At 56.4% G+C, this 60,948-nt stretch overlaps 3 protein-coding genes across 5 annotated transcripts; all 3 read right to left on the reverse strand.

The window, feature by feature from the left end:
* Positions 1-16,644: 16,644 nt before the first annotated feature.
* On the reverse strand, positions 16,645-24,510 carry SSH3 (slingshot protein phosphatase 3; the record flags this gene model as incomplete). Of its 2 annotated transcripts, none has more annotated exons than XM_079709498.1 (14): positions 16,645-17,661; positions 18,823-19,096; positions 19,195-19,395; positions 19,623-19,769; positions 20,428-20,474; positions 20,557-20,685; positions 20,949-21,042; positions 21,126-21,314; positions 21,401-21,466; positions 21,823-21,894; positions 21,974-22,092; positions 23,056-23,287; positions 23,867-23,904; positions 24,445-24,510. In XM_079709498.1, the coding sequence occupies 14 exons, from the start codon at positions 24,508-24,510 to the stop codon at positions 17,389-17,391; spliced, it is 1,947 nt and encodes a 648-aa protein (XP_079565624.1). In that variant the 3' UTR covers positions 16,645-17,388. The 2 variants fall into 2 exon arrangements, with proteins under 2 accessions (XP_079565624.1, XP_079565623.1); XM_079709497.1 differs by having other exon boundaries at positions 23,867-23,907.
* Positions 24,511-25,648: 1,138 nt separating this feature from the next.
* On the reverse strand, positions 25,649-37,260 carry ANKRD13D (ankyrin repeat domain 13D). Its single transcript, XM_079708097.1, has 15 exons — positions 37,140-37,260; positions 36,425-36,560; positions 36,175-36,299; positions 35,265-35,310; positions 35,039-35,182; positions 34,599-34,788; positions 29,083-29,149; positions 28,600-28,681; positions 28,317-28,378; positions 28,079-28,209; positions 26,974-27,131; positions 26,768-26,884; positions 26,519-26,682; positions 26,351-26,439; positions 25,649-26,002 (listed from the first exon to the last, which is right to left on the reverse strand). The coding sequence occupies exons 1-15, from the start codon at positions 37,227-37,229 to the stop codon at positions 25,804-25,806; spliced, it is 1,800 nt and encodes a 599-aa protein (XP_079564223.1). The 5' UTR covers positions 37,230-37,260; the 3' UTR covers positions 25,649-25,803.
* Positions 37,261-40,444: 3,184 nt separating this feature from the next.
* On the reverse strand, positions 40,445-59,670 carry GRK2 (G protein-coupled receptor kinase 2; the record flags this gene model as incomplete). Of its 2 annotated transcripts, XM_079707579.1 has the most annotated exons (21): positions 40,445-41,757; positions 41,842-41,955; positions 42,044-42,180; positions 42,344-42,506; positions 42,745-42,840; positions 42,923-42,989; positions 43,587-43,687; positions 44,002-44,068; positions 44,275-44,382; positions 44,455-44,549; positions 44,759-44,889; positions 44,978-45,056; positions 45,142-45,241; positions 45,520-45,611; positions 45,856-45,907; positions 46,683-46,744; positions 46,870-46,944; positions 47,032-47,133; positions 47,265-47,338; positions 49,227-49,303; positions 59,558-59,670. In XM_079707579.1, 21 exons carry the CDS (start codon positions 59,668-59,670, stop codon positions 41,593-41,595), a joined length of 2,070 nt encoding a protein of 689 aa, XP_079563705.1. In that variant the 3' UTR covers positions 40,445-41,592. The 2 variants fall into 2 exon arrangements, with proteins under 2 accessions (XP_079563705.1, XP_079563706.1); XM_079707580.1 differs by lacking the exon at positions 42,745-42,840.
* Positions 59,671-60,948: the final 1,278 nt, after the last annotated feature.

A 60,948-nucleotide genomic window follows, 5' to 3' on the forward strand; every position in this document is an offset into this window, starting at 1 on the left:
GATTTCTTTCATCAGTGTCTTATAGTTTTCTGAGTACAGGTCTTTTGCCTCCTTAGGTAAGTTTATTCCTAGGTATTTTATTCTGTTTGTTGCAAGGGTGAATGGGATTGTTTCCTTAATTTCTCTTTCCGATCTTTTGTTGTTAGTGTATAGGAATGCAAGAGATTTCTATGCATTAATTTTGTATCCTGCAACTTTACCAAATTCATTGATTAGCTCTAGTAGTTTTCTGGTGGCATCTTTAGTATTCTCTAGGTATAGTATCATGTCATCTGCAAACGGTGACAGTTTTACTTCTTCCTTTCCAATTTGTATTCCTTTTATTTCTTTTTCTTTTCTGATTGCCGTGGCTAGGACTTCCAAAACCAAGTTGAATAATAGTGGTGAGTGTGGACATCCTTGCCTTGTTCCTGATCTTAGAGGAAATGCTTTCAGTTTTTTAACATTGAGAATGATGTTTGCTGTGGGTTTGTCACATATGGCCTTTATTATGTTGAGGTAGGTTCCCTCTATGCCCACTTTCTGGAGAGATTTTTATCATAAATCAGTGTTGAATTTTGTCAAAAGCTTTCTCTGCATCTATGGAGATGATCATATGGTTTTTATTCTTCAATTTGTTAATATGGTGTATCACATTGATTAATTTGCATATATTGAAGAATCCTTGCATCCCTGGGATAAATCCCACTTGATCATGGTGTATGATCCTTTTAATGTGTTGTTGGATTCTGTTTGATAGTATTTTGTTGAGGATTTGTTCATCTATATTCATCAGTGATATTGGTCTGTAATTTTCTTTTTTTGTAGTATCTTTGCTGGTTTTGGTATCAGGGTGATGGTGGCTTCATAGAATGAGTTTGGAGTGTTCCTTCCTCTGCAATTTTTTGGGAGAGTTTGAGAAGGTTGGGTGTTAGCTCTTCTCTAAATGTTTGATAGAATTCACCTGTGAAGCCATCTGGTCCTGGACTTTTGTTTATTGGAAGATTTTTAATCACAGTTTCAATTTCATTACTTGTGATTGGTCTGTTCATATTTTCTATTTCTTCCTGGTTCAGTCTTGGAAGGTTATACCTTTCTAAGAATTTGTCCATTTCTTCCAGGTTGTCCATTTTATTGGCATAGAGTTGCTTGTAGTAGTCTCTTAGGATGTTGTGTATTTCTGCAGTGTCCGTTGTAACTTCTCCTTTTCCATTTCTAGTTTTATTGATTTGGGTCCTCTCCCTCTTCTTCTTGATGAGTCTGGCTAAAGATTTATCAATTTTGTTTATCTTCTCAAAGAACCAGCTTTTAGTTTCATTGATCTTTGCTACTGTTTTCTTTGTTTCTATTTCATTTATTTCTGCTCTGATCTTTATGATTTCTTTCCTTCTACTAACTTTGGGGTTTTTTTGTTCTTCTTTCTCTAATTCCTTTAGGTGTAAGGTTAGATTGTTTATTTGAGATTTTTCTTGTTTCTTGAGGTAGGCTTGTATTGCTATAAACTTCCCTCTTAGAACTGCTTTTGCTGCATCCCATAGGTTCTGGATCGTCATGTTTTGTAATTTGTCTCTAGGTATTTTTTGATTTCCTCTTTGATTTCTTCAGTGATCTCTTGCTTATTTAGTAACGTATTGTTTAGCCTCCATGTGTTTGTGTTTTTTACATTTTTTTCCCCTGTAATTGATTTCTAATCTCATGGTGTTGTGGTTGGAAAAGATGCTTGATATGATTTCAATTTTCTTAAATTTATCGAGGCCTGATTTGTGACCCAAGATGTGATCTATCCTGGAGAATGTTCTGTGTGCACTTGAGAAGAAAGTGTAATCTGCTGTTTTTAGATGGAATGTCTTATAAATAGCAATTAAATCTATCTGGTCTATTGTGTCATTTAAAGCTTGTGTTTCCTTATTAATTTTCTGCCTGGATGATCTGTCCATTGGTGTAAGTGAGGTGTTGAAGTCCCCCAACTGTTACTGTCGATTTCCTCTTTTATAGCTGTTAGCAGTTGCCTTATGTATTGAGGTGCTCCTATGTTGGCTGCATATATATTTATAATTGTTATATCTTCTTCTTGGATTGATCCCTTGTTCATTATGTAGTGTCCTTCCTTGTCTCTTGTAACGTTCTTTATTTTAAAGTCTATTTTATCTTATATGAGTATTGCTACTCCAGCTTTCTTTTGATTTCCTTTTGCACGGAATATCTTTTTCCATCCCCTCACTTTCAGTCTGTATGTGTCCCTAGGTCTGAAGTGGGTCTCTTGTAGACAGCATATATATGGGTCTTGTTTTTGTATCCATTCAGCGAGACTGTGTCTTTTGGTTGGAGTATTTAATCCACTCACGTTTAAGGAAATTATCGATATGTATGTTCCTATCACCTTTATCTTAATTGTTATGGGTTTGTCTTTGTAGGTCTTTTTCTTCTCTTGTGTTTCCCACTTACAGAAGTTCCTTTAGCATTTGTTGTAGAGCTGGTTTGGTGGTGCTGAATTCTCTTAGCTTTTGATTGTCTGTAAAGATTTTTTTTTTTTTTTTTTTTTCGATACATGGGCCTCTCACTGTTGTGGCCTCTCCCATTGCAGAGCACAGGCTCCAGATGCACAGGCTCAGTGGCCATGGCTCACGGGCCCAGCCACCACGTGGCATGTGGGATCTTCCCGGACCGGGGCACGAACCCATGCATCCTGCATCGGCAGGTGGACTCTCAACCACTGCGCCACCAGGGAAGCCCTGATTGTCTGTAAAGCTTTTGATTTCTCCATCGAATCTGAATGAGATCCTTGCCAGGTAGAGTAATCTTGGTTGTAGGTTCCTCCCTTTCACCACTTTAATTATATCATGTCACTCCCTTCTGGCTTGTAGAGTTTCTGCTGAGAAATCAGCTGTTAACCTTATGGGAGTTCCCTTGTATGTTGTCATTTTTCCCTTGTTGCTTTCAATAATTTTTCTTTGTCTTTAATTTTTGTCAGTTTGATTACTATGTGTCTCGGCATGTTTCTCCTTGGGTTTATCCTGCCTGGGACTCTCTGTGCTTCCGGGACTTGGGTGGCTATTTCTTTTCCCACATTAGGGAAGTTTTCGACTATAATCTCTTCAAATATTTTTTTGGGTCCTTTCTGTCTCTCTTCTCCTTCTGGGACCCCTATAACATGAATGTTGTTGCATTAAATGTTGTCCCAGAGGTCTCTTAGGCTATCTTCATTCTGTTCATTCTTTTTTCTTTATTCTGTTCCACAGCAGTGAATTCCACCATTCTGTCTTCCAGGCCACTTATCCATTCTTCTGCCTCAGTTATTCTGCCATTGATTCCTTCTAGTGTATTTTTCATTTCAGTTCAGTTGTATTGTTCATCTGTGTTTGTTTGTTCTTTGATCTTCTAGGTGTTTGTTCTTTAATTCTTCTAGATCTTTGTTAAACATTTCTTGCATCTTCTCAATCTTTGCCTCCATTCTTTTTCCGAGGTCCTGGATCATCTTCATTATCATTATTCTGAATTCTTTTTCTGGAAGGTTGCCTATCTCCACTTCATTTAGTTGTTTTTCTGGGGTTTTACCTTGTTCCTTCATGTGGTACAAAGTCCTCTGCCTTTTCATTTCATCTGTCTTTCTGTGAATGTGGTTTTCCTTCCACAGGCTGCAGAATTGTAGTTCTTCTTGCTTCTGCTGTCTGCCCTCTGGTGGATGAGGCTATCTAAGAGGTCTGTCAATTCTGTCAGCTTTTATTTCATTTTTTGTAGCTCTGTTATTGGGTGCGTATACATATAGGCTTATATCTTCCTTCCTCAATTGACCCTTTTTTGATTATGAAATGTCTATTTCTCTGCTAATTCTCCTTGTCGTGACATTTCTTTGTCCAATATTAATATAGCCATACCAGCTTTCTATGTGCATAGAATATCTTTTTTCATCCTTTTACATTGTGTCTGTATGTTAAAATTATACCTCTTTTAGATATATACAGGTTGAACAACACAGGTTTGAAATCCATTTATACACGGATTTTTTTTCAATAAATATGTACTACAGTACTAGATGATCATCGGTTGGTTGAATCTGTTGATGCAGAACTGCAGATAGGGAGGGCCAGCTGTAAAGTTATACTCACATTTTCCACTGCAGGGAGGGTTGGTGCCCTTTACCCCTGCATTGTCCAAGGGTCAACTATAGTTGGGTTTTGACTTTTTATTCTGACAAGCTCTGTTTTTTAATTGGAGCATTTCTATTTAATGGAATTATTAATACAGTTGGGTTTAAGTCTGTGTTAGTTTGCAAGGGCTGCCATAACAAAGTACCATGGACTGGGTGGCTTAAACAACAGAAATTTATTTACTCATAGTTCTGGAAGCAAGAAGTCTGAGATTATGGTGTTGGCAGGGTTGGTTCCTTCTGAGGGCTGTGAGGAAAGGATCTATTCCAGGCCTCAGTCTTTGGCCTGCAGACAACCATCTTCTCCCTGTGCCTTCACATCATTTTCTCTCTGTACATGTCTGTGTCCCAATTTCCTCTTCTTATAAGGACACCAGTCATATTGGATTACGGTCTACCCTAATGACCTCATTTTAACATAATACTTCTGAAAAGACTCTATCTCCTTGGAAAAGTAGGATATAATAACCAAGGACAGGGTTTATTAAAATAAAGCTGTAATTAGTATTAAAAAACTGTTATAACAGCAGCGATTGGCACAACATTGTAAATCAACTGTACTTCAATATAAAGAAAATAAAATCAGAAAAAAGATTATATATCTATATGTATATGTATCTGTACATCTGTATGAAATAAAGGAGCTTATCTTTAACGAAGTGAAAAAAAAAAAAACAACAAAGACTCTATCTCCAAAAAAATAAAATAAAATAAATTTTTAAAGACAAAAAAAAACAAGACCTGTCTCCAAATAAGTCACATTCGGAGGTGCAGGATTTCAATATATGCTTTGGTGGGGGACACAATTCAACCCATAACAAAGTCTATCATCTTGCTATTTGTTTTCTATTTGCCCCATATGTTCTTTTTTTATTATTATATTTTTTAAGTTAATTAATTAATTTATTTTTGGCTGTGTTGGTTCTTTGCTGCTGCACGCGGGCTTTCTCTAGTTGCCGCGAGTGGGGGCTACTCTTTGTTGCGGTGTGTGGGCTTCTCATTGCGGTGGCTTCTCTCATTGCGGAGCACGGGCTCTAGGCACGTGGGCTTCCGTAGTTGTGGCACATGGGCTCAGTATTTGTGGCTCATGGGCTCTAGAGCATAGGCTCAGTAGTTGTGGAGCACAGGCTTAGTTGCTCTGCGGCATGTGGGATCTTCCCGGACCAGGGATCGAATCCATGTCCCCTGCATTGGCAGGCGGATTCTTTTTTGTGTGTGTGTGTGTGGTACGCGGGCCTCTCACTGTTGTGGCCTTCTCCCGTTGCGGAGCACAGGCTCCGGACGCGCAGGCTCAGCGGCCATGGCTCACGGGCCCAGCCGCTCCGCGGCATGTGGGATCTTCCCGGACCGGGGCACGAGCCCGTGTCCCCTGCATCGGCAGGCGGACTCTCAACCACTGCGCCACCAGGGAAGCCCTGGCAGGCGGACTCTCAACCACTGTGCCACCAGGGAAGGTCTGCCCCATATGTTCTTTGTTCCTCAGTTCTTTTCCTGACTTCTTTTGAGGAATTGAATATTATATTTATATTAATATCATACATAATTAATATTATAAATGTAATAGTATTATTAATATAGATATAATTGTCACACATTATAATTCAATATTAAATATAATTAATATTATACTTTGTTTCATCTCTTTGCATTTTAGCTATACCTTTTTATTTTTAATGATTGCTCTAGAAATTATAAATATGTATCACTAATTTCTCACAGTGTAATTGAACTCCACATTTCACAAAAGAAGAAACTATAATATAATCTACTCTTCCATTTTTTGTACTATTATCATATATTTTATTCCTACATATGTCATAAACTGCATCTTACAATTATATTACTTTTGCTGTAAACAGTCATTTGTCTTTTATGGAAATTAAGAGAAGAAAACAGCCATGCTTTTATAATTACCCAGAATTATCAATTCTGTGGCTCTTCATTCCTTTCTATAGATCCAAGTTTCCAAATTTCCTTTCAGCCTAAATAACTTCATTTAGCATTTCTCACAGTGCAAGTCTGCTGGCAATAAATTCTCTTATCTTTCATTTTTCTGAAAAAGTCTTTATTTCTCTTTCATTTTTTTTTTTAATGTTGAGCCTTCTTTTAATTTATTTATTTTTATTTTTGGCTGTGTTGGGTCTTCGTTTCTGTGCAAAGGCTTTCTCTAGTTGTGGCAAGCGGGGGCCACTCTTCATTGTGGTGCGCGGGCCTCTCACTGTCGTGGCCTCTCTTGTTGCGGAGCACAGGTTCCAGACGCGCAGGCTCAGTAGCTGTGGCTCACGGACCCAGCTGCTCCGCGGCACGTGGGATCTTCCCAGACCAGGGCTCGAACCCATGTACCCTGCATTAGCAGGCAGATTCTCAACCACTGCACCACCAGGGAAGCCCTCTCTTTCATTTTGAAGGATATTTTCATTGGCTATAGAATTCTAGACGGAAACTCTCCCTTTGTCAGCAATTTAAAGGTGTGATTCCATTGTCTTCTATCCCCCTTTTCTTCCTATCATTGTATCCCTCTATGTAAGGTGTCTTAGTGGTTCAGCATCAACACTAATGAGACAAAGCAATATTAAATGATTGAAACAATGCAAGAGAGAGCATGTCCCTTATGTAGTATTCTTGCAAAAAGGTTTAACCTGAATCTAATTGTGAGGAAACATTCAAAGAAATTCCAATGGAGATATTTTACCAGAAAACTAGCTTGGATTCTTCAAAAATATCAATGTCATGAAAAACAAAAAGGCAAGAGGACTAGTCTAGATTTTAGGGATATGTGGAGAAATGTAATTATGGCCTAATTAGTCTAGATAATAATACTGCACTGTGAAATTTCTTGGTCGCCATGGAAAATAGTTTGCCAGGTCCTCATAAATTTAAACATAGACTTAGCATATGACCCAGCAATTCCACTTCTAGGTATATATCTGAAAGAATTGAAAGCAGGGACTGAGACAGATACTTGCACACCCGTGCTCCTAGCAGCATTGTTCACAACAGCCAAAAGGTGGAAACAACCCAGGTGTCCATCAACAGATGAGTAGCTAAACAAAATGTGATATATACATACACTAGAATATTATTCAACCTTTAAAAGGAATGAAATTCCGACAATGCTACAACATGGGTGAACCTGGAAGACATTATGCTAAGTGAAATAAGCCAGACACAAAAGGACAAATATTGCATGATTCCACTTACATGAACTACCTAGAACAGGCAACTTCATAGAGACAGAAAGTAGAACAGAGGTTACTAGGGGAGGATGGGATATTTACTGGGTACAGTTTCTTTTCAGGATGATGAAAAAGTTCTGGAAGTGGATAGTGGTGATGGTTGCATAACACTGTGAATGTACTTAATGCCACAGTTGTATACGTGTTTTTTTTTTAACATCTTTATTGGAGTATAATTGTTTTACAATGTTGTGTTAAGTTTCTGCTGTATAACAAAGGGAGTCAGCTATATGCAATGCAACTGTATAACTTAAAATGGTTACCATAGTAAATTTCACATTATGTATATTTTACCACAAATTTTTAAAAAGGATATTGTGGTTACGTGAGAAGATGTCCTCATTTTTAGGAGATATGGGCCAAAATATTTAGGGGTGAAGTGTCTTAATGTCTACAACTTATTTTTAGTGGCTCTAGGGAAAAAGAGAGAGAAAAGAGAAAGAAATGTGGCAAAAGGTTAACAACTGGTGAATCTAGATACATGTTCATTGTACTACTCTTTCAACTTTTCTGTAAGTCTGAAGATGTTCAAAATACAAAGAAGATACTCAATAAATATTTTAAAATGAGTAAATGAATGTGAGAGAGAACTCTTCCAGACAGAGAGAAAAGCAGGAGCAAAGGTTAAGAGGAAGAAAAAGTGCTTTCAAGAAACACTGAGTAATCTAGTTTGATTTGAGTCAAAGGTGCATGCTAGGACGTTCTGGGAGATAAAGCCAGAAAGGTAGGTAGGCTGTGTGCCAAACTGGGAAAGGTCCTGAGCTAAAGAACAGAGAGGCTGTACTGTTCCTGGCTAGCAACAGGGAGCACCACGGAAGGCAATAAACATGGCAGTAACATGTGAAGTGATGCAATTCTTCTGCAAGATTAATCTAGTCATGATGCCCTGGACAGACCAAAGGGCATCACAGCTAGGAGGCTATTACAGTAGTCTAGGCATGGGAGCAGGGACTTGGGCTAGGTAGAGGAAGTGGGAATAAAAGGCAACTGTTTTGTGAAGGACCTTCAGAATTTGATAACTGAGTAAACATGGAAAGTGCGGGTTATCACCCTGAGGTTTACACCTGGGTGTCAGAGAACACAGGAAATGGGAAAGTCAGCAGGAGAGGCTAGTTTGCAGCTCAAGGTTCAAAGACATGAACTATAAGAAAACGGAGTAGGTTTGGTCTTATCCCTGCCTTCCTGTCAAATGGATCCCTCACAGGCCCTCAGGCTGTCAGACAGGGTCCAGTCAGAACCAGAATTCTCCACTGGACCCGCTTCACCTGGCCCCACAACCCATCCCCGGGACCAGCAGGCCCTTAGGGCCGACTGGTACCCTGAGTCCTTCTCCTGTAGTGTCTCTTCAGCATCTCCCCTGGTTCCTCTCCACTTAGCCCGCACGTAGTTCGGCCTTCTTGCCCTAACTTCCCCTCTTTTCAGAGTCCTTTTTCCTCAGTAAGAGGAGAGGAATCAAGTATCTGCCCAAGCGCACCAGTCCTGCAGCATGCAGGCCAAGACCGGCACTCCTAAGCAGCTCAGGTGTGGGTGGGCCAGGGGTGGCGGGAGAGAGGGAAGAGATGACAGAGCAGGGCTGAGGGGGAGGCCAGCACAGGGTGGTGGTGGGGGCAGCAGGGACCGCCTGCAGCATATCTGGCTGCAGGGAGACCCAGTAGGCCTTGCTCCATCCAGCCCCACCTGCCATACAGGACACCCAGCAGTACTGGGGTTGGTGGAGGGGGTCTCTGCTTACCAGCTCAGTCATCCCACCAATCCTCAGATAATTTCATTTGTTGCCCCTAAACCACTTACTCTATCCCCATGGCACTCAGCCCTCCTCTCCCAGTTTCCCGTTTCTGTGTAGAAAATAAAAGCTCGAGGTCGGCAGGAGTGTGGACATTCTGATGAGGCAGAGCTCAGCCTAGCACAGGAACATTTAGGACACGGAGACAATCAGACTGTGGACAGGGCTGGAGGAGGCATCCAGCTGAGCCACCAGTGAGGGTGGAAGCTGTGGAGAAAGTCAGAGGCCTTGGAGTCAGTCCACCAAGCCAAGAGGTGAGCTGCACAGCAGAGCACGGCCTGCAGAGGCAGGTGGCTGCTGTCCTGGGCACAGCTGCCCAGCTCCACGCCTTCTCAGGCCGCATGAAGATCAATTATGTGGGGTGCATATAATCAGCTCCTTCTCCTCGCCGCAGCCTCCAGGGAGGGGCAGCCTCCTTCACCCAACCTGTCGCCTGCCACCACAGTTATGTCTGGCCTGAGTTAGGCTGGCACGTGGGGTCTTGCTCTAGCCCGGGCTTGCTCTGGGTGACCCTCCCTGCCACACCTGCCTCCCCAGCTCTACCTCCCAGGCTCACTGATCTGCCATCAGGGGTGCTGGGGGCTGGGGGGTGGTGTCACGACCCAGGCCAGGGAAGCCCACTGGGCAGCCTTTGCCAACTTGCCTCCCTACCCACTGGGAAAACAGCTTTTGTATTCTTGGTCCTCAAGCCCAGATACAGAATCCCCTAAAGTGTGCCAGCTCTCCAGGGCATCTGCCTGGGAACGAGCAAACCTGGCAGAGTAAGGGGAGAAGTACCAGCTCTGGTGTGACCTGCTGCCACGGAAACAAGTCAGTGACTAGCAAAGGCGTGAGAGCGAGAGGCTCTGGTGAAATATGTCCAGTGACAGAGAAGCTGGGCTGGAAAACTGAGGGAAATGGGCAGGGAAATCTGGCTGAAATGGGAATGAAGGAAAGTCCTGGTTTAACTGCAGGTTAGCCTTACCGGGAGGCAGACGGCACACCTTTAGTGACAGCCAAGGCAGTGGAAAGATTACTGGTCTCAGTGCCACCACTGGCTCTTTGACCTAAACCTAAAAATTCATCTCTCTCAGAAGGGAAAGTTAAAGTCACAACATAAGACTTTTCAGCTGTTGTAAATTGCAATGGATCGTCACGCCCCTGACGTAGGCTGATGTAGGCCTCCACGGCAGGCCCTGAGCTGCAGCAGGTCTGGAGTAATTAAGGCTTCCCGGGGCACTTTGCTATACAGGAATCCTGACACACCCAGAAGGCACTTACCTGCAGCCAGCGGAGCAGAAGCAAACTGGAGAGGCAGGACAGAGAAGAAGCGCAGGATCCTGGGGTGGGAGCACAGGCTGCCAGGAAGAGGGTGTAACAGCTCACCTTGGGTCACATCTCCAGGAAAAGGAGCATTTGTGGGCCCCAGAAGTCCTGCAACATCCCACATCTAGGGACAAAATAGACAGTCAGTTGTGTCCCATCCCTTCCTTCGTTGTACTCACTTAACCTCTCCCCAGCTTCCTTGTTCTGAGGATGACTGTACCCTCAGTGAGCAACAGAGGGTCCGAGGGGACGTCTAAACAGGACTTGCGAGGCTTTGCCCTGTCCTCAAGCCATTATCCCTTCAATCTTCTCTGCTCTGCCTTCCTCAAGTAACAGCTCCGTCCCAGCTCCTAAGGAAGTTCTCCACTCCCCAGGTCATGGGACAACTGCTCTGTGCGGTCTGCTTCAGCGCTAGCTCCTGGCGCAAGTTCAGCCCTAGGCAGACCTGTGGAAGGGCAGGGCCTCCAAGTCAGCCTGAAGATGCTGCTGCAGCCAGCTTCATTCCCTTGCAGCAGCTGCAGGCCTCGGCAGTCTGCTGGTGTGGTGCACACAGCTTCCCACTCCCAGGTGGGTCACAGCTGGGAGAGAAATGTCTCGGGGGAAGAGTGGGCCATTGAAAAAGAAGAGCCAAGAACAGACACAAATGCCACAACAGCCAAAGGAGTGTCCATCACTGGTCCTCCAGATTGCTTCATGATCCTGTGCTGTACTTTCCTCCCCTTGCAGCTGTTCAGCTCAGTTCCAGAGAAGGAGACTCACAAACCCTCCTACCCATTCACGAGACCCTGTTCACCCTGCCCCCAGTTGGCTGGTCCTGCACCAAATATGCCAACGATATGGCCCTTGCCCCATAATCATCTGCCTCTTCACATTCTTCCCCGGAAGAGTGGCTGTAAGAAGTGAGCCTAATAAAAGGGCCTCAGGGTAATAGAGAGACCACATCTCGCTTCCCCTCTGCAGGAAACTCACAGCTCCCGTTCATTCACTATTATTTACTGTGTGCCATCCATGTGCCAAGCTGGGAATAAAAACACTGACCAAAACCCAGTCCCTGTCTTCTAAGAGCTCAGTATCTACAGACATTTCTCCCCCATGTCTCAGGGCTGTGGGGAGGGTGCCCAGAATATCTTTTCCCTACTTCCTAGCATATCCACATTCTCCACATCCTTCACAGCCCAGCACACATGCTGTCTGCTCCGTGGCTCTCATCATATAGCCACTTCGCAGTGGTGTCTCCTGCCTCTGAGGGTTCACAGCACAGTTACCTGCACCTCTCTCAAGACATGTCACTTTCTACTTATATGTGTTTTGTATGCATAGTTGATCTTCTCTACTAGACTCCATGTTTCTTGAGGGCAAATATCATCTTACACATCTTTGTATCCTTTGGAGTCCCCCCCAAAATACCACGTGCATAACAGGTGCTCAAATAATACTCATGGAACACGGCTTCCACATAAAGATGCCGGTTGGATGAATGAAGTCTTGTTTGTGAAGCTATTGGGAGTTCTCAGATTTAAAAATAATACATTTTCATCACTAATTAAAAACTTATTAGAATTTTCCCAATTAATACAAAGCTTGAACTCAATGCAGGTAACATAGGATTCTTATGTATCCCTTATAGCTGTATATACATCCAGTCTTATGTAAATGGTATATTATGTAAATATTATAATTCAATAGTCAGCTGTTTCTGCACTATAACATGTAAGTGCTCACATCCTGTGTGTATCTTATGCAAGGGAAAGTATCTTCTGCACTACATGGTGTCCAGTTTTTCACTCTTCCTAATGCTGTGTGGTAATGATATAACCCAGACTACAGCTGAACGGAAGAGATACCCTGGCCATAAGCACCCAGCCTTGGGTAAGCAGGCTCAGGTTTCCCCATCAGAGTCAGCCTATAAAACCATCCTTCCTAGGAGGACAGATTTGCCCATCAACAGAGGAAGTGGGGACTTCCCTGGTGGTCCAGTGGGTAAGACTCCACGCTCCCAGTGCAGGGGGCCCCGGTTCTATCCCTGGTCGGGGAACTAGATCCTGCCTGCATGTCGCAACTAAGAAGTCCGCATGCCACAACTAAAGATGCTGCCTGCCACAACTAAGACACAGTGCAGCATAAATAAATAAATTAAATAGAGGACGTGACTCCAAAAGTTAAGAAAAGTTCTCACAGTGGCTAAGGGATGTTTTTGAAAATATCGGAACTGATGGCTGGGACTGGGATAGTGCTTATTACGGGCAGGCTAAAAACTTACTCCATTTAACCATCAAAAACCTGAGGTGGTTCTATCACTACCCCCAGCTTTGCAAATGAGGAAACTGAGGCTCAAGAGATGTAATCACTTTGCCCAAAGTCACATACCCAAGGGTCTCTGACTCTAGATCTTGAGCTGAGATTCTTGCTCAAACCATCCAAGTCCCTTTTTTTCTTTTTGCACTTGGTGTGCAGTGAGGGCCAACGACCCCATATCCCCTAGAAGAGACCTTAGGGATAATCTGCTTCAACCTCCTTACTTTACAGACAGGAAACTTGGGCTCAGAGAGATAAAGGGACATGTCCCTTAGGTCACACAGAGCCAGGGGCTTTTCTGCAACGGAATCGCAAGGTGCACAAGAGTACCAGTCCAAACTCCATTTTACAGAGGGGGAAGTGAAGCCCAGAGCGCTGAGCGCAGGTTCCGGGTCCATCACAGGCAGAGCTGTATCCAACCCTGGGAGCGCTCGTTATCCTGCCCGGCGCTACCAGCACCTTCACCTGGGGCGCCAACCATCAACTCACCGGCCCGCGCCTCGGGAGTGCTTGTCGGCGGCGCGCAGGCCCTCGGCCGGGAGTGACAAAGCGCTGACGTGGAACGAGCGGGGCCGCGCAGGCCAGAGCCGGACATGGCCTCGCTAACCCGGGCCTCCCCTGGCCCCTTCGCCTCAGAAGGCCGAGGCCCCAGGAGGGCCCGGACGCCCGGACGCCGAGCAGAATTCGGAAGCGCTGGCCCCGGAGGGAGGCAGGGTCGCCTGGCCTCCTCTCCTCAGGCTCCTACTTTGCCCCCTCAACAGTCTGTAGACCCGGTCCTGGCGCCGGGGCACCTGACGGGAAGCAACGGCTCGACCCTCAGCAGGGTCTAGCCACCTGGACCGGGGAGGGCTAGGTTGCCCTGGAAACGGGAAAAAGAGAGAGGCTCTTTGCGCCTGCGCGGACGCGCTAGGCACCATGGGAAATGTGGTTTCCGGGCTGTCACCTGGTGGCCAGAGGAACGGACGCAAGATGGCGCTCCAGCGTCGCGGTCAGTTCAGAGACGCAGGGTTCCCCGGCTGCCCTGGGCCCTTTCTGGGCGCTGCCGGCGTAGGAGAGGCCGCCGGAGCCTGAAAGGCAGTTTCTCTTGAGGGGACGCCCTGGCTCGTGACTCGTCCCAGGCCGGGTCGAGCCGGCCCCGACGGAGGGAGAACGTTGTGGAGGTTGGAGCTGGCCCAGGAGGGACCGGCTGCCCGAGGGTCCCGAGCTCCTCGTCGCACAAGTGTTCTAGTCGGGCCGGGCGACCACTCCGGCCCCTAAGAGGCTCCTATATCGGGTGGGAGTTAAATTGGGACCCCGTGAGCAGGGCCTGTCCTGACCATCCCTCCGGCTTCCCTGCCCAGTTCGTTGACTGCCCTGGAACCACCTTCTCCATTCCCGAGTTAGGCCTCTGGACTGAGATCTAGAAACCTAATTCAGGCTCTGTCGGAGACCCAGTTACTTCTCTGAGCCTCAGTTTCCTTATTTCTAAAACGGTAGTGATTGTAATGGCTCCCCTTTCTCCTCTGAGAGTGCTGCAAGGTTCATATGAGGTGACTGATGTGCAGGTTGGACAGTCCTTTAAGAACATAAACAGGCATTCCCATTCGTTGTAAATTAGTGCAACTTCTTACAAGGAAATTAGGCAGTGCCCTTCAGAATTAAAAACGAAGAATGAATTTGCTTCGGCAATTCTAGAAATATGTCCTACGGAATTAGTGGCCGTGTGTGCACAAGAAAGTATATACAAGGGTACTTAAGCATTACTTGAAATGGAAAAAAAAACCAACCCCAGAACAATATAAATGTCCATCAGTAGATGACCACTTAAGTCATGATGGATTCCATAAAAGAGAATATGTGTGCTTATTTTAAAAATTAGGCAGAGCTTTCTGTACTGATGTAGAGCTCTTCTGTGATATGAAAAAAAATTTCAAAATGCAGAATAGTATGTTAATATGCTTTAATTTATACTTAAAAAAGAATACACAAATGTATTTGATGGCTTAAGCATGGAATATCTTTGGAGGGCCTTAGAAGAAGCTGGTAACAATGGTTGCCTGTGAAGGATTGGAGGACAAGATCGGAGGGAGACACTCTTTTCATTTTATATCTTTTTTTTTTAAACTGTGTTTTTTGCCCCTTTAGCAATTTGTATGAGCTTTGTCTATACATACAGTTCTTTTTCTTTTCTTTTTTTTTTTTGGCCATGCCACGCCTTGAGGGACCTCAGTTCCCCAACCAGGGATTGAACCCTCGACCACAGCAGTGAAAGCCCGGAATCCTAACCACTAGGCCACCAGGGAACTCCCAGTGTACATATAGTTCTTAATCATTTGTCTGTATTTTTTTTTTTTTTTTTTTTTTTTTTTTTTTTGCGGTACGTGGGCCTCTCACTGTTGTGGCCTCTCCCGTTGCGGAGCACAGGCTCCGGACGCGCAGGCTCAGCGGCCATGGCTCACGGGCCCAGCCGCTCAGCGGCATGTGGGATCTTCCTTGACCGGGACACGAACCCGCGTCCCCTGCATCGGCAGGCGGACTCTCAACCACTGCGCCACCAGGGAAGCCCCATTTGTCTGTATTTTTGATGCAGATAATTTCCCCTCCAATTTTTGTTTCTCCTCGTGCTGAATTCTTACTTCTCCGTAGATTCTAGTGGGCCCCACAGCTCTGAGTTCATGACTGGATCCTGCCTTCCCAGCTGCACAGACTGCAGGAGGGCAGGGTCCAACCTTGGCTTCCCTCCTGACATTGTCACCCCCACTGTCCCCGAGCCCCGGCCCAGAACTGCTGAAAAGGCAGTCTGGGTGGGACTCATGGGTGGCTGTAGTTGGCAGGCAGCCCCCTCCCTGCTCAGCAGGGCAGCCAAATGGATCAAGAATCACATCTGGCTTCTCTGTACCCCACCTTGTGACCCTGGGCCTGCTACCCACAGACAGGTACAAATGATTCCTCTTCTAGAGAGCATGTTGAGGCTGAATTCTGTCAGTGTACAGAGGACACGTATTGTTAAAATATCAAAGCAGGAGGTGGGGTCTAGGGATTTCCTGGTTTAATCCTTTTGTCTTACAGAAAGAAACAGAGACTTAAGATGAAGTAACTTGTAAGTGATACAACTGGGGCTAGAACCCAAGTGTCCTGCTCCTCCGTCCACTAGGGTTAGAGCAGTGCTGGGGGTCCCATCAGGGTCTGGGTGAGAGATTCATTCCTAAAACTGGGCGTGAGGTCTCAATCAACAAGAACATTTGCTGCCAGCTCCTATCTGAGGCCTGCTTTGAGGGAAGGAGCTGCACCCACCCACTCCCAACCCCCAACCAAACTAGAGTGTTACAGGGCAGAGCATATGATCTGGGGAAGAGGGGAGAGAAGTGACAAAGATGGACCCACTTACTCTTCTTGAACATTGTAACTGAGCAGAAGGAACCCCTAGGCAGAGGGGAGGGCCCACCGAGGGTCCTTCTTCCCTGGCAGTGATAGGCTGGCTTGGAAAGTCAGGCTCTCTTGCATTGTAGCAAGAAGAAGATTCTTGGGACTCAAAGTGTGCTCAAGAACTAGCATCAAGTGCCCAAAAGGAGCCTTAGCTTCTGTGACAGGCTTGGTCCTGTCCACATAGGCATCGACAGCTTCCATTTCCTCATGGGTAACTCCCTTCCGCTGCCCCGACAGAGCCCAGCACCTGCTGTCCAGTGTAGACTTGTTCCCCTGCCGACCTGCCTGAGGGGGGCGGGGCAGCTAGCATTTACCCAGGCCCTGCCCCGGGAGATGAGGGAGATAGCGCCGACCTCCCCTCTTCTCTTCCCCAATTTTCCTCCCACCCAGCCCCAAACACACCACTCCCCAAATGGGCCTGTCGCAAGATACCTGGGAACTATGAAGAGAATGGAAAGGGTAAGGAGAGGCCACACTCCTTGTGCAACCAGAGAAAGAGTGGACCGACAAGCTTTATCATAAAATTAAAACAATATGAAAATGTTTTTTCTTTCTAAGTACAAAGCCAGACACTGTTAAGACTATGAAAAACTGGCCAGAGGCCGTGAAGCTCAGAAAGAAGGCTCTCTTTGGCATAGTGCCCTGTGCTCCAGTGCAGTGCAGGCGGAGGGTGCTGGGGGCAGCAGCGGAGACTCAGGCTGCTTATGGGGGGTGCGAGGGAGGCTGACCGGCCAGCTCCGCCAGAGGGCTCTGGCTCCCCACTCCTCAGAAACTCCCAGGTTTGGGGACTGAAGTTACTCTTGGCCTTTGGGGGCCACTGGTTCTCTGCAGAGCCCCAGAAGTGAAATGGGGTCGGGGGGATGAGGCAGACAGGAGTAGGGGAGGGAGGGAGCATGAGCCTTTCTGCACTGAGAAACTCTGTTTTTTATTCCATGGCTGCAAGTGTGTGTTTCAGGCAGCAGTTGAGAATGAAGCTACGGTACTGTTGCCCCCAAAGGCACCTTCAGTCTCTCTACCACATCCCCAAATGTGGAGGAAATCTTGAGCCCTTGGACAGGTGGACATGGGTCTGAGACTTAAGGCTGTAGGTGCTGAGGCTGTAGTGACGGGAGTCTGGGGCCTCCTGGGGAGGAGCTAAGAGGAACGTGGACAGGCCGACAGGAGTGAGGGGTGCTCATCCCAGAAGCTGTGTTCCGGTGCCTGTTTGTGTCTAGGGGGGCATGGGAATGTGTGTGGGCTCACACCTCGCCCTCCTCGCCACTGTCGTCCACGCTGGGCTGCCTCACCACCTTCGGGTGCCTGGGTGTGGACGGACAGCCAGCCTTCCGCTGCTCCTGGAAGGCCCGGGTCCGGCTGGCCACCAGGGCGGCGCTGTTGAGGGCAACCACAGACTGGCGGGACTTAAGGGCAGGCCAAGGCCCCTTGCGGGCCTGCTGGCCTCCCTCGGCGCTTGAGAGCTGAGGGAAGGGCTGTGGAGGGTCTTCATCTGAAAACTCCTTTGGAGAGAAAACCTGGAAGGATGAGAGTATAAAGAAGAGTCACGGGGAAGTCGTTCCAAGGCAGCGGCACGGAGCACAGAGCCTAGAAAAGGGTAGATGCAGAGCATCTGTTGAGTGAATACAGAAAACGAGCATCTGTTGAGTAAATACAGAAAACGCTACTGCAGGTACTCACAGGTCAGATTTCCCTAGAAGGGAAGGCAGCACCCCAGCCCTACTGCCACTGCTCTTCAGCCCTCACCTGTCTGGCCCCCAGAAGCCCTCCTTAGCTCCCCTGCGCCCACTGCGTCCTTGGGGTCCTCTCCTCCTCCTCTTGCCCCCCACTGCTTTGTACAGTCAGTCCCATGAACCACAAGGGAAACATCTTCCGGGTGCCGGGCCCTGGGCTGGGTGCCGAGTGAGGACACCCTGCCTTTAGGAACACACACGCCCGCCCATCAACCATCTGTTCCTCCCCCCAGCCTTCCACACCCAGTGCCACCTCCTCCAGGATGCCTTTCCCAAATGTTCCCGTCCTCTGTGAGGTGAGCTCTCCTTCCTCCGGGTCAGCCACCTTGGCCTCAAGTCACATGAGGGGGCCTGACTTCCTAAGGCAAGGGCCAGGTCTTACACTCGTGCCCTGCAGCGCTTAGCACAGAGAGGCTACTCAGCTACTCAGCCAGCACTTCGGTTGTGTGAGTGCTATGACCCCTCTGCACACCATCCTCCGATGGGTTGCCCTTCCGATTTGGGAGGGGGTGCTGAGAGCATCTTATCCACACCCATCTGGCATCAACAATTGGTTGTGCAGCTCCTGGCCTGGAGGATGCTCCTTCCAAGGCTGGGCAGCCCTGCCGCTTAGGTAGCAAGTCCTTTCGTCCGGCTGAGAGCTGCCTGCAGCCGCCAGCCTAGGGCCGGTTTGGCTGTGGAGCCCACCAGATGGCCCTGTCCCGTGACTGCTCTCCAGCTCCCATGGAAGGCAGCGCTTGCCTGTCCTCATCGGTTCTCCTCGGCTACTCTGAGGGGATGAAAAGGAGCTGCCCAGGGTGTGGTCCCTCTGCTCAGGTGCCCCCCCGCTCAGGGCCAAGCCGAGCCCCAGTCCTGGACTTTCTCCATCCTCTGGCCATCTGCCCTCTCCTCCTTTTGGCCCCCACTCTGCCTCAACCTGGGCTCCTTCCTTAGCCCCAGCCTCACCTCTGGCAGGTCACTGTCCCCCGAGGTGCTTTCCAGCTCTGAGGATGGCTCCAGGAGGCTGATGGACCTCATAACCCCGCGGAGGTTGATACGGGGCCGTGACCCAGGCTCTTCTTTTGAGGCTGCCTGGATTTCCTCCAACCCCACCACATTCAGCTCCCCACTGCCCCCGGGTTCTGGCTGAAGAGGTGGGAACGGTGTAGAGACCTCGGGGGCCAGGGGCTCCTCTGGGGAGGCCCCACCCACTTTCTGCTCCCAGACATGGCTCTGCCGGCTGCGAGGGGGTGGCCCTGAGTCAGCTTCCAGTGACCCAGCCACAACCTCCAGCACCCACCCCCACCCACCCCCTTCCCCTCGCCCCCCACTCCATACCTAGCAGTCAGGATGCCCTGGTAGGTCTGCAGCTGGCGCAGGAAGCCGGGGTTGGGGCGAGCGATGGGCCGCAGCTCCTGCACGTGGCGCAGAGCCTGCTCCAGGCTCCAGCCATACTGCTTCATGGCGTAGGCGATCACCGTGGCGGCCGAGCGGCTGACGCCCATCTTACAGTGGACCAGCACCCGGGTGCCCTGCGCTCTGTGGAGGCCGAACCGGGTCAGCTTCCCCCTCCCCCGCCCCCTTGCTGTGCCAGGAGTGTCAGGGAAAGGCAGGTAGGTGGTGGGCTCACCTCCCAGAGCAGAGGGGAAAGGAGGTAAGGACCCTGAGGGCCAGAAAAGCTGAGGGCAGAGCAGGCAGGAGGAGGGCACGGGCCCTGGATGGCAGGAAGCTGGGATGGGGCGGGCGGAGGGGTGGGACGGCCTGACCTTGCAGCCTCCACGAAGCGGTGCGTCTCCTTCCAGTGGGGCAGCAGCTGGGCCGACTCCTCATCCCAGAGGCGCACGTTGTGGTAGGTGAAGCGCTCGGGGTAGAAGTTGTCAATCTCGCGGGCCATGTTCAGGATGTGGCTCACCCTGCAGCACGGGGCACAAGGCCAGGCTGACGTGGCCACGGGCACCAGGCCCGTTGGCCAGCGGAGCCGGCGGACCCTGGGTGTTAGTTTTCTTGGTTCTGAGCGTCCGGTTGGGGCGGCACAGTTGCGGTGGGAGGAGGAGATGACAGTGACCTTGAGCAAATCGGTTCACCCCGCTGGGCTTGAGTACTGTCCCCCCCGGCCCGTCCCCACCCCGCTTCCAGGTAGCTGCTGGGCGGCCTGCAACACACGCCCTTCTGTTATCGTCAGAAGTCAGTTAGAGAAGGGCTTCGGAGTTCAGCTGAGATGGGGTGGTGGATCTGCAGCAGCTGGATGACAAGGGTCACAGCAGGTTTCCCGAAAGCCCATGATGGACAAGTGACAGGAGCTGTTGGGAACGGGCAGCCAGGTCTCCCACGGGGGAGGGGCCCTCCCTTCTCCCAGAGGCGTGGTCAGGCGAAGAGGGGCTTTTCCGCCAGCAGACCAGCAGGGTAGCTTGTTCTCCTGCCCCCCCGTGAGCCCATGCGAGGGGAACGGCCCCAGGGGCGGAGCTGGAAGCAGAGCTAGCTGCTGCTGAGAGGGTTCTGGGGGTTTCTGGCCAGGTTTCCCCACGGGGGAGGACAGAGGGCGGGCAGTCCTGGGAGGGCTCGAAACCCCACCTGTTTCTCTGCAGCTCCTCCAGGTTCGCTGCGTTCCACTCTGAGCCCTGTGGACACGGAGAGAGTGTCACTGGCCCTCTCCCCCAGCGGCAGCAGGCCCCATCTCCCAGCCCTCAGCCTGCAGCTCACCAGGTAGAGGTGGGGGAAGATGCGGGACGCCCGGTCTTGCTGGGCCATGAGGAGCAGCATCTGGTTGTCAATGAAGTCGCGGTATTGTTGGAGAGGGCATCCCAGGCGCAGCTCCAGGGCCTGGCGGATCTGCAGGCAGGAGGGTGAGGAGAGGCTGGGGGCGCCTTGCGAGGTTCCCGATGCCCCAGCTTTCCCTGGGGGAGGGAAGGGCCTCTGAGGACAATACTCTGTCCCATCAAGGCAGAGAAGCTGAGGCCAGGCACGTGACAACAGCTCAGACAGGAAGAAAGCTAAAATGGGAAGGCTCCAAGGAGAGGACCCCTCTGGGGCCCAGCCGGAGGCCCCCGCAACCAGGGCCCAGCTCCCCCCCTGGTCCCCAGCACCCTGCCCACCTCTTTGGAAGTGATGCTCTCCAGGTCACTGGAATCCAACACCTCCCCCAGCTCAGCCCGGATCGCCTGCTCCATCTGCTCCTGTCCCGAGGGCCTGGGAACCGAGCCCGTCAGTCCAGGGGCCCCTTCCCCGCTCTGCCATGGCACAGCCCCCTCTCCTCCCCTCCCTGTACTGACCGGCCGGGCTCGATGCTGGGAGGCCGCAGAGACTCCAGGTCAGCCATGGCCATCCACTCGTTGAGGCAGCTCTGGTCAGAGCTCAGTCTGTCCTGGTAGTGGCTGGCCCAGGCGAGGGCACTGCCCCCTGGCACAAGACCACTGCCTAGAGCCGCCTCACATGCCTGGTGCAACACCTGGAGCGTGGCCCTGGGACAGAGGAGAGGCTGGGTCACGCTGTCCTCCCTGCTGCCCCTACCCAGACCCTGAGCCATCTTCAAGACCCAGCCCCTTACCACATGGTCTGGATGCAGACTGGCTTGAAGATTCGACTCTGCCCACCAGATGTCACACTGAAGCCCCTGTGGGAGATCAGGTGGGGGTGGAACCCAGCTCCTGGCTCTGGGACAGGGTCCCCTGAGAGGCCTTCCCACTAGCCACCTAAGGCTGGTCCTCAAAATATATACACATCATCTAAACTTCAAAATAAGCCCTGTTTGCCAGATATGGGGCAGCTGAGGCCCAGAGCAGTTAGGTGACTTGCCCAGGATCACACAGCGAATCTCAAGTGGAGCTGACAGTAGGCCCAGCCTAGAGTTCTGCAGTTGCTCCCCAGTACCACCACACCCCTGCACCCCTCCCCGCCCCATACATCACACTTAGTTATTCCACCCTCTGACCTCTCTCCTTTCCCTTCCCTCCAGTTGCCACCTCTTACCCGTCTCCATCTAGGTACACCTGGGTGTCACTCCAGAGAGGTAGGACCAGGCCTAGGGTGCAGCTGGGGGAGCTGGCGGGGACAGAGGGAAAGCTGTTGTCACCCAGCACCTCACTTCCTTGCCCTCCTCCCTTCCTCTCCCTGCTCCCACCTGCTTTCAGGGAAATCCACGCCCAGAAGGACTGTCTCATCCTGGCTCAGACGTTCTCTTGTGGAAACTACCAGCAGGTAGCGGAGCCTGGCGGGCCGGGCCGCCTCCAGCTGGGCTGCCTGGAGAAGATGGGAAGGGAAAAGCCCGGGGTCAGAGTGGCCCAGAGCACCCTGCTCCCCCCACCCCCACCTGACACACAGCCGGGTCTAGAACAGACCTGCCACCTGCTGCTCCCTCCACATCCATCCCTCTCTTCCCAGATACCAGATCAGTGGTTACAATCTAGTGGTTCCCAACTTTGGGATCTCTTGGTCCAATAAAATGTTTAGAAAGATTCTTCTCAGAGAGGGTGTATGTGAAAAAAAAGGGGAGAATGGCCATGACAGATTGCCCTTTTTTTTTTTCTGCCTAGGAAGGAGGTTTAAGAAACACCTTTCCACTTGCCATTACCATAATTTGATTCAAGGAATGTTTTTCACCAAAGAAATATTAAGGACACAGTTTCACAATAAAGGATGGTGCTTCTGTGGAATGAATTCTGCCTTACAAAAAACTGACTGCATCTTGTTTTCCCCATTTTGCTGCAGACAATGAGATTGTTCCACAGGCATCTGGGAACTGGTCCTCACTTTCCCGCCTGTGTCCCATTCCCGCACGGGCCCCTCCAGCACACGAGCCCACGGTGGGTGCTCAGCAGGCCCCCCTGAGCACCAGTTCATTTGTGGGCAACTCACATAGTCAGGAAGGTCTTGTGCTGGTTGAACAGAAACCCGCCTCTGGGTAATTCCCAGCTCTTGGACCTAATCTGACCCTACAGGCTCACATGGGACAAACCTCCCCATCCTCTCCCAGCTCTCCAGAGACCCGAAGACGTGACCGGATCGCCCTGTTAAGACAACTCTAGCCGAAACAGCAGAGTCATTGGGGTTTGGGTAACCGCTACGCTCCCCAGGGGGCCCCCTGCTCTCACACCACTGCTCCCCAAACACACACACACTGGCCCCATTCCACCCTCTCCTCCCACCTGGGGAGTGGCTCTCTCCCCTTTCAGAGGGCCAGAGGGCTCTGGACGGGGCCCTCACCAGGCGGATGTCGTCTTGTGGCCTTAGCAGCCCCACCATGAGGTGCAGGTGCTGACTCTGTTCCTGCTTCCTGAGACTCTGGGGCCCATGCCCGTCGTCTGTCTGGTCCCCGTGGGGCTGCTCCTCCCCGGGGGGTTCCTCCACTTGCTCAGAGCTGGCCTTGGCTGCATCTCCATCATCGCCTCCATCCTGCAGTCCCAGGACAGCCCCGCGGAGTACTGCAAAGCTCTGCCTGGCAGGGGAGCAGGGAAACTATTATGGCCCATCGTAGCCCTTAGGACAGGGGTGTGTCAGAATCACCTGGAGGGCTTGTTAAAACAGGTGTTGGACCCCATCCCCAGAGACTCAGTGGGCCTGGAGTGGAGGCCTGAGAATGTGCATTTCTAACCAGTTCCCGGGTAACGCTGCCCCAACACTTTGGGAAGCACTGCCCTGGAGGCTCTCAAGCCTCCAGCCCATCTATTCTTGTCTGAGGAGGGGTGGAGGTTGCTTCCTTTTCCTTCCCACCTGCTTAACTCAGTAGATACTGTGAGCCTGGTGGGGACTCAGGAGTCCTCAGGCCCTGCCGTCCCATGCTGCCCACTGGCTCGTGACCACTGGCCAGAGCCAGGTCCAGGACAGTGGGTGAAGGAGCTCCAACTGACCAGGGGGAAGATGAAAGCAAAGGCAGCCAGCTGTGCCCACCAGCTATGCCTGCTGGCAACACTGCCCCACACAGTAAGTAGTGGGCTTTGGCTGCAAGTCCTCCAGGATGGCGGTGGCCAAGGCTGGCGGCTGGACGGAGGTGCGTGTGTTGGGAAGAGGTGCTCACCTTCGCTGGAGCCGGCTTCTGCGCTGGGACACCTGGTCCTGCTGAGAAAGCAGCCCCCAGGGCAGAGTGAAGTGGCAGGGAAAGTTTCTCCTCTCCCCTGTCTCAGGGCTGCTGTGGTGGACGGTGAAGGGATCGCGCCCCCTCCGCGCACACCGCCCACCCCCGCAGTGGGGAATGGAACCAGAAAGGGGGTCAGGTCCCCTTGGCGCTCCAGTCCACTCTCCACGTGGAGGCACTGGGGGGAGCCCGGGCCCAGGTTCAGGTCCAGCGGCCGGAGGTAAGGGGGCGTGGGGGGGTGGAGCGGTGCGGGCGGCCTGAGGCTTTGGCCCCCGTCTGGGCCCAGAGCGGGGTAGGGCCTCCGCAGGCGGTCACGGCTCCGGCTCAGGATCTCGCCTTGGTCCGAGTTCCTGATTGCCTCAAGATTCCCCCGCCAACCCCTCTCCCCACAGCCTGAGACTTGAAGTCCCCCTCCGGACACTCCCAGGCTTCAGGGGAGGCTGCCCGTGGACAGCAAGCACTCCCCCAGGCCCAACTGGCAGCCAGCTGCGTGGGCAGGACCACAGCAAAGCCAGACTCACCGTGGGCCCCACAGGCGTGGAGTGGCCGCCGGCCGCGGGCGAGCGGCTTACGGTGACCAGGGCCATGCGACCAGACCGGGGACACCTGGCCCGGCAGGGGCACAGCACCCTCCCGCAGCCCCACGGACAGTCCCTGCCCCGCAGGACCAGGAAGGAGAGTCCGGAGCCACCAGGGCCTGGCACCTCCTCGAGGGCGGACCTTAAAGGGCCAGACACCCGTCCAGCCCGGCCTGGGGAGCCCGCAAGCAGTGGCCACCGCCCCTCCCTTCGCGTCTCCACAGGTTGGGTCCGCCTCGTCCCCGCCCCTCGAAACACGTTGGGGGCGGGGCGCAGGTGCGGAGCCCGGCAACGGCGGCGGCGGGAAGGGGCAGCCTACATTGGGTTCAGGGTTCGGTCCCTCCTCACAGGAGGCGCCCCTGTCCTCCCTGCTCCGCCCAGTTAGGTCACCTGAGCTGTGCTCTGGGCCTCAACCGTTCTGCTAGCAGCAGAGATAGGACCTAGGGAGGAAGGACTGAGGACCCGGGTCTTGGAGAGGACCAGAAACCGTGGGTCTTAAGTGGGGAGCACCCCAAACTTCTTTCTCCTTGCCGGTTGGCCCTGGCGCTTCCACTCAGCATGAATCACTGAGAGACACTCGAAGCTTCAGGGGATATCAGGGTGGGTTTAGAACTAACCCGTGAGGCTCACAGCAGGTCCTCAGGGCCACCTCGGAGGTGAGCAGGGCAGGGCTGAGCAGGTTCACGGCGGCGGCAGAGGGAAGTGACTTGTCTAATGTCACTGCAGTAGAACCTGCCGGAGTCAGGTCAGGAACCCAGGCCTGGGGCGCAGGGCCTCCTCTGACCCGGCAGAGTCTGGAGAACCAGCCTCTCCCCGTCCCTGACACGAGCAGGGGTGGGTTCCCGGAAAGCCAGACTGTGTGGCCGGAAGAACCGGGGTCTCCAGTAGGTGGGACAGGGCTCGGGGGAACTGACGTTCACGGAGCACCTACTAGGGCACCTGACACCTGTCGGCTCATTTTACCCTCCCAGAAGCCCTGGGGGTGGGAGGCGGTCTCATTTACAGCTGAGGACACTGAGGCTCAGAGAGGCTAAGGGGAGCACGGTCAGGATTCAAACCCAAGTCTAAGGCCATTGCCCACAGTGTCTCTCCTCGGTGCCCCCCAGCACTCACCCCCCGACCCCCGCAATGAGCGGAGCAAGCCTGCTGCTGAGGGTCTCTTTATTTCCATCTCAGTCTCCAATGCAAGCCCACCCGCAGGGCTCCAGGCCCCAAGCCCAGCAGCAGCAGAGTGTCTATAAATAAATAAGTTACAAAAGTGGGGGGCGGAGCAGCCCGGGGCAGCCCTCCTGAGGGCGGGGCTCAGAGCTCCGTGAGCGAGCGCTGCAGGGTCCGCTGTAGGTCCTCCTCCTCCCGCCGCCCCCGCCGCTCCCGCTCCGCCTGCTCCCGCGCAGACAGCTCCAGGGCCAGGCGAAGCTGCTCTTCAAAGCTCGGGGGCGCCCTGCGAGGGGACCCCGGATCCCCAGGCTCTGTGGACATCTGCAGGCTTTCCTGGAGGGCCCTTCCAGGCGAGGCATGAGAGGGGAGAGCAGACCCGTGAGCGCTAAGGCTGGGGAGGAGGCCGAGGGCTGGGACATGGCTGCGGAGGCCGAAGATAAGGACGGGGAGGCTGGGACCCGAGGACCGGAGACAAGAGACGAGGCTGGGCCCCGTCTCTCCCCATCCCTCATGCCGCCCTCGCTGGTGGGCAGCACGGAAGATGGAGGGTGGCCTCAAAGAGGGTGTGGGGTCCTGGGGCCAGCACCTCCCTGCTACTTAACCCCACCAGCCAAGAACCCCCCCGGCCGGCAGGGTCCTCGAGGCAGGGCAGGGCTGAGACATGGACCTGGCAGGTCCTGGAGGGCCTCACCGCTCCAGCTGAAGCTGCTCCTCGTAAGCCGTGACCTGGGGAAGGTGGGCACCAGGCCGGGTGTTGGTCAGGGCTTCCCAGACAGTCACCTGCAGCAGCCAGAGCCCAGAGCTGTCACCTCTGCCACCCCTGCCCACGCCCAGGGCCCAGCTCCTGCCCGCACCCCACCTGCTCCGCCTCTGTGCCCGCCTCCAGCAGGCTCTGCTGGATGGCAAACTGCAGCAGGTCGTCGTCCTCGTCGCGAAGGGGCTCGCTGCGCTCTGCGCCCAGCACGCTGTACCCGTCGGGCACCTCAAACACGGCAGGGTCCACCTCACAGGGGAAGGGGCTCGCTGGGTGCAGCAAAGGGGTCGTGCTCAGCCCCTGGTGTGCAGAGACCAGCGAACCTCACAGCCCCGCGCGCGCCCACGGCGGTACCTGAAGCTGCGATGGCAGAGCTGGGCGCTGGCACCCACACCGAGCTCAGGGGCTCGTCACAGCCACACAGGTTGCTGAAGGTGATGCGGGCGTTCAGCACGTGGAAAAGGGGGATCTCTGTGAGGAGATGTCGAGCCTGAGCCAGCCCTGCAGCCCGTGCCCACCCCACCCCGGGGGGCCTCCTGCCGCCCGGCCCACCCTCTCACCAATCTTGACCGGGAAGCCGGGCGGGAGGCGCAGGGTGATGAAGTCGCGCAGCTTGGCAAAGTGAGCGTTGCTGATGGCCATCAGGTCGATGATGGGCATCACCTGGTCACCCAGGGAGAGCGGGTGCTCCTCACTCAGCCACAGGGTTGCCTTGAACCTGCCCGGCCAACCGCAGGACGTGGGTCAAGGAACCTCTGGTGGCCCCTCTGCTAAGGCGCACCTACTCTGGACATCTGCCTCTGCTGCCCTCCACCTGGCCTGGGGGACCCTCTTCTCTGCTCAGCTGCTCCTGCCTGCCTCCCCCAGGAGCTTATGTCCTTCTGGCCCTACAGCCTGAGCTGCCCCCCGGCCCTGGGCTCAGGCTGGGCCCCGGGTGCTCTGTGGCAGCTCAGCTCTGCTGGATGAGGAGGGCAGGGCTGAGCTCCTGGCTTCAGTCCCGCCTCGTCCACAGCCCTGTCCCCCTCCTCGGCCCACAGCCAGCCAGCACGTCGCACTTCGCCGTACTCTGGGGTCCCGCACAGCCCGACAGTTCAGGACCGCACTGCTGGGGTCGCATCCCAGCCCGGCCGCTGCGTGGCTGAGGGAGTCCACGTGAGGTTCCTGGCACAGTGCTGGGCCCACCAGATGCGCTAGAAGTCACGGCTCATCAGAGCCTCACAGCACCCTTGTGAGCAGGTGGCCAAAGGCAACTGTTCTCATTTTACTGAGGGGGAGAATAGACTCTCAGAGGGGAAGGTGATTCCTTGGGCCACGAAGCCAGGTGTTAGAGCCGCGTGCCCTTCCTGTCTGCCACAAGTTGGCCCCCAGCAGGTGCTCGTTCAGTTGAACAGAAAACCATACATGGGTGGTGCTGCCCATTCATTCGTTCACCAAGAAGAGCGACCAGTCCTCTGAGCCAAGCCCCGAGCTGGGTGCCAAGGACCATGGCTAAAGCAGACCTGGCCCCGGCCCCCAGGGAGTGAAGTCGAGAAGGCAGCCAGCTGGGTGAGTGAGTCCCCCACTCCAGGGGGCCCTGTGTGTGACAGGGTCTGCAAGGGCTCGGGGGGCACCAGGCAGGGTCCCCTGTCCCAGAGGGAAGCCCCCCCGCCAGCCCCCAGACCTCACCTCTGTACTTTGCTGGACATCTCAATGGGGCGGCCGATGTTCCTGGACTCCAGGCTGAAGTTGGGGTCAAAGTACTCGTCGGGGGAAATGGCGGTGGGGTTTGTGGGGCTGAATGCCTGCTGCACAGGAGCCTGGGTGGCCCCGGGACCAGGCTTAGCGCTCGGGAGGTGCTGGCCCGGCCCCGCCCAGTGGGCCCTGCCGGTTGGCCCCCAGCCCCCGCCCCCCAGCCCCGGCTCACCCCATTGTGGGAGGAGTGCTGCTGGGCCATCCCGAGGAAGGACTGGAATGGAGTCTTCCCCCCTAAGGAGAAGGGGTGGAGCCCATGAGGGGACCTGGGGCCACTGCCCCCCGACTGCCCACACCTAGCCTCCACCCTGGGAGCCTCCCCTGTGGTGGAAGGCGGAGCAGACGGGAACGGGGAAGCCTTCCAGCTGGTCCCAGATACTCTGGCCCTGACCCCAGATCAGGGTGACCACCCCGTACGGTGTGACTGGGCAGCAGGCAGGCGCACCTGGGTTTACCTTTGCTCCTCGACTTGTCCTGATCGGAGAGGTGCTCCGTGCGTGTGCGTGTCACCAGCTCCACATTGGTGGCGCTGTACACCTGGGGAGCAGGGGGGGACACAGGGGGAGCTGGGGGCTCAGAGCGTGCTGCCCACACTCAGCCTCACCAGCACAGGACCCAAGTCCTCCTGTCCCCAGGGACAGATAGGATCTCGCTCCCCACAGTGGAGGGGGTGGGGTCTGAACCCCGGGGAGTCACTAATGAGGAGAAAGTGCTCCTGGCTTCATCTCGGTGATCGGGTAGGGGCCCGTGCTGTGGGTAACCCCTGCGTGCTCAGCAGGGGCTGGGCACTCGGGCCCCACTGAGTTCCCGTGGCCACACAGGGCATCCGGAGCCCACGGGCTGCTGGGTCTCTCCCTCCACACAGGGTGGATGTGGAGAAGGGGCAGCGTTCCTGGGCCTCGTCTCCTACCCCAGCTCCCACCACTAGCCTCTCCTGCCTTGGCCTCGTAGCCGCTAACGGTTTCCATCTTCTCAGACCGCCAGCCCCAGATACCACATTTGTTCCTGAAACAGACCAAACAGGAGCTCATGAGGACCCACACCCCCCAACTCTGGCCAAAGTCGTCCCTTCCAAAGACCCCCTCCAATTAGCCTTCCCGCTGTGAAGCACACAGGGGCCTTGAGGAGGCTGCCTGGACAGCTGGGGACAAATGAACAGAGGACTGAGGACTAGAAAGTACTGGGCAATTATTAATTTTTGCTACGTGTGATAATGGCGCTGGGGCTCGGTTTAAAAACATCCTTATCTGTTAGAGTCACATGCAGAAACATTTACTGTTGCAATGATACGACATCTGGGACGTGCTTTAAAATAGGTGCGGGAAAAAGAAAACAGGAAGAAAGTGAGGAAGGGTAGATTCAACAAGATTGGCAAAATGTTGGGAACTCCCTGGCGGTCGAGTGATTAGGACCCGGCGCTTTCACTGCTGAGAGCCTGGGTTCGATCCCTGGTTGGGAAACTAAGATCCCACAAGCCGTGCGGCGTGGCCAAAAAAAAATTTTTTAAAAAGACTGGCAAAATGTTGATAAATGCTAAAGTTGGGTGATGAGAACATTATACTAGTCTCTCTTCTTTCATATGTGCTTGAAATTTTCCATAATAAAAATTTAAAAATAAAAGTATGTCTGATTTAACAATAATAGTTGGAGACTTCAGTACCCCATTTTCAATAATGGATAGAACAAGCAGACAGAAGATCAACAAGGAAACAGAAGACTTGAACACACTACGAACTAGACTTGATAGACATCCTTAGATCACTCCACCCAACAACAACAGAATACATATTCTGCGTGAAACATTCTTCAGGATAGACCGTAGGCTCAGCCATAAAAGAGACCTCAATACAACTGAAAGGACAGAAATCATACACAGTATGTTCTCCAATCACAACTGAATGAGGGCTTCCCTGGTGGCACAGTGGTTGGGAGTCCACCTGCCACTGCAGGGGACACGGGTTCAAGCCCTGGTCCGGGAGGATCCCACGTGCCGCAGAGCCATCTGGACCCGCGAGCCACAACTACTGAGCCCACGTGCCACAATTACTGAGGCCTGCGCGCCTGGAGCCTGTGCTCAGCAACAAGAGAAGCCACCACAATGAGAAGCCCACTCACTGCAGCAAGGAGCGGGGGCCCCTGCTCACTGCAACTAGAGAGGGCCCGAGCGCAGCAGCGAAGACGCAACGCAGCTAAAAATAAATAAATAAAATAAATAAATAACAACAACAACAAGAAAGCAACCTTAATTTAAAAAAAAAAACTGAATGAAATCAGAATCAGTAACAGAAAAAAGATGACTTGGTAAATTCATGAATATGGGAAGAGTAAACAACACACTCCTAAATAACTAATGGATCAAAGAATAAATCAAACGCAAAATCAGAAAATACTTTGAGATGAATGGAAATGAAGATACAACATACCAAAACTTATGGGACACAACTAAAGCAATGCTTAGAGGGAAACTTATAGCTGTAAATAACTATATTAAGAAAGAAGAAAGATCTTAAATCAATAAGCTAAACTTCCATATTAAGATACTGGGAAAAGAGCAAACTAAACCCACAGCAAGCAGAAGGAAGGCAATAATAAATATTAGAGTGAAAATTAATGAAATGGAGAAGAGAAAAACAATAGAGAAAATCAATTCAACGAAAAGCTGGTTCTTTGAAAAGATCAATGGAATTGACAAAGAGGGAAGACTCAAACCACCAGAATCAGAAATGAGAGAGGGGGCATTACTACTGACATTACAGAAATAAAAAGGATTATAAATAAAAGAATATGATGAACAATTGTACCCCAACAAATTAGATAATTTAGATGAAGTAAACAAATCCTAGAGAGACATAAACTACCAATACTAACTCAAGAAGAAGTAGATAATCTAACAGACTTGTAACAAGTAAAGGGACTGAAGCAGTAAAAACAAAAACAAACCAAAAAGTACCCACAAAGAAAAGCCCAGGCCCAGATGGCTTCACCAAAGAATCCCACCGAACTTTTAAAGAAGAATTAATACCAGTTATTCACAAACTCTTGCAAAAAATAGACAAGGAGGTGACACTGCCTAACTCATTCGATGAGGCATTGCCCAGATACTAAAACCAGGCAAAGACATTACAAGAAAACTATAAACCATTACCTCTTAGGAATATGGACACAAAATAGTAGCTGACCAAATCTAGCAACATATGAAAAGAATTATACACCACGACAAAGTGAAATTTATCCCAGGGATACGGGGTTGGTTCAACATCTGAAAATTAACTGACAGCAACACATATCAATAGAATAAAAATAAAAGTCACATGATCATATCGATAGACACAGAAAAAGCATTTGACAAAACCCAAACCCTTTCACGATAAAAACACTCAACAAACTAGGAACAGAAGGCAACTTCCTCAGCCTGATAAAGCATACCCACAATAATGTCACACTTAATGATGAAAGACTGAATGCTTTCCCCCTTGTTTCTTTATCAGAAACAAGATAAAGATGTCCGTTCTTGCCACTCCTATTCAACATTCTACTGGAGCTTCCAGACAAAGCATTTAGACAAAAAAAAAAGGAAATAAAAGGCATTCGGATTAGAAAGGAAGAAGTAAAACTATTAACAGATGGCACGATCTTACATATAAAAAATACGAGGAATCCACTAAAAACCCATTAGAACTAAAAAATGAGTTTGACAAGATTACAGGATGTAAGATCAATATATAAAAATCAATTGTATTTTTATAGATTTGCAATGAATAGTTCAAAAATGTAATCAAGAAAACAATTCAATTTATAAAAGCATCAAAAAGAATAAAATACTTAGAATAAATTTATTTACTGTAAGTGTAAAACGTATACCCTGAAAACTACAAAACATCACTGAAAAAAATTAAAGATCTAAAATGGAAAAATATCCAACGTTCATGGCAGAAGACTTAACATTATTAAAATGGCAATACTCCCCACAGTGTTTTACAGATTCAACACAAACACTATCAGAATCCCACCTGAATTCTTTGTAGAAATTGACAAGCTGAATCTGGAATTCATGTGACATTTCAAGGGACCCACCCAGAATACGTAAAATAATCCTGAGAAAGAAGAACAAAGTCGGAAGACTTATACTTTCCGATTTCAAAAACTTACTACAAAGCAACATGTGATTACGACAGTGCACAAAGAGAGTCATACAGATCAGTGGAATAGAATTGAGAGTCTAGAAATAAACCCATACATCTCTGGTCAACTGATTTTTCCACAAGGGTGCCAAGACAATTCAATGGGAATTAACAGTCTTTTTAACAAACGGTGCTGGAACAAGTGGACAGTCACATGCAAAAGAATGAAGTTGAATCCTTACCTCCCACCATATACAAATATTAACTCAAAATAAATCAAAGAGCTAAGTGTAAGAACTAAAACTACAAAACTTTCAGAACAAAACATAGGGGAAAATCTTCATGACTTTGGATTTGGCAAAGTATCGTTAGATATGACACTAAAAGCACGAGCAACAAAAGGAAAAACAGATAAACTGGACTTCATGAAAATTAAAAACTTTTGTGCTTCAAAGGACACCATCAAGAAAGTGAAAAGACAACCCACAGAATGGGAGAAAATATTTGCAAATCATGTAGCCGATAAGGGATTTCTACCTAGAACATACAAAGAACTCTTGTAACTCAATAATAAAAAGATAACCCAATTTTTAAAATGGGCAAAGGGGGACTTCCCTGGTGGCGCGGTGGTTGGGAATCCACCTGCCAATGTGGGGGACACGGGTTCAATCCCTGGTCCGGGAGGATCACACATGCTGCGGAGCAGCTTATCCCGTGCGCCACAACTACTGAGCCTGCGCTCTGGAGCCGGCGAGCTGCGACTACTGGGCCTGCGGGCCACGACTACTGGGTCTGCAGGCCATGACTACTGGGCCTGCGGGCCACGGCCCTCAGGGTGCACCTAGAGCCCGTGCTCCGCAACAAGAGAAGCCGCCGCAATGAGAAGCCCATGAGCCGTGGTGAACGGTGGCCCCCGCCCGCCGCAGCTGGAGGGGGCCCGCGCGCGGCAACAAAGACCCAACGCAGCCAAATTAATTAATTAATTAATTATTTTTTTAAAAAGATAAAATGGGCAAAGGATCTGAATAGACACTTCTCCAAAGAAGATATACAAACGGCCAATAAGCACATGAAAAGATGCTCAACATCATTCGTCATTAAGGAAATGTAAATCAAAACCACAATGAATACCACTTCACACCTGCTAGGATGGTTATAACCCCCAAATAAATAAATGAGCTGTAAGTGTTGGTGAAGGTGTGGAGAAATTAGAACCCTTATATACCACTGATGGGAATGTAAAATGCTGCAGCCCCTTTGGTAAATAGTCTGGCAGCTCTTCAAATAATTAAACATCTGTGTTTAATTACCACATGTCACCACAGGACCTAGCAATTCCACTCGCAAGTAAATACCCAAGAGAAAGAGAATGTATGTCCACGCTAAAACTTGTACACTAATGTTCAGAGCAGCATTCTTCATAGTCAAACAGTCAACAGTCAAAAGGTGGAAATAATCCTTATGTCCGTCAATGGACGAATGAATAAACAAAATGTGGGATATTCGTGCAACGGACCTGGCCATAAAAAGGAACGCGGCAGTTACATGCTACAACTTGGATGAACCTTGAAAACATTACGCTAAGCAAAAGAGGCCAGTCACAAAAGACCACACATATTGTATTATTCTATTCATATAAAAATCCAGAACAGGAAAACCTATAGAGACAGAAAGTAGATTAGCTGGCGGGGAGGGGATTGTTGATTGTTAAAGGGAGTTGATTGGGAGTTGATTGTTAAAGGGTACAGGGTTTCTTTCTGAGGTGACGAAAATGTTCTAAAATTGGACGGTGGTACCGGTTACATATCTGTGAATACTGAAAACCGCTGAATTGCATACTTTAAATAGGTGAATGGTACAGTATACAAAATTATATCTCAAGAAAGCTGTTTTTAAAAAAAAAGTGTTTCTGAACTCTGTTATTGGAACTGGGGCACATGTTGTCAGAGAAATAACACCCTGCCGGAAGGGTGGGCTCCTAGGCTACCCACAAAGGACTCTGGCCCAGACGCAGCTGCACCGCTGAGAAGCCGACCTTGCTGCAAACAGCTGCCCTGCACGGCAGCCTCAATCCTTGTTTTTATGGGAAAACACGTCAGGTCAGAAGTCAGGAAACTGGGGACTCCCTGACCCAGCCTCCTCCCAGGGAGAGAGGCGTGCAGGAGCTGGAAGGTGCCACAGGACCCAGGACCAGCAGGTGGTCCAGAAGAGACACTGGGCCTGCAGGGACCCCCTCCCCCTCCCGAGCAGCCTCTGCGAGGGGCTCAGCCTCCCAGAAGCCTGAACTAGAGGCTTGAGGGCACTGCCCACGGTGTGGCCAGGCCCCAACTAACCTCTCGAAGGCCACATTGCGAGTGTCCAGGTGGGTGGAGACGATGGGAGAGGTGAGGCGACTGGCCACATGCTCCTCACTGGGCCGCATGGTGGCCAGCAGCGCTTCAGGCTCGTGCAGCGTGAGCCCCAGTGTCTCCGTGTGCACCAACTGCCGGTCGTGGTCAACTTCCATCACCAAGGCTCCCGCCTCTGCCAGCCGGCGTGGGGGTGTGAGGGGGACAAATAAGTGCCAGGCCCAGACAGTGGCCAGAGGGCTATCGTGGTGCCCTCAGCCACCTCCTGCTATGGGGTGTGGCCACAGCCTCTGGACGCCCTCCACCCCCGCCTTCATTTACACATCTGGAGATAGAGACAGAGGACAGCACTGTCCTCACAAGCCACGGGAGAACCTGGGGGCCCTGGTCTGCTGCGTGCCTGTGGGGAGCCCCCCAGAGCTCACCCTGGCCCTTGAAGATGAAGCTCCTCCGGCCGCGTTGCCAGGTCATGTGCTCAAAGCCCAGGAGGCTGGTGTCCACCCGCAGGTTCTCACCCCGCTTCCACACGCGATACACGTCACTCGGGCACATCTTGGACACGAGGGGCACTGTAGGAGGCACAGAGGTCACCAAGGTTCTTTCCCAACGGCCCCAGCCCAGGCCCCTGAGAGCCAAGAGGTCCCCACTCACCCCAGCTGGTGAACTCCCACTTCATCTCCACGTAGAAATCGGGGGCCTGAGATAGACCAGAGCACCGATCAGGGCCCAGCCTGCAGCAGGGCCCAGCGGGCCTGGGAAGCCCCTTGTCCACAGGCCCCCTTCTGGGAGCCCGGCCCTTCCCCAACCAGGGATCAAACCCAGCCCCCCACAGTGAAAGCACGGAGTGCCAACCAGGGAATTCCCTCAGCGAGGCGCGATGTGCCGCCATGGTCCAGCTTTGCCCCCAACCCAGCCAAACCCCATCCAGGAAAGGGTGGGCCAAGTGGGGCCTGAAAGGTCTGCAAGTCATCAGGCTATAAGCGTCTGCAAGCCTGGGGTCAGGCTCAACCTGGCCACTAGCCCACGGGGTTCCTGGGGGAGCTTCTGCCCCCTCTGGATCCCAGAGTCCTCATCTGCAAAGGGGGCATAGTGACCCCCTGGGGGCCTGCCCCTGGGGTGGAGGGCACAAGGTAGTGTGCTCTCCCAGTGGGGGCCCCCCTACCCACCCACTGTGTGCTTTGAGAAGGGTGGACAGGAGTCCAGGCCGCATCTGGTAAGTTGGATGAAATCCTTTCAGTAAATCTGCATTAACCAGGAGACCCATGATCTAAAGCTCTGTTGAGATTTCTAGCACTAGAGGACCCTCTATGCTGGCAAAAGGCTTTCTCCCCAAAGGGAGAAAAGCCTCATCCATGTGGGCCTGGTTGCCTCTCTTTCCTACATGACCCTGGCTGGGGTCAAGAGAGAGGGACCTCACTGACAGTGTCAGGAAAGCATGCTGCACAGGCTGGGTGCCCTTCCAAGGCCAGGCCCGGCAGGGTTACCCCACATAGTCTGTCATGGTCCCCTCCATGGTGCCCCACACCCCCCTTACTGGCCACACCTCTGCGTCCTGCTGTACCTGGCGGAGTTTGTTGAGCAATTCCGGAATGCCAGCCAGCCTCTGCGTGGCCCTCTGGTAGTCCCGATACTGGAGTACCAGCTGCACCATCTCAGGGTCCCCAGTGCTGACTGCCTCCTGCAGGACTGGGGGCACTGGGCTGCTGAGGGGAGCTCTCTAGATGGCTCCAGGCCTGGCCATTCACTCCCACACACACCACCCGCCCCCCCCGCTGCCAGCCTCAGGGGAGCCCCTCTGCCTTCTGCAGTACCTGCCCAGCCCTGGCAGCTCTCTTTGCCCACGTTGGCATTGTGTCGAAGGAGGACTCTCACGGACTCCAGGTTCCCCAGGGACACGGCCAGCTCCAGGGGGGTGCGACCCCGGGGGTCTTCCTGTTCAATGTCGTGCTGGGGGAGATGAGACACTCAGCACGGGGCAAGTAAGGGGAGGCCAAGGCAAGAAGGCCACTGGGATGAACAGGGTTGGGAGTCACTGCAGGAAATAAGGACAGCACACAGGTGGTGGAAATGGCAAAGGGTGGCCTGAGTGTCCTGGCAAAGGAGAAGAGGGGGTAGGTGGGAAGGGCCTGCCCACCTCTCCTGCCCTCTGCGAGGGACAGAGCTGGGGGCCCGGTGGTGGTGGGCAGGGGCGGGGGTGGGGTGGGGTGGCGGGACGGCCTGGTCTGGTAGAGGTGCAGCTGCCGATGTCAAGAGTTTGGACTGACTTGGGGACCAGGACCGGGCTGCTTTTCTCAGCCTGGCTTAGGGGTGGTGCGGCACGAGTTCGGAGGCTGGATGCAGTGTGAAGTGGGGAGACGGACAGGGCAAGGCCCAGCGCTGGGAGCCGAGGCCAGAAGCCCGAGCTCGAGGGGCAGGTGACCTCTCTTCTGGGCCGGGGAGAGGGAGCCGGGCAGGCGGCCTCCCGATGCAGACCACAGATTTGGGTGGGGGACCAGGAGGACGGCCCGGGGGCCCGATGGGCCTCACCTGGCGGCTGTGCAGCGCGGCCTCCAGTTCGCGGTGCCGGTTCGCCCAGACGAGCCGATGCAGCGGGAAGGTGGGGCCCGGGCCTGCCATGCTGGGCCTCAGCGCCTCATCCCGGGCGGGCCGGCGGGCGCGGCGGGGGCGGCCCGGCTCCGCCTCGGCTTCGGGCCTGGCGCTGGCCCCTCGCCTCCCGTCCGCGCCGAGCCGGAGCAGTGCCCACCGCAGCCCCCGCGCCCCCGCGGCAGTGGCTGCAGCGGCGGCGGCGCAGGCAGAGGGGAGGGCGGGTTCGGCGGGCCCGGCGGGCGGGGCTGCGCCGAGGTGGGGCGGGGCGTCGGGCCTGGCGCGACCTTGCTTCGCAGCCACGGAAACCTCAGTCCGGCCGGCGCTCGCCGGGGGCGGAGAAGGGGTGCTGCCCAGCAGCCCTGGTGACCACGTGTGCCAGGGTAGAAGCCAGGACCTGCGTCTCAGCCCAGGTCTCAGCCGGGAAGGGTCTGCGGAGGGCGTTCCGGCGGGCGGGGCCTGGATGCAGCTCCGCAAGCGCCCGGCAGGGGGCGCCTCAGACACGGCGCAGACCCATCCTGGCGGGTCCGGAAGGGGAAAGAGGGAGTCCGGAGACTGGGCGGTTCGGCGAGGGGCGGGGCCGGGGTCCCCGGGACGTGAGCGCGGGTGTGCGCGTGCGTGCTCAGCGGGCCGCGGTCCGGTGGCTCTTGGGGTACGCGCGTTTCCCCGGCAGTTCCTTGCCTGTGCCGCCGTGTTCTTACCCCAGACCCCGCGGGTACTGACCAGGCCTGTGTGTGCGGGTGGGATGCGAGGTGCTGGCTTGCCTCCCCATCACCTCTGAGATGCCCCTAAATGCTGACCAGCTTTCTCAGGGACCTGGGCCAGTGTATGCTGGTGGCACACCACGGGCTGGACCTTGCCCTGGGGCGGGGGGTAAACTGGAGTCAGGAATGGGGGTACGGGGGGGTGGGGGGAGCAGGCCTGGCTAGCTCTAGATCTTCTGGAGGGCTGTTCACCGTGAGTGGCTGCTTTCATCCACCGCGTGCATCCCTTTTGCAGAGGCTGCACTTTGCTGCCAGTGTCAGGAGAGGAAGGAGAGTTTCGAAATCAGGGCCAGCCCCTCCACCCACACCGGAACCAGGGTGCAGGCCTCCGTTGGCTGAGCTCTGGTGTCCTCACCCTGGCCTTAGCCTGGGTTTTGGTCCTGGACTTGGTGAGGCAGCGACCAGGCTTGGCCAAGGCTGACCTTCTGGTTTCAGTCTCCCTATTTAAAAAATGACCAGATAGTTTGATGTAGATGTTTGAGCTGCGTCTCTGGGCGGGGAGGCCCTAGTTGCCATTTTCACCCTGCCCTCTCACTGTGGCCGGGTGGCTCCTGTGCTCTCTGGGGTCACTTTGCTACCCTACGCTGTGGTGTCATCAGGTCATTGTAATGTCCTTGGGTCTAGGACAACTTAAAGGCCTCTGAATGTCCAGAACTCTAAAATCAGTCCCTGCCGGCTGCCACTATTGCAGCCTTCTCTAGCCTCCACCTTCCTTAAAAGGGGCTACCCATGGGCTTCCCCGGTGGCGCAGTGGTTGAGAGTCCACCTGCCGATGCAGGGGACATGGGTTCGTGCCCCGGTCCGGGAGGATCCCACGTGCCGCGGAGCGGCTGGGCCCGTGAGCTATGGCCGCTGAGCCTGCGTGTCCGGAGCCTGTGCTCCGCAACAGGGGAGGCCACAGCAGTGAGAGGCCCGCGTACCGCAAAAAAAAAAAAAAAAAAAAAAGGGGGGCTACCCTGTCTCCAAGCCCTCTTCACCCCAAATCTAATGGGACTGTCTCAGGCCCAGCCTTTCCTGATTTCTGCGGCCTGTGACACAACTTCCCCCGCCCCGGCCCTTGACTCCTAATTCCACTGTCTTCTCAACCCTTTCCCGGGGGCCCGGTTGTCCCTCCCCGACTCCCAGTCAGCCTTCTCCCAGCTGAAAGCCTGTCTGTTCCCACTGTCACCCTGATGCCACCTCCAGGACCACATTTCAGCTCCCTCTGGGACACCTCTGTGCCCGATGTCCCATGCAATCCATCAGCAAGTTCCAAACCAGATGCAGCCACATTCACCCTCTTCCCTTCCGGCCAGCTCTGCTCCCTGGCTGTCGTGACTCTGAGTGATAGCACGGGCCTCCTGCTGTGCCATTTTGGACTCCCACCTCTGTCTCGTCCCCAGGTCCCGTCCATTCCCACTGGGCCACGGGAAAGGGTTGAGAAGACAGTGAGAAGACAGTTCTTTCCATCTGACCCCTTTGCATCTCTTCCTTTACCACCACCATCATTATGACATCTCTTCCCTGGACAGAATCAGTGGCCCTTCACCCGTCTCCCTGCCTCCTGTCCTTCACCTCCTTCCACACGTCCTGTACGTGGTAACAAGCAACTTGTCCTACAGCCAGCTCTCATCACCCAGCCCCTGTCCAGAGCCTTCAAGGACTCCCCAGAGCCTATCCAGGTTCAGACTGCATCTCCATTGCCATCTTCACCGTGCAGTCACTAAGTGCCCCTGGGCTCTGGGGTGGGTTCAGCCTGGCATTCAGGGCCTCCCAGGCCTGGCTCCTTCCCATACTGCTCCTGCCAACCTGAGCCACTCCTGACTGCCGGGCCCTTCCCTGCCTCGGAAATGCATCCCCACCTCCTCCACCCCAATGCTGGAGGCCCAGCTCAAAAGCCATTTCCTCAGAGACTCCGTGGAGCCGAGTCCTTGCCAGCAGAGTCCTGCATGGAGCGGGCAGCAGCGACATCACCCATGGGGGCCCGGACGGCAGGGACTTGGGGAAAAGAAAGTTGAACAGAGCATCTGGGTACATGAGGCCTGGTGCTGGGGTATCCCTCAGGCTCAGGCTTCAGGGACCTCTACTGGAGGCTGCACAGCAAGGCCAGAGGTGAAACCAAAGCCAGAGAAGGCTAAGGCCAGAGGCTGCGGTGTGGCCCCAAGGGCAGAGGTGCTCATCTGTCCACAGGGGTGTTCTCAGCATGGGTCCTGGAGGGCCAGGTGGGCTCGGTCAGTCCAAACATGACACCAAGCACCAAAGGGCAGGCACCTCCTCCTGCTTCCCTGGCAGTGGGCGGAAGACCCCCTCTGCTCCCGCAGGGTGGGAGGGGCGGAGTGGGAGCCCCTCCCTGCCCCGGGGGTGCTTGGGCCTGGGCTGGCTGTGGATGCCTGCTGTGGAGGTGGAGGGGATCTGGCACCACCAAGACCCTCTCTCCTCAGGCCCCAGCCCCGTGGAGAATGAAAATGACCATCGGGCACAAAAGAGTCTGACACAGCCAAGGAGTCAGGCACCATTTTTTATAAAAACGCGTATATCATTTTTCACTCTTTAAAATCACATTCAAAAATCGGCAAAGAAACGCCCCGGGGGGTGAGTAGATGGGAGTGGAGGGCCCGCTGACCCAGCCCCGGGGAAGAGGGCGCGACACCACACAGGCAGCGACTGGCATGAGGGGGCATGCTGCGGGCGAGGTGGCGCCCTGTGGGCAGTGGCACTGACGGGGCACGGGGCTCTGGGGCTGGACGGCCGGGGGCGCGCACGGAGCGGCCTGGCATGGGGAGGGCTGCCCCACCCGGCCCCCTCTCACTGTGCTGCCCGGCCAGCCCAGGCCGGCCCCCTGTGGTCCTGGGCAGAAGAGGCCCTGCCCAGCCCAGGGAAGGGGTGCTCGGGGCCAGGCGAGGCCAGTGTGGCACAATCCACAGGTGCCTTTTCTGTGGTCCCTGAGCCTGGGCGCTTGGGGTGGGAAGAAGAGGGGGCTTCGGTGAGGGCAGCAGCAGCCGCTGCCAACGCCACCCTCCTGGCCAAGCCCCATGGTGTCCAGGGAAGGTGGGAACGGGGGACTCTTCCCAAGAAAGGGTGCAGGAGCCTAAGTCACGCGGGAGGCCCTGGGGTCAGGGAGACAATGGGCCCCCTTGTCTACCGACTAGCTGGAGGGCAGGTCAGTGCAGGGCTGTGTCCCTGTTACAGGAGGGGCCGCGGTGGGAAAATTCAAGTAGCATCCCTGCCCTGCAGCCTCCCCTGGGCTGGGGAACGCTGGGCCACCCAGCTGGGCTACGCCGGGCCACCCAGCTGGGCTGTGGGCACAGAGCTGGAGGTGGCCCAACTCCACGTGGCACCACCCCTGGGGAAGGGGCAGGAGGGCCGCTGGGGCGGCTGCTCTCCCTGCACGGGAAGACACGGGGGGTGGGTGGCCCCTGGGGGCGGGGCCGAGGGTGGTTGGACAGTGGCTGGGTGGGCGGCAGCGGAGCCAAGGCAAGCGGGGCCCTCCCTGGGGGCTGGGCCAGGCTGGGGCCACAGGAAATCACAATAATTACAAAATAAAACCTTTTCCGCTTGGCGGGAAAACAAATAATAAAAATTCAACAAAATAAATTAGAGGTTTATAAAAGGCGGGCGGGCAGGAGGGCGGCCGGGCTGGTGGCGGCAGCAGGTCAGAGGCCGTTGGCGCTGCCGCGCTGCACCAGCGGCACCTTGCTCAGCTCCACGACAGGCGAGCGCGGCTTGTTCTTCATCTTGGGCACCCGCTGCACCAGCTGCTGGGCCTCGCGGTAGGCGTCACGCAGCTCCTTCTTCCACTGCACCAGCTCGGGGTCGCTCTGCACACACCCCGAGGTCCGTCAGGGGGGGCCCGAAGGCCGCTCTGTCCCCGCCCCCGCCCACCGCCCCGGGCCCCCACTCACGTCGCACTGCAGGACGAACTGCTTGCCGCCGCGGATCTTGAGAAGGAGGCACTTTCGCTCCTTGATCTGTGTCTCCTCCACCGACTGGATCTCCTCCATGGTCAGCAGGCTCTGCTGCAGGGCGGGGAGCGGGCGGTGAGGCGTGGGACAGGCCCCGCCAGCCACCAACCCCAGGGGCTCCCGGCCCCGGCCCGCTCCTTACCGGGGCCTCGCCCTCGCCCCGCCACTCGAGCCGGTTGGGGAACAGGTAGAAGTACCGCCGCTGCCACTGGGTCAGGAAGGGGTTGCCCATCTTGGACATGTAGCCGTGCATGATGCAGTCCTTGCCCAGGGCGTAGTCTGATGCAAGAGAGTAAGAGAGGGCGACTCAGCCGGGCCCGCTCCGCCCGGGTTTGAATCCTGGGTCGGCGGCTGCTCTCCGGCTGTGACCTTGGCTGAAACCTGAGCCTGTTTCCAATCTTTAAAGCGGGCACTGGGCGCCCAGGCAGCCGCCGCCCCTCACCTTCCTCGTGGCCCAGCTGCTTGTTTTTGGTTTTCTTGCGGGCCTCCAGCCGGTCCGTCTCAGCATTGATGGTGTCGAAGACAGTCTCTGCCACCTCCTGCTGCCACCGCTCCGAGATGGTGAGGGGGAAGTTGCGGTAGAGCTCCTGGTCGCTGTCCAGTAACTTCACCGCAGGGACAGGGAAGAGACATCCATCAGCCACAGGCCTGCCTGGCCACAGGGCCCCGGGGCAGGGTGGTCTGGTCCAACCGCCGCCCCCAGGGATGTTTGGAGAGGAGAAGCCTGAGGCCCGACAGGTAGACGGGGCTGGCATGGGGGTCTCACGGGGCAGAGGAGGGAGGAGGATGCCAGCCGGGCTGGGCTTAGAGCTCAGGGCTGAGAGGCCAGGCAAGGCCCAGTACCTTGATTCCTTTTGTGTCCTCCTCATCGAAGGAGCCAATGTCGAAGGCATCTGCCGCATTCACCTCCCCTCGTGGGGGCATTAGCGGGGGAGGGTACTGCAGCAGAACAGGGGCTGGGCATCAGCACGGGGCAGGGGCTACAGAGGGCCCCACCCGGCCGCGGCCTCCAGGCTGTTACCTTCTGCAGGAAGACCATCTGCCAGTCCAGGGAACGGAAGAAGGGGCTCTCCTTCACTTCCTGGGCCCTGTAGGGAGAGCAGGTCATCGGGGCTCGGCACCACCCAGGCCGGGGGGCGAAGCCTGTGCTGTGGGGCAGGTGGCCCAGGTTAACTCCTGGTTCAGCCACTCTGGCTCTGCGACCTTGGGCAAGTTCTTTAAACCTCAGCCGGTTTCCCCATCTCTAAAATGGGGAGAACAGCAGTTCCCACATCGTAGGGCTGGCGTGAGTTTTAATATTGTGAATCTTGCAACGTCATGCCCAGCGCTTAGTAAATGTTTAATAAACATAAAAAGCTGCTGTCCTCATCATCTGTGCTACAAGGCCCCTCGGGAAGCTGGTCCACACCCACCTCCAGCAGCTGCACCGCAGGCAGCCCGCCCCCTGAGAACACTGGGCAGGGCTGGCCACGCCCCAGCTTGTGAACTCTTCAAAGGAGGCTAGAACCATGGAGGAGGCTCCAGTGACAGGACACAGGCCTTGTCTTCTTAGGGGCACAGGCAGAGGCTCGGGCAGACTGGCCCAGCAGCCCACTGCAGAGGCCTGGACACAGCAGCGTCGACACCACCCAGGGCCCAGCAGGCAGGGAAGGCCTGGGACGATGGCCCTGGTCTCAGGCACTCACCCTCGGCCCAGGCAGCCTAGCCTCCTGTTGACGTCCCTCTGTAGCAGCCCCTCCAGCAAGGAGCGGAGCTCGGGGGAGAAGGAGTCGGGCAGCTCCACAGCCTGCAGGGAGGAGGGGGGGACGTTGGCAGAGGCCCGGGCCCCCTGCCAGCTCTGCGGCTCCTGAGGCTGCTTGGGGCAGGGGCGGGAGGGGCCAGGCCCCCAGCAGAGGGAGAGCTTCCTAACTGGCCCCTAGCAGGCATCTCTGCTCTGACAACAGAGAGAGGAGAGCCTACAGGGAAGGAGGCCAGAGTGGGGTTAAGCGGCTGGAGATGGCTGCTGGCGGGTGAGACCCTGATGCGTGCAGGAGACCCCAGCCTCACTGTGGCCCCCCGTGGACTCCGCCCAGCCTCCCCGGGGTGGGACCCTCCACGCACCATGGTCAATGTCATTCTGTCGATCTCATGCTTGTCTTTGGTCTTGTGCTGCCGGAAAGGGCTATGCCTGGGCAAGAAAGGCCGAAGTCCAAGGTCAGAGGACGGGAATGGGGAAACTGAGGCAGGCAGCATGAACGATCCTTGCCAAAGCCAGGGATGGTGCCACCCCTAACACCCGGGCAGCAGTGGGCCCCCTAACCCCCCACCTCCTTCTGGCCTGGGGAAGAGCCTGTCTCTGTCCTGTCCCACCCGCCCTGGGATGGCCCCGCTCACCCTCGCAGCAGCTTGAAGAGCATGCAGCCCAGGGAGAACCAGTCGGCGCTGCTATCGTAGGCCACGCCCTTCTGCAGAACCTCGGGGGCCATGTACCCGTGGGTGCCCCTGTGGGAGCGAGGAGGCCATGAGTGGGTCCGGTGGAGGGTGCGGGAAGGGAGAAGGGGCTGGGGCACTCACACGCTGGCGTGGGGCTTCTTCTTGGAAAAGTCGCAGGCCAGGCCCAGGTCTGAGATGCGCACGTGGCCATGCTCGTCCAGCAGGATGTTGGCCGGCTGTGGAGGAAGCCCAGTGAGCCGTCCCCCGAGCAGCTCAGGACAGGGCCCGGCCAGGCAAGACGCCAGCTGGGGCGCTGTCTTTGCTCTAGAGGGTATGGGTGTCCAGGGACAGGGCCCTGCGTCGGGGGCGCGCAGGCGAGGAGCCGGGCCGGGCCTGTCTTGGGAACGGGGGCAGCCCGTGCTGGGAGGAGGGCGGGGCGCCTCACCTTCAGGTCCCGGTAGACGACAAAGCGGTTGTGCATGTGCTCCAGGCCCAGGATGATCTCGGCCGCGTAGAAGCGCATGTCGGCCTCGGAGAAGACCCCGTGCTGGGACAGGTGGTAGTGCAGGTCCCCGCCTGAGGGAAGCAGCCGAGCAGAGGGGTGCTCAGCTCCCACCCCGGCCCCCAGCCCCGAGGTCCACCTGGGGCCAGGCCGGGCACTCACCGTTCATGAGATCCAGGATGAAGCTGAGCTTGTCTGGCGTGTGGAACGCGTACGACATGCAGACGATGAACGGGCAGTCCTAGGACGGGGTGGAAGAGGAGGTCAGCAGAAGCTGTGCCAGGTTCGGAGCCAAAGGCTGAGCTGGTGGCCAGCTGCCCACTCACCCCGGTGCTGACAAGGGAGAGCATGATGCGCTCGTTCAGGGCCAGTGTCTCCCCTTGCTTCATCTTGATGCGCTTCTTGTCCAGACACTTCATGGCATACCTGCGGGGGAGGCGCTGGTTGGTCAGGCGGTCTGCTGGCGCCTGCAGTGCACGGCCCCAGGGGCGAGGTGGGGTGGGCAGCCCTCAGGGCCCTTGTGGGGAAGACTAGACACCACGACAAGCGTATGACACACAGAGACAGAGAGAGGGCAGAAGTGCTGGCGGGCCGGGGCTCCAGGGGCCACGGCGGGTACCAGAGCAAGAACTGTGTGTGGCCCTCTGCGGACACCTGCCCACTCAGGGCACCCCTCTCCCTCGGGCACGCCGCCAAGTGCTCACATCTTGCCTGTGTCGGCCTTCCGGCACCCGTAGACCTCGCCGAAGCCCCCTCGCCCGATGATGCGGTGCACGCTGAAGTCGTTCATGGTCAGCTGCGGGGACGGCAGCAGCAACGGGGTCACTGCAGGCTGCCTGGGCCCCGCCCTGGGGCCACCGTCGCCATGTGCCTCCCTGCCTCGAGCTGTCCCCGCTGGGCTCCTGCACCAACCCCACAGCCAGCCCCTGGCATTGAAGGGTCGACTCCCCTGGCCTCCCCGGCCCTGGCCCAGCCCTGGGGCCCGGGTCCCTGGGGAGGGGCAGCAGGGAGGGCTCTCCACGCCCACCCAGCCCACTCACATGGATGTTGAGCTCCACATTCTTCCACTGGCAAAATCGTGTGAATTTATCGCTGCGAGAGAAGAAACCCTTAGAAAGTCAGTGAAATGATGCTGGGGTGAGCCGGCCTCACCCACTACCATCCCCTGGGCTCCCGAGCCTCAGTGCCCTCTTCTGGGGTTGCCCAGGAAGACTGCCAGCCCGAGCTGCCCCCAGCCCCCGCAACACTGGCACTGCTGTCTGTCTGTGGGTTCCTGCTGGGATGAGATAAGCTTAGAGGTGAGGTCTTCCAGTCTGACCCCGACTTCCTGCTACCACATCTACAACAATGCTCACCCCATCCCTGCTTGCATACTTCCAGTGACACACCACTCATTCCCTGTGAAGCCCCCACTCCACGACTAGGCAGCTGGGACATTAAGAAAGCTGTTCCCTGCATGGAGCTGAAATCTCCCCACAACTCCCACGCACTGTGAAGGCCACAGTGGGCAGCGGGGTGGGCAGTGTGTCCTCTCGTGCCCAGCCCTACCACCAGCCTGATGCTTGTCAACCCCAACGGGCCCAGCAAGGGGCTAGACAGTCCATGGGAGGGAAGATGCATGGGTGGTCCCTCACTCCCTTTCGACCCTCCCTGGACAGGCTTGGAGGTGCCTGGTGCTGAGAAGGGTGGGGCGGGAGTGTCGGGGAGGTGACGACCTCTCAGGAGCCCCCGCGCTGGCGTGTAGACAGCCCCAGGGGCCCGCGCGTTGGGGACTAAAGCAGGCTGGCTTCTCTCCACCGCGCCATCCACACCGCTTCTCAGAGCGGCCCTTCCGCACCGTCTGCTGCCGCTCACGCCCCACTCTCACCTCTCAATGAATTTCTGGAACACATCTCCTCGGAGGTTCTGACAAATCTCTTCGATGTATGGCTAAAGGAGGAAGCGGGAGGTCGGTGGCTGAGCCAGAGCGGGAGCCGACCAGGCTCCGGGACCCGTGCTGCCCAAGGGGGACCCCGGCTGGGCTGGGCGGCAGCGGGGAAAAGCCCAGCACACACCTGGAAGAGATCCGGAGGCACCTGCTTCTTCACCAGATGGCCCTGGACGTGCTCGATGGCACTTTTCGAGAAGGGCTGGGGAAGAGAGAGGTGTGTTCATTCTCCACGGGTTCGTCCCTCCCGTCCCCACGCCCCTGCCAGCACGCGGGCCCGGGCACGCACGTGTGAGCAGGCCAGCAGCTCCTTCATGATGTAGGTGTCAAAGATCTCCCGGCTGCAGGCCAGGCGCTCCTCCTCTGTCTCCAGCTTCTCGTATTTCTTGATCTAGAGGACAAGATCCCCATAGGTGAGCTTTGGCCCAGCGGGGCGCGGGGGTGTCTTATAGATTCAGCAAAAGCAGCCCAAGCCCTGCCCCTTTCTCCACGCACAGCAAGGCCACGCTAGCCCAGCCTCACCCCCTCGTAGAACTCCACCAAGGGCTTGGCCTCCTCCAGGTGCTTCAGGCAGAAGTCTCGGAAGAGCAGGTACCCTGAAAGCAAGCATTGTGCATCACGCGGAGCCACACACCCCGCAGAGGCCTGCCCATCGTGGAGGGTGGGGTGGGCCTGGGGCTTCCTGGGCAGAACTGGCCAAGGAGGTGGCAGAGGTGATCTCTGCCCCAGGCAGAGGCTGGGCAAGGTGGCCTCGGAGGCTGTCGCCAACCAAAGATTCTTGGATTCGGGGTTGGGACGCCTGCATCTCTACCCCTCTAAGAATCTGCTTCCTCAGATGATGGCTGGAAAGTGACAGGTGCCCTGGTGAGGCAGAGGTGGGGAGGAGACTCTGGCGCCCGGGTCCCCCACCCTCTCACTGCAGTCTGGGACCTGCAGCTCCTCAAGGAGGGCGACACACCCACCGGTCAGGCTGTGCAGGGGCAGTGAGATCCACCCGGCCCAGGCCAGGGCTGCTGCGTGGGGCCAGGAAGGCAGCCTCCGGGCGGGGGGCGGGGGGGTGTCCCTCTCCCTGGGCCTTACACCCCCCTCTGTCATCTGGCTGATTTTCACAGCAGCCACGAGAAACAGGCAGACAGGGAGGGCAGGTCCAGCTGGGGAAACCGAGGCTCAGGGACCCGTCAGGCAGGCGGTGTGTGGCAGCATAAGTAGAACTCAGGGCCCCTCTGTCCAGTGGCAGGTCCTGGGAAGGACAGGCCAGAGAGTGTGGCCTTGGTGCAGGGGGCCTCAAAGGGCATGGGCCTCTGGGGAAGGGAAGAGGTGAGACGGGCTGCAGGAAGAGCTCACGGGAGACCTTGCGTGGGCTAGGCCTCATCCTCCCCAGGGATGGGGGCCAGAAGCCTGGCCCCAGAGCAGGCCTGGAGGGCAAAGCAGAAGGAAAGGTGGCCTGTACTCCCTCCAGCCCAACATGGGTGACCAGGCTCAAGCTGGGTGGCTTTCCACACCTCTTGGGGGCACCGTCCCCACTGCCTGGGCACCTCTGCCAGAGCTCGCGGCCAGCACTTCTGGTAAGGGCAGACTGGCTTTTCGATAGTGTGCCTTTAGTAACCTGTGACCAGGGCTTCCCAGTGGGCCAGGGGCTTTCACTGCCACTGCCTCACCTGGCCCTCCAACAGTCTTGGGCAGCGGGGCTCCTGAGTCCTAGCTCCCAGGTGAGACTCAGAGAGGTGAAGCAATGTGCCGGGTCACACAGCACAGGCAGGGGACCCACACTGCGTGCTTCCCGACACACTGACTCGCTAAGCCTGACCTCCAACACCCGATCCTGCCAGGCCAGGCCACTCCCATTTCAGAGCGGAGATCCTGTTCTCCGGAGCTGTGTGTGGCCGGAGCCTGCTTCCCTGAGCCCCGCCTCACCCTTTCCTGTGTGCCAGGTCCGCGGGGTGGACCCACGAAGCCTCTAAGACACGGGCGCTGAGGACGAGGAACGGAGGGGCCGGCCAAAGCAGGCTGCTCACAAAGAGGGCCCGCGGAGGCGGGGGCGGGGGGCCGACCACAGCCCAGCGGGCGCCACAGGAAGGGCCCCGCCCCTTCCTGTCAGTTCTACCAACGGCCCGGAGCAGCTGTGCCTGCACCAAGGGGAAGCTGCAACTCTCAAAAACAAACCCCAAAGGAGGAACTTCCCTGGCGGCCCTGGGAGACTGCTGGCCCCGCCCCTTCAGGGGGCTCCGGGGCTGACGGCCAGGGGCTGGGAGAGCACTACATCACCGCCCTGCCGCCACCGGGGGGCTCGCTGGCTGCCCTGCCCCCTGCCCCGGTGGTTGGGAGGCCAAACCTCCTGGGAGAGGGGCGCACAGCCCAGTCGGCTGGGATGGGGGCAGGAAGGCGGCCCCAGAGTCCTCCTGCCCACACCACCCCCCACACCGGCCTGGGCAGCTGGACAAGTGGCAGAAGCCCCAGGGCCGGCAGAGTCCCCACCGTACTCACCCAGCTTCTGGGAGAAGATCTTCTCGAAGGTCACCTCGCCCCGGTCCTCCAGGTACTTCTGCATGACGCTGCGGATGCTGAAAGACACAGGGGCCGGGGTGACCTGGAGCCCCCAAGGCTCCTGTCAGGCCTGCTGGCCCTGCTTCCCTGGAAGGTCGCTGCTTCCTCTCCCAGAATCCAGAGTGGAGGGCACTGCTGGTGGGTGTCATTGCTCCCTCCAAGAAGGCAGCCACCCCTGTTAGACCTGACCGTGGCCACACCAGAGGGACCTGAGCAGTCGTGTGCCTGCCTACCAAGGCTCTGTCCCCCACAGCTAGGGTGACCAGCAGGTGGCTGCTCAGAAGCCTGGTCCCAGCGCTGCCTCGTCTGGCTTTAGGAACTTGGCCAAACCTCAGAAGCCAGGACTCACCCATCAGCAAATGATGGGTCACGAAAATATGGCCCATCCTGACAACGGGATACTACTTGGCCAGGAAATGGAGTCAAGTGCTGGTGTACGTGTGCGTCATGGTATGGATAAACCTAAGAGGATTCTGCTACGTGAACGGATAGTCACAAAAGGCCACATATTATATGATTCCATTTATACCACCTGTCCAGAACAGGCAAATCTACAGACAGAAAGCAGATTAGTAAGTGTCAGGCTGGAGAAGAAAAGGGGAATAACTTCTTTTTTTTTTTTTTTTTTTTTTTTGCGGTACGCAGGCCTCTCACTGTTGTGGCCTCTCCCGTTGTGGAGCACAGGCTCCGGACACGCAGGCTCAGCGGCCATGGCTCACGGGCCCAGCCGCTCCGCGGCATGTGGGATCTTCCCGGACCAGGGCACGAACTCGTGTCCCCTGCATCGGCAGGCGGACTCTCAACAACTGCGCCACCAGGGAAGCCCCGGGAATAACTTCTAATGGGCACAGGGTTTCTTTATAAGGTGATGGAAACGTTCTGGAATCAGGTAGTGGTGAAGGTTGCACAACATAGTAAATGTACTAAAATCCAGTGAATTGTACACTTTAACATGATGAATTTTATGTTATGTGAATTATATCTCAATATTGAAAAAGAAAAGCCAAGCCTCAGCTCCCATGTCCCTGACACCCGAAGTAAAAATCCCTGCCCCGGGTCGCCTGGGAGGGCAGCAGAGCAGAGGCCACTGTTGTGACCACGGAAGCCCAAGCCCACACTCCCCGCCCCTGGCTATCTCCCCCCACTGCCGAGCGCTGTCTGGGAAAGCCACACCTGGCCACGCTTCACGCCTCAGTCACCTCTTGTCCCTTCCTCTCCTTTCCTGGGCCACCTGCAGTCCTGCCCTGCCAACCAGCTGTGGTCCCATTTGGACCTCACTAGCCTGGGCTCCAGCTGCCCATACTGAGGGCCGTGCTGGGCAGTCACACCTGAGCCCGTGTGATGCTCACAGGCCTCAGGATACGTGGGGCTGCCCGCAGGCCACGGATGAAGAGGACTCTGTGCCCACCTCTCTGTACCCCCGCACCCCTGCTGGAGCCCAGCACAGGGTCCTGCTGCCCATCACCCAGTGGAAGGTGCCACGCAACCCTACCCCCCCAGGCAGGCCCTCCCAGTCCTGCACCGGTGGTTCTGTGACATTAAGACAGCATGAGACAAAGCCTGAGTGAGGCCCCGTCATCTGGAGGAGACTCAGGCAGGAAAGAATGTTCCGGGTCATTGGGAGAGGCCGTGTGGAGAAGGCAGAACCTCACTGGGTTCCTCAAATGCAAACAGGATGTCACCAGGTGACAAAGCCCAGGGTAGGTGGGTGGGCATGGGGGCAAGCAGGGAGGACCTAGCCAGGGATGAGCCACGGGGCAGGGAGGAGGCCCAGCAGACAACACTTGGGAAGCTCGGTCCAGGGTGGCGGGTGGGCGGACAGACTCTGCTGGGGGCGCGCACAGGAGGAAGCCCAGGTAGCTGACGACACTGGGCCAGGAAGGAGGGGAAGCAACAAGGTGGGGTAGGAGCAGGCTCGTCTGTTGGATGGACGGATGGAAGGACAGAAGAAGAGCTGACGAGGCCAGCTGGGGGTCTTGAGGCCCCGGGCCCCATCAGAGAGGGGGCCTGAGGAGAGAAGGCTCCAGGCAGGGCCAGTGCAGCCAGCAGACGCCACCCAACCCCTGGCCTGGGCTCGCAGGCGGGGCGACTCCTGCCCTGTCCTGCTCAGCACTTTCCTTCTCAGGTGCTCTGGGTGGAGGCCCAGGCCCTGGCCCTCCCGGGCCCTTTGTCCACATTCGGGCCACGCAAGACAACATGGGAGCGTGCAGAGCCGGCGTGAGCAGTCCTGGAGCTGTGACCCCTCCCCCCAGACGCTCGGAGATGCCGTGACCTCCTCCGAAAACTGTCTCCAACAGGAAGAAAGGTGCTGATGACCTGGACAGCCCTCCTGTGTCGCCATCCTGTGACTCCAGCCGACAAGAGAAGAGCTCCAGCTGAGGGCCAGCGGCCCAGTGGCCCTGCACTACCATGTCAGAGCCAGTTCCCTCCCGGAAAGTGAGGACGCCCTCCACAACCGCAGGGACTCCAAGGCCGGGACGTGTACCTCAGCCACGCTGGCACACCCTCCCCTCCTGGGGGCCACACACCTGCTCACGTCCACCAGCCACCATCAAGGACATATCTCCCTGGCTCCGTGGGACTCCCAGGGACTCAGGAGATGAGACCAGCCCCCAAGTCCCTCGTGCACTTCACACACATCAGAAGCTAAAAAAATCTGTGACGCTGAGCAAGACACAGCCCCCGCCCTGGGGCCTGCGGACTGGAGACAGGGAGCCCTGGGAGTCTGTGGGGTGCATTTTGCGCCCATCTCTCAGGGCTCCCAGCTCTGCGAGGGACAGCTTGGGGCCTCCCGTTCGGACAGGGAAACAGGCCGGGGGGTGTGCTGGGTGGAGCACAGCGGGGTGGGCCCAGTCCAAGGTAGCGAAGGCTCGGCAGGGTCACGAGATCAGGCAGCCGGGAGGTAGGGGTGTGGAGCCCGGGGACCCTGCAAGGGCCAGATTTCTCCTGGGAGGTGGACAAAGCAATAAAGAGGGAAGAAATATCACAAAATGTCGATCTTCCATGGGGCTGGAAGGTCAGAGGGAACGTCCAGAAAGGTAGATGTAGGTGACAGGCAGGGTGACTCTGGCCTGTCAGATGACCCCACGGGGCAGCTGGGCGTAGCCCCTGCAATGGTCACTGGGAAGCCCCCTGCCCCTGAACCAGCAAGACTGGCGCCAGCTCAGCCAAGGCGGCGCGATGGGAATGCCCAGCCCAGAGCAGTGCCGCCACTTCCCGCCGCGGGCTCGTGGGCTGGACATGCAAAGGCCGGGAAAGGCGCTCGCAGAGGGCCTGCCCACGAGAGAGCGGAGCCGCCGGCTCCTCTCCAGGCATGGCACCCGGCGCGGGCCTTCTGCCCTCCTGGGGGCTCTGCCACCGGCTCGGCCCAGGGCACGGAGGAAAGGCCCGGGCTCCGCGCTGCTCAGCGGCCAGACCCTGCCTCCCTCGGAAGGCTGCACAGGGTGGATGGCCACAGCATTCTTCCCAGCCCGCAGCACTTCCACTTTCTTCCTTAAAAAGAAAAAAATGTTTTCTAAATAAAATAAACACCCCCCCCCAACCAAACATGAGGTCAGACTCAGCAGAGTCCTTGAAGGAGAGGCCCCCAAGGCCGCAACGTTAGGGTTTCCTGTCCATTCCCACAGGGCTGGAGCCCAGGGAGCTGGCAGGTTAGACAAGTGTGTTATGGGGGATGCTCCCGCCAGGGTGGCAAATACAGGCTGGCACAGAAGGCGATGGTGGCCTCCTGGGCTGGGTCACCTTCATCTCCTACCCCCTCTCCTTGATACTGGCGGAGTCTGAGTGGCGAAGGGCCCAGAGCAGCATTCCTGTCCCCGCCCAGGTCAACAACTCTGATATCCAGGAGCACGTGGTCCCCAGATGGACTCCAGGTTGTCCGAGAGCCCAGTATCTGCACCCTCCCCGCCCCAGCCCCCGAAGGACCCAGCCCCTCCGGGGAACAGCCTCAGTGGCCTTTGTTGCTGCAGTCGGACCGGTACCCAGGCCTGGGCTCCGAATGGCCCTCCCCACCTCCCTCCCTGAGGCCAGGCCAAGTCACAAACTTCAAATGTCCAGTTTCCCCACTTGTAAAATGAGGATGTCAACAAATGCTGAATTGCCAACACTGAGCTGGCCACTGAAAAAGGCGGAGAGGACACAGCAAGGGGAGAACGCAGCCCTGCTGCGAGGGCCGTCAGCTCCCTCCCTCTCCTGAAGGGAGCCCTCCTGCTGGAACCCCCAGCAAGCGCCTCCTTCTGGAGTGTGATCAGAAGCTCCCCAGTCTTGCTGGGGTCTCAGCCCCACACCTGCTGTTTCCTCAGAGGGTGGGGCTCTGGCTGGCGAGCCCGCCCCGCGGCTGGGCCCATGAGCACCCCCGACCCTGAGCGGCTGCCCCTCCGCTCTGCTCACAGACCAGCCTCAGGCACTCGTGCCGCACAGCCTGGGGGCCCCAGTGGGCAGAGCCCAATACCTGCCCTGCCAAAGGAGCAAGGGCCCCCTGGCAGGAGCTGCCCGGCCCCTCTGCCCGACAGCCAGGGCTGCTCACTCTGGCTCCAGCTGCTCTGAGGAGCAGGCCCAGCCTGACACCAGGGGAGAGAGCACTTCCGCCCTCCCAGCCCAGAGCGCGGGCTGGGGTGATGGGACGGCAGGGAGGGGGTGAGGGCTGAGGGGGAGGACTTCCGGCACCTTCCGGCACCACATGGTTCAAAGGGAAAGCTAATTCCTTCTCTCTGTGGCACACGGGCCTCACAGATGACACCCACTCAGGGTCACAAACTGTAGCTTGTATGGACCGGGGGGGACCGCAGGGTCAGAAGCAAACACACTCATCTTGATAGTGAGGAAATCGAGGCCAGAAGAAGCTGAGTAGCTCACCCTGAGTCCCAACCGAGTTAGTGGCAAGAAAATGTCCAGCCCTCCCTGAGAAAGGGCCTCCCATCAGGCAAGGGCCTACCCCAGCCTCTGCCGGAGAGCTGGGTGCAGAGTCCCAGGGGGCCCCGGACTCTTGCCCTGCCTGCCTTGCCCTCCACCCACTGCCAGTGGCTGCGGGAGCCCATCAGGCTGGGGGCAGCCTTGGCCGGCACCTTGGCCGGCCAAGGGCCATGGTTCCTGTGCTCCCGTGTGACAGGAACGCCAGAACCACGAAACCTCAGGACGGTGCAAGCTGGCCCGGGGACTCCGGGCCTGGCGAGTCTGGTGCAGCCACGCCGGGAACCGTCACGCTGTGGGAGACGACGGCGGTTAAGCCAGCAGATCAGAGGCTACAGCCGTGGCTGGGGTGCTCCTCCGTGGCATTTCCAGGAAACCTGGCACTGAGGTGGCAGCAGCACGAGGAAGTCCCCTGGGGCTTCTTATTAATATTTCTCAGTGACTCTCCTTGGGGCTGACAACACCCTCTGAGCTCGAGGACAGGGCCACACATCAAATGGGAAAGACCAACCCAAACGGCCAACTCTGGAGCAAGTCCCGGGCCAGGGAAGAGAAAATGACAGCACGGGGCACCACACACGAGCCCACCACGAATGTCCGCAGCAACCCAGGTTCCCCAGGGCACGGTGGCCACAAAGTGACAGCTTGCAGGATGTGCGGGAAAAGGCACTCCGGCGGCCTTGTCACACATCACGACTTCTACACCCCGCAATTCACTGCTGCCATCACCTCAGAACAAACCCAGAACAACTTCCAGGGCTCCCTGCCCTGCAGCTCCCAGAAAGGGGGCTATCCCCGACCCCAAACCCAGAATGGCCTCCAGAGTCAGAGAACTCCCCGCTCAGAGAAGAGAGCTGCTAACACATTCACACCTGAAAACCCACTTCTGAAACCCCGCTCTTTGGCCCGCGGAGACACTACCCTCCCTGTTAGCAGCGATGCAGAGAGGGCACGTTATTGTTTTAGAAAAGGCTGCAGCCAAACGCCTCAGTTTTAGGACCTCCTGTTTGAAACAGATTAGTGAGAACTCGAGTGTGACTCTGTCTTATGTGTCCAGCAGAGGACACTGGCCCCTCGGGGCCACAGGAACAAAGGGCAGGTGTGCTGGAGGCTGTGCGTTCCTCAAAGACTCTCACGTGCTCGTGGCTTCTGCTGTCTGTGCTGAGGCGGGAGCATAGTATCCTGGAAGCACCAGCCGTGTGCACGCAGCCCGACCCCACCGGCCCCCAAGCGCTCGGCCCCGCTGCAGAGCCTCCCTGGGTGCCCGGGGCAGGCAGGAAACCCCGCTGCAGAGCCTGCCTACACCTGATGTCACCGGGAGTTTACTACTAGGAATTAATCGTGCATTAATAGGACACACTTTTCCTGGGTTGACAGAGCCCAGATTCCCCGACACGGATTCCAACCTGTCATGCTCACGCGCCCTTCAAATCCTTTTACTGAGGGAACAGCAGGCGGGCGAGCAACTTAATGGCAAAAATGTGAAACCCCATGATCTGGAAAGGAGAACAGATGGGAAAAGATGTCCCGGAGACCCATTCCTGGGGAACGCGGGGGCTTCAGAGGCCCAGAGGGAATGACTGCCCAAAAGAGGATCTTGTTTTGTGGGGGGAGGCGGGGGCGGAGAACGCTGCTACTGGAGTGGAAAGTTCTGGGTAAGGGATAAAGGCTGAAAACAGCAGGGTTTCTCCTGGTGATGCAGAACTGGAAGGAGAAGGAAGGGAGAAAACCACTCCCTGCACCTCTTCCCGCTCCACACATCAAGGGCAGGAAGTCCTGGGAGCAAAGAGTTAACAGGAACGAAGAAGCAGCGGAGGAAGAGCTGCGGGTCTGGGAGACGGGGAAGCCAGAAAAGGGCAGGAAGGAGGAAATCCACGGTGGGGGAGGGACCAGGAAAGGAAGAGCCGAGAGAATGGGAGGCTGCAAGAGGCACCCGGCTCTGACATCTGCCGCTGGGGCTGCCACTGTCACCAGGGAGGGCAGGGACATCTCCTGGGACCGCCCAGGCCGGTCTCCTCCGCCAGGAGCCCAGAGATTAATTACACGAGGCCTCCGTGGTCACATGAAGCAAATGACGCTAATTGCAGGACTGCTGCCGCTGCCGGGAAAGCGAGACAGCGGCTCCTTCAGGGAGAGGTCCAGACCACAGACCCCGAGGGCCGAAGGAGCGGTGAGCTCACCGGTAAAGGGCAGCCCCTCGTTTTACCGAGGTGGAAACGGAGGCAGGCTGGGCCAGCATAAGGGACGTGCTGGGGCCCATGTGAGCTGGGACTGCGGTGGGATTAGAAGCCGGTCTCCTGATTCCAGCTGCACAGCTGCCTCCCTCCATGAGAAGCGCGAGAAATGGGTCTGTTTCCTCGGGTTCTGTAGGGTGACAGAAGGGAAGGCCCCCGTGCCAACTCAGAGTGGCACTGTGCCCAACAGCTCCTGTTCTGCAGTGCTCAGAAGTCAGAGCTGTGATGCCAGCCCCAGCTCCCGGCCAAGCCACAACCCGGGCACCAGCCACAGGGAGGCTGCCAAGAGGGACCACCCCAAGGTGGGAACGACTCCAAATGGCACCTTGTCATAGACAAACCGCGGCCTTCGCCCCTGGCCCTGACCTCACAGCTGAGGGGAAGACGTGACCCCAGGCGTGGAGCCGTCTCCTCCGTGCACTAGCTTTGCCAGAGCGGCTCAGCTCCGTCCCAGCCGACGGCGAGGGCCTGGGCCTTGATGGTGCCGGGGGCTGCCCTTGTGCTTCCGGGCCAGGGGTGCCAGCTGGCACATTCCACAAAACAAGGACCGGGCTGAGAGCAGAGGTCCAGAGGGGTGTGTGGAAGAAATGATGCATAGCAGGGACAGAGCACTTGGGAGTCCAGAGACCCCAAGTTCAAGTGCCACCTCGCCTCTGTGACGTCTCTTCCCCTCTCCCAGCCTCAGTTGCTTCAACTATTAAGTGGGAAAATACCACCTGCCATGCCTGTTTCCCACAGTCGTGAAAAGGATAAAATGGAGTAAAAAGCACTTTGCAAACTGGGACGTGCCAGGCAGACGTAAGATACAGACATAATGGTCTTCAGGGCAGGAGACATCTGACCCAGGGGGTGGGCGAAGCATAACGCAAAGGGTGGCATATCCTCCGAGGCGGGAGGCCTGGATTCCTAGGCCCTTCCTCAGCCTTAGCTCACTAACAGTCACTGCTAGGGCCTCTAGTCCATCTCACAGGTGTGGGCAATCTGCCCAATGCGGCGCCGCCAGACGGTGACCCTACCTGAGAACCCATGACACCTGGCTCTCGGTCTCCTGCTGTGTTCCCCTAAAACTCACAGCTCACCTGGTTTCAGACACTATACACAGTCCTGATGTTTCTTGAGCAACTACTACATGCAAGGCGTGGCCTTGCCAACCTCACAGGTTGGTTTTTGGATCGACTGAGATGACAAAGGTCAAAAATAAATAATTATAATTTCCACCATTACTCCTATCACCACCATCAATATCACGGATGTAAAGGGGACAGGAAAAGAGGAACATCTTGTTGCTCACGGTTCTTACACCTGCAGAGCCAACCCAAGGCGGGGCCCCATCAGGAGCAATGCATTCTGGGGCGAGATTACCCAAACGCAGAGAGTTCCAGAAAAGGCCCCGCCTCATACTTTGCAGAAGTCCAACCTGCCAGAGGGTCTCGAGGCCAAGGCCACCAAGGAGAGCCGCTGTGAGACCCAGAGGGTGACTCCCCCATTTCCTCCCTCGTGGCTTTGTCATTTCTGAACTCATTTTTGTTCTAACTGTCGCCGCTCCCCGGACAGCCCGCAGCTGACAGTCAGTCTGGTTCCCGTTTTGAGAAATCTGATTGCAAATGTCTTAGAAAAAAAGGGCCCTAACGGCCTTTTCAAAACGCAGGCCAATTTTCCTCTCCCAGGCCTGGTGTTCAGTCAATCTGAAACCCAGAGAACGGGTCACAGAGGAGGGCACCAGAGACGTGGACACCGTACCCCCTCCCCACCGCCGCAGCCTTGGGCCCCGCTTCAAACACTCAGGATGCCACAGAGTCACAGTCCTTATTTCACACCATCCACATTTCACAGATGAGAAAACCGAGGCCCCAAAATGGGAAGGGACTTGCCCAAAGTCACATGATAAGACCAGGAGAGCTAGGACGGGCCCAGGCTCCTGGGCTGGCAGGGCACCAGCACGGCAACTCTCAGGCAGGGGTGGAGGAGCTTCTGGGGCTGGCCTTACCACGCAGCACGAGAGATCGTGGTGGGCACATGGCTCCTGTAGATGCAGAATGGCCAGGCCCCCCTGGCTCAGGCCACAGTGGTGGACACAGTGTGGAACCAGAAGCCGGAAGCCCCGATCTGGTAGCCAGCCACCACCCTGGATGCCGGTGACACTGGGCAGGCCACTCACCTCTGGGCCTTCAGCTTCCCCACCTGTTCCATGGGGACAAAACCACACCTGACCTACCCGCCCATGGGCTGCTGTGAGGCTCAGGCAATGGGAAAATACTCTAGAAGCCGTAAAATGCTGGACAGCCTCAGCTATTGTCCGTATCCTGTCCACTCCTGTGCCCAAATCCTGAACAGCTGAAACTTGGATATCAGGTGCAATGATATCAGTTACCTCACAGAGAGGTGGCAGCTGTGGTCCAGCTGCTGCAGGGGTGCTGGGACGTCCCCTGGCAAACAGCACCCACGGGGCACCACAGGCGGGCCTCACCAGAGGAGGGATTCGAGGGGAGAGGGACTGAGGGATGTGGCGCACACCATACCCTGATCCCCACGCTACCCTGGCCCCCAAAGCACTCTCAATCCCCACCCCAGGCCAGTGACCCGCCAGAAGAATGGGGAAGGTCCGGGAAGACTTGTCTGCCCCAAACCTCACAGAAGTGTCCACCCGAGGGGGGCCGGGGGGTGGTGGTGGAACCCCAAGCCGGGGATGCTGAGAGTAGGGGTGGCGAAAGGATGGGCGATATAGTCATGCCAGGTAGATGGGCAGGCAGAGGAGGGGACTCCACGGGACCCGGGGCCACACGGAGGAGGAGGAAGGGGAGCACGGAGGCCCTGGGGGAGAAGGCAAGAGCGAGGGGCTGACGGAGAAGGGGGCCAGGCGGAGTGTGTGAAGGGAAAGGCGGCAGAGTAGGGCAGGGGCACTGAGCAGGTCGGGGAGCCAGTGCAACTGGAAAACCCCGGCGTTGGGGCGCTCCGGGTTCAGGTGCACAGGGCCTGGGGCGCAGGGGTCCGGTCAGGGCTGCGGGACGCGGAGAGCTGGCGGAGTAGAGGGGGTCTCGGGGCCAGTGCCCGGGTGGTCTGGGGCTGCGGGGTCGGGGCTCGGGGAGCGGGGCAGAGGGGCCGGCGGGCCGGGGCCGGCGCCCGCCTCACCTGGGCTCGGGCAGCAGGATCTTCTTGCTGGCGCGCGCGGCCGGCGTGGCCTTGCTCTTCTCCATGGCCATCAGGTAGCTCACATCGGCCAGCACCGCCTCCAGGTCCGCCATCTTGGCGGCGGCGGCGGCCTCTCCCGCCGCTCGGCTCCGCTCCGCTCGGCGCGCTCGGCCCGGCCCGGCCGCTCCGTCGGCCTCGGGCGCCGCCGCCTGCCTGGCCCCGCTGGGCGCCCGCGGCTCCGCTCGCCGCGGCTCACAGGCGGCGCCGCCCCATGGCGCCGGCTCAGGCCCGGCCCCGGCTCGCTCGGCTCCCGCCGGGACTGCAGTCGGGCCGCCGCCGCCGCCGTCGCCGTCGTCGCCGCCGCCGCCGCCACCGCCGCCGCCCGCGCCCCGGAGCCGCCGCCGCCTCCGACCCCGCCTGCCGCGCACAGCGCCAGCGAGCCCGCGAGGGGCCGGGCGGGCGGGCGGGCGGCGACGCCCCCTGGAGGCCGCGCGGGCTGGGCCGAGCCTGACCCCCGCGGCACCCCGACCCCGCCTCAGCCCCCAACCAGGTCCTCGGCTCTCTGACCCCGACCCCCAGCCATGACTCTGACCCCAGACTTGGAACACGACAGGGACCCTGGCCAGAAGAAGACCCTAGACCCAGACCTTGACCACAACTCAGATCACACCTCGGATCCCAGACTCCACGACAGACCATGGCTGTGACCCCAGACGGCCATTGCAGAACGTGATCTATAACCCCTGACCCCTGACCTTGGACAGAGTCGGAAACCTGACGCCAGACCCGGATAACATTCCTGACCCCAGACTCCAAACAGGACCCCAGACCTAGACCTTGGACCACCACCTCAGACTCTGACCATGACCTCAGACCACCACCCTGGGCCCAACCCCCTTCAAACCCAGATCCTGACACTGACCCCCGACCCGCAACAGGACCCCAGATCCATATTTTGGACCATGACCTCAAGCACTGATCCCAACCACAGACCACCACCTTGATCCCATCTTGGTTACTGACCCCCACCTTGATTCCACCCCCAGACTCAGACCACTATCATGACTCCAAACCCTGGACTTAGGGGCAGGACCCAGACCTGGGCTTGGACCATCAATCCCAGACCAGGGTTCTAGACCTAACACCAAAAACTCTGGACACGGACCCAGGACCAGGTCATCCAACTGGGACCCAGACTGGACCTGGAACCCTTAACAGGCCGCCATGGACCCGGGACCTGACAACTGCAGTCAGACTCCAGACTTACCCCAGTCCCAATCCCCATTCCTCTTGCTCCAGACCCAATCCAGGCCCCCAGGACTGCCACTCAGGACCAAGGACCCTGCACCAACACCACTCCCCGCCCCGGACCAGAATCATCATGATTCCAC

The sequence above is a fragment of the Hyperoodon ampullatus genome (assembly GCF_949752795.1).
Source record: "Hyperoodon ampullatus genome assembly, chromosome: 7".
In the NCBI taxonomy this organism is placed as follows: domain Eukaryota; kingdom Metazoa; phylum Chordata; class Mammalia; order Artiodactyla; family Ziphiidae; genus Hyperoodon; species Hyperoodon ampullatus.

Coding starts and splice junctions, on each gene's coding strand:
- ANKRD13D (XM_079708097.1), bottom strand. CDS start 37,229: ATGGCAGGCCCGGGCCCCACCTTCCCGCTGCATCGGCTCGTCTGGGCG. Junction 34,789..35,038: donor CTTCATCTTCAAGGGCCAGG/GTGAGCTCTGGG, acceptor GCCGGCTGGCAG/AGGCGGGAGCCTTGGTGATG. Junction 26,885..26,973: donor CGGCTTCCCGGTCAAGATTG/GTGAGAGGGTGG, acceptor ATCTCCTCACAG/AGATCCCCCTTTTCCACGTG.